The 71,678-nt window shown below is 36.5% G+C and overlaps 5 protein-coding genes across 7 annotated transcripts; 3 read left to right on the top strand and 2 right to left on the bottom strand.

Annotated features, from left to right (window-relative positions):
* Nucleotides 1-5,431: 5,431 nt before the first annotated feature.
* LOC142614079 (VQ motif-containing protein 9) lies at nucleotides 5,432-7,296 on the bottom strand. Its single transcript, XM_075786620.1, has one exon. It carries the CDS (start codon nucleotides 6,907-6,909, stop codon nucleotides 5,836-5,838), a length of 1,074 nt encoding a protein of 357 aa, XP_075642735.1. The 5' UTR covers nucleotides 6,910-7,296; the 3' UTR covers nucleotides 5,432-5,835.
* A 26,957-nt stretch (nucleotides 7,297-34,253) lies between these two features.
* LOC142613298 (alcohol dehydrogenase-like 2) lies at nucleotides 34,254-41,715 on the top strand. 3 transcript variants are annotated; one of them, XM_075785587.1, is made up of 10 exons: nucleotides 34,254-34,435; nucleotides 34,525-34,664; nucleotides 34,779-34,825; nucleotides 34,932-35,257; nucleotides 36,766-36,848; nucleotides 37,443-37,518; nucleotides 38,126-38,190; nucleotides 38,821-38,916; nucleotides 40,724-40,885; nucleotides 41,412-41,715. In XM_075785587.1, the coding sequence occupies exons 1-10, from the start codon at nucleotides 34,384-34,386 to the stop codon at nucleotides 41,526-41,528; spliced, it is 1,164 nt and encodes a 387-aa protein (XP_075641702.1). In that variant the 5' UTR covers nucleotides 34,254-34,383; the 3' UTR covers nucleotides 41,529-41,715. The 3 variants fall into 3 exon arrangements, with proteins under 3 accessions (XP_075641702.1, XP_075641703.1, XP_075641705.1); XM_075785588.1 differs by having other exon boundaries at nucleotides 38,830-38,916; XM_075785590.1 differs by having other exon boundaries at nucleotides 40,724-40,832; nucleotides 41,412-41,554.
* Nucleotides 41,716-52,625: 10,910 nt separating this feature from the next.
* On the top strand, nucleotides 52,626-60,309 carry LOC142611851 (alcohol dehydrogenase-like 2). The gene is made up of 10 exons (XM_075783990.1): nucleotides 52,626-52,886; nucleotides 53,002-53,141; nucleotides 53,259-53,305; nucleotides 53,411-53,736; nucleotides 55,435-55,517; nucleotides 56,031-56,106; nucleotides 57,215-57,279; nucleotides 58,556-58,651; nucleotides 59,584-59,745; nucleotides 59,865-60,309. The coding sequence occupies exons 1-10, from the start codon at nucleotides 52,835-52,837 to the stop codon at nucleotides 59,979-59,981; spliced, it is 1,164 nt and encodes a 387-aa protein (XP_075640105.1). The 5' UTR covers nucleotides 52,626-52,834; the 3' UTR covers nucleotides 59,982-60,309.
* A 1,018-nt stretch (nucleotides 60,310-61,327) lies between these two features.
* On the top strand, nucleotides 61,328-64,748 carry LOC142612588 (protein arginine N-methyltransferase 2). The gene is made up of 3 exons (XM_075784691.1): nucleotides 61,328-61,652; nucleotides 62,617-63,012; nucleotides 64,319-64,748. The coding sequence occupies exons 1-3, from the start codon at nucleotides 61,379-61,381 to the stop codon at nucleotides 64,630-64,632; spliced, it is 984 nt and encodes a 327-aa protein (XP_075640806.1). The 5' UTR covers nucleotides 61,328-61,378; the 3' UTR covers nucleotides 64,633-64,748.
* Nucleotides 64,749-66,203: 1,455 nt separating this feature from the next.
* Nucleotides 66,204-68,888, bottom strand: LOC142613307 (subtilisin-like protease SBT1.7). The gene has a single exon (XM_075785609.1). The coding sequence runs from the start codon at nucleotides 68,757-68,759 to the stop codon at nucleotides 66,441-66,443; it is 2,319 nt and encodes a 772-aa protein (XP_075641724.1). The 5' UTR covers nucleotides 68,760-68,888; the 3' UTR covers nucleotides 66,204-66,440.
* Nucleotides 68,889-71,678: the final 2,790 nt, after the last annotated feature.

Below are 71,678 nucleotides of genomic sequence, written 5' to 3' on the forward strand. Positions count from 1 at the left end.
AATTCCACTATTTATAGGCGTTGAAAAATGGTGTCTCGAATTGCGTGACCAACCAGAGCACGCCACATGGCACTTCCCTCAGAAAATTAAATCGACATGACAAATTACCAACGAAACTACGACACGTGGCATACTTGACAGCTAATAAAAGACACGCGTCCAAACGATGACGTCTGTTAATGTATGTCCTAGACGACCCATAGACAAGGGGCCAACTAATAGGGTATGATAAAATGCAACTCCAGCGTCGTCCATGAAGGTCGTCCAGGACAAGACTAGGAAAGCGAATGTTGTAAGAACCTCGTCTTGGGAGATTGTCCTTGAAAGGAAAATGCTTGGATGAGGTTCTCATGGCCATGTTTTACAAAACGTCATCTCGTCCAAAGAAGCCATCAACCTCGTCCTGAATAAGGTTGTCCATAAAGGAACGACCTCCCTTAGAAACGAGATACGCTTGGCAAGAGGACCTCTAGACGAGGATAACTAGACGACCCTTGACACTTAGAAAAATTCTTGAGAATGTACAACAACTCCATATCACGCGCATAACTTCCAGTGACCGTTACGTAAGAAAAATGTTACTCCTAAGCAATTATAGAGGTTATCCCTGAATCCTCACACCTCCTCAAATCCAGGGGAGATTACAAGTCTAATAACTGCTCTTAGGACACTATATAAACACTTATTCAGACCAGACAAAGGTACGTTTTTATTTTTCCCAAAAAGTTGGAACTCTGAAATTATAGAGAGAAAACTAACTTTGTCATTGGAGGGTTCTTGGTCGGCAACCCCGGTCACCTTTGATTGCTTTCCTTTCTTTTCAAACCACCAAGGCAACAAGTAATCCTTTCAAGTCCGAAGCATCCAGCCTATTGATTTTTCTTCGCATCATCAGAAAGTATATTTGAAAAAATAGGTAGCCAAAAGGTAAAAATTACTATTTACTCTTCAAGTTCAAACAATACGAAAATATAGAGAATCTGTTGGGATGCTAAGTGAATAAATATAGTATTTTGTCTTACTTATTTCTTCTACGAGGAAGAGAACAAATTAAAGAACTCGCAAAGAAAAAGAAAAAGAAAAACCCACACACAAAAATTCATTGTTAACCAGAGAAAATGAATCGGGATAAAAACAAGATAGACGTGCTAAATATCATTCTTTTTTCTCCCTTTTATAACTCTTACACCATATGCTCATTTTACCAAAGTATATTCAAGATATATCTTCCTAAAAATAGATAAGTAAAAATCTTTAATAATTTTTTTAAAATTTTCTAAAAACTTATTTTTTGTGTGTGCGCATATACGGAGAATAAGACATGGATATTTTTTTTTTCTTGCAAAATAATAATAAATCATTAGAAGAAAGGACTATTATAATTTTTGAGGATTAGAGTTAGAGATCCTCGTAGCATTTTTCATCTTAGTTTTTATTATAGTTAAAATTTTCGTGCAGTGCCTTGAATATGTTTAGGCATGTAAAAGTGATGCCTATCATTTAAATTATTTAATTTTTTAAAAAAAATTTATACATGTTTTATAATCTTTAAAGTTATATTAAGTATAATCAACAAGCAGAGAACTCAAACAATGGCCATGTATGGGTATTTCCCACAATCATAAAATTTCCTTTTTCTTTTTTTGAATTTTTGGTTAAGAAAATTTACATTGAGAGACTACATCTTTTAAGGATAATTGTATTTGTCTCAATACTTGATTTGCATTAACACAATTATGACAAAGGCGTTGCGACTTTCTCTACGATAATCATATAACTTATCTCAACTATTATATGATTGCCCAACAATTTGTGAGACTTAGTAAAGCTAAACAATTTGTCCCCTCAAAAATATTAACTTGAATTTAGATTTAGATTTGGATTTGAATTTTAAAGCAATAATTTTGAAGTGTCTTGATTTCAAAATATCATTTCAAATCCAAATCATTGATCTTTACAAGTAACCAAAAAATATATTTTGATTTTAATCACTCAAATCCAAATCCACATGCTTAAATTTTGCTATTCAAGCTTACCACAAGAAGAGACGATTTCAACTTATTCTCTAAAATTTATTCAAACATACAGCCTAACCAATGTTGAGCTTTAGAAGCTAAGCCAACTTTAGGAAGAGAATAGTAAACGTGCATTATCCATTATGTTACGCAACTTATACAAGGTAGGAAGTTGCTAGATAGAGCTACTCAAAAACCCCACTCAATAATAATTTTTTTGAGTAATTCTAAGACCACACTCTTTATCATGACTATCTTACTAGGGATGTAATATAGGGGGACAAGATTCTTAAGTCCTTTTAAGATCAAATATTGATAAGCAAACAATCATGGTAAAGTAAGACAATTCATGACATCACAAAGGACCGGTGGTATATCTATCGAGATGTTTAACACAGCGTTTGTTTCAAAGTAAAATATTTTTCGTAAAATATTTTTTTATTTTCAAGTGTTTGTTTGCGTGTAAAATATAGTCAGTTGTAAAATATTTTTAGTTTGACCAAAGTTTGTGTGTTAAAACTTGTAAAATATTTTACCAAAAAATCAACTGTAAAACATCTTACAAAATTCTCACTCCCTCTCTCCCAATCCTTTCTTCCTCTTCTTCTCAGCTATTCTCTCCCTCTCTCAAACTTTCCCAAGCAAAACTAGTGAGACTAGCGACAACACCCACCAATGACAGACCACTGGTGGCGCCACTCCTACCAAATCCAACCCAGTTCTTCAGCTTCGAAAATCACCCTTCAAGACCAAGATTGAAGAGATTAGAACCATTCATCTAAGATTTCGAGTTGATTTTATGGAGGTTGGATTGTGGTGGAGTTACTTTTGGTGGGTTGGATTGCGTTGGTTTTGACGAGCGGATGATTTTTGTGTTGATGGATTTTGGGTATAGTTTGCGTCCGTTGACAATGGTAGAGGCAGGATGATGATGGCTTGGCGGACAGCGTGGGATGTTTGATGGATTTCAAGTATGGCTTTCCCTTGTCACAGTGGTGGGTTGACGATGGCTTCTTGGATGACTTGAGCTGTTTGATGGGTTTCTTATGTAACTTGGTATAGTGGATCTAATGATTGTTGCAGTTTTTTTCCCTGGGTCATGTCTTTGGATTTACTGGTGATTCTTCAATAGCTCCAAGTAGACAAAATTTAGCTTTGATTTGGTTGAATTTGCTCTAATCTAGTTGGACTTTGCAATGATCCGGTGGATTGTGAGATTAGAAAATTTTTACAAATGATTTCCTGAACATTTTCACGAATGCTACCAAACACTGTAAAATGAAAATATTTTACGAAAAACATTTTCAATGTAAAATATTTTACATCTGAAAATATTTTACATCGAAATGAAGCGTAAAATTAATGCAAACTAACCCTAGCGACCTGCATTGACAATACCCAATACCAAGAATCCCTTCAATACCAATTACTCCTGCCTCCTCTCTCTATATTTCTCCAAAAAAGATTAACTGGTAAATAAGAAGAAAACCATGCAAAAATAAACAATTTTACCTAGCATTCCAGTTTCTGTACCACATTGATAACTGCTTCTAGCAATGTGGCTTCAAACCACAATACAAATGCATAAAATTTGGAACAAGTACAAGCTATCCCAAGTGCATTTAATTCATTATCTTTCCCAATGATCATTTTTCACCAGTTAACTACGCACTCATTGTTGACCACTTTGAGAAAAAGAAAAGGGAAAAGAGGAGAGGGGGGGGGGGGGGGGGTGCACTTATTGGTGTGAGGGTTAGTTCAAGTTGCGTGTACTCAAAGGAGAAGCTGTATGAATAAGCCACTGCCATGTGAGAAATTGAAATAATGGTGCACTGATTCCCTAATATATTAGGCCACTCTCAACAACACTATGGGAAGAAGATACTGGGGAAGAACAAATCTACCATAGATTGTAAATTAGAACTCATCCATTTGGAAATTCATAAGCAGTTGTCCAGGCTTGTGATTCTTGACTGTAGACTTGACCAGGTAAATTGAAAATCAGTTTGAGATAATAAATAATTAAAGATATTAGTACATAAAATGGTTATGAATATGATCATGATCATAAGAAATTAGGAAAAGAGACTAGGATTAACCCTTCATCAAGATCCTGAGCAAAGACCACTCACGGTCAAGGAAGACCTGGACTTTCCTCCAACAGTAAGAAGCACCAAGCAATTTCAGCACTCTCTTGGTCTCAAGAAGGTGGCTATAGGGAATGGAAGAAAGAGACATAATAAAATTATGTCTTCAACCACAACTGATTAAAAGTATCATGAATTTAGCGATCCAGTAATTAAAAATCACCTTAAAGGCAGAGGACTCTTGAGAGTAATCTAACATCAGATCAACAGGAAAATGAAAATTCCAGACGGTTCACAGATATAGTTAACAACAGATCACACTCCATAGCAACGTTCAAGTAAACTAACCCCCCACCCTGCCTCTTCCTCCTCTCCTCAAACTGCAAAACCAAACTACATGGAGAAAAACCAGTGTTTGATCCTCAACACTATTCCCAGAAATACAAGCTTCAGATGGGTTCCATTCCCCTGAACTTCAACTATAAAATAGTTGTCAAAAAGGGACACAGACAACTTCAAACTTATATACAAAGCCCCGTAATTACTCATTAACATAACAAAAAATAATTTGAGTTTTTTCTCTTAACTAACCGCGTCTTAACCAACTATAAAATTATTTTTTTATGTGAATTGTCTAGTGCAAGAAGATCTACCCAAGAAGATCTAGCATTGACAAAGTTACACATCACCAAAGTCATAGCATGTACTGCTAGAGCTAACAAACTGTTGGTGACACCAACACCATATAATTACCTAAAAGGGTATCCCCCAAACAATCAACCCTAAATCTTTTTCCACCACAATAAGAGCTAATCTCTCTTCAGCGGACTTTGAACTACCCATCCATCCCATTGCCACCAAACTCAGGCTTGGTAAGGCTAGTTGACAACACTATGAATTTTAAAAAACATCCCTCGCCATATAAAGTTCAATCAATCAATAAATCATCCCCATCTACAAGTGCCAAAGATGTACCATAGTAAGTAGCCACTACCATCAACACAACATAGGTTTTTAATTTTTTATTATTATTTTTCGATAGTTGGGGGAGGGGGTACTTGATTCGAAGTTTCGAACTGGACGATGTCTTCGTTGATACCAGGAAGTGCCAATTGGCTACAAGGCTCTGGCAACACACAAATAGTCAACATGAGGAAGTATGGTCATATATAGTAAACCCAAAGAGCTAAAACAGGTTGCTATTTTTAGCTTGGCACCCAATTTCTAAAGCCAAATCTTGCTCACACTTTGAAGAAGTCAAAATATCGCTCATATGACATTGCTGACAGTTACCCAAATTACCAAACAGAATTAATCCAGACATGCATAGAAACTAACTTATCAAAATCCATTAAAAAAAAAAAAAACAGAAATTTGAGTTCATAAACAAGTAATAACAACCTGATTACAACAACAAAATCCAACCATAATACTTCTATAATTTCCCTAACTTTTTTAAGGTTCCCTCCCCAAAATTATCCAACAAAAAATAAAAAAGGTAAAGAACAAATCTAGAACTTTCCTTTGTCACATGTCTTTCTTAAACAATTTACACAAAAGAGACCCTTTAAAATTAACCAGTGTGGACAATTTCTTTTTTTTCCTTATCCAAACACCAGTAATTGAATAATCTGTCACCAAACACCCTCCTACCTTGTATAAAAAGAACTTTTTTTTTTTTTGAGCTTGAAACGACACCGTTTTTTGTTTTGTAAGGAAAATACCTACCTGAGTCAGAGAGCTCTCCATCTAGGGCTTGGTAATGGTACTGTAGGCGAAAGAGGAAGCTGTGGAAACCCTAATTGGCCAGACGAAGGCGAAAAGAGCAGACTTGGGGAGAGCAAAGGGTACGGTGACCTCGGTGAATTCAAGCACCCGAATGGAAGCGGTGAAGTTGGCATCAGAAACTGTGACTGTGACTGTGAAGCCATCGTCGCCGGAGGCGGAGGAGGAAGCATCCCCTGATGTTGCTGCGGCGGCGGCGGCGGAAACTGATGCTGATGCTGAAGCTGAGGTTGCGGCGGAGTTACGGTGTTCCAACGTGGCGAGAATCGGGGGGCCAAGGGTGAGAATCCCGAGAATTGCTTAGGGTTCGAATCGACGCCGGAGATTGGGTTCTGAAGGTATCGCATGTAAGCCGAGATGGGCGATTCCGCCGTCGCGTGCACCGTCGGGAATGGCGGCAGAGGCGATAACGGCGTTGCTGGGCGTCCGTAGTTGTGGTTGTTGTGGTGGTGGTGGCTGACGTGAACGCCGGAATTCGTAACGCCGTTGTTATTGTTGGGAATGGGGACCACAGCAGCGGAGCCGGCGTTGTTTAGCAAAGGAGGTGGGCGATTGCTAAGTTGCGCCAGGGGCGGAGGTCGAATACGCTGGAGGCGAGAGCTCGGTGGCTTGGGCGCATGAATAGGCGGCGGAGTTGAGAAGCGCTCGTGTGCCGGTGAGCCCGTGAGTTTCTGAACCACGTCCCTGAAGTCATTCTTGTTGATATTGTAGACTGGTGGTTGATGCTGCTGTTGTTGCTGTTGCTGTTGCTGTTGCTGTTGCTGTTGCTGCTGTTGTTGAATCTGTGGTGGCTGTGATTGTTGGGGAATTGGATTAGGATTGGGATTTGGATTAAGGTTTTGATTTGGGATTTGATCAAAAGGGGGTTTTTTGACGATGGGTTTGGAGATCTTGTGAGAAAGCTTGTTGAGGTGTTTGAGGTATTGGGTTGTATTAGTATTAGTTGTAGTACTGCTACTACTTGTTGTTGTTGTTGTTGTTGTAGTAGAGTCTGCAGAGGATTGACAGCTTTTATCCATCATACCAAGCCAAAGACACAGACACAAACACAGACACAGACACAAACACAAACACAAAACACAAACACACCCTTTGTTTCTCTCTCTCTCTCTCTATTTGTTTCTGTAGATCTAAATATCTCTCTCTCTCTCTCTCTCTCTATGCTTTTGTGTGTGGGGGATAAATGATAAAAATGATAAACCTTATTCTTATCGTAGTCGGCGAGTAGGGACAGAGAGGGACTATCTATAAAAATTCATCATTTTTGGGGTTAAAGAGACATGGTAAGATGACTTTATCACCATTTCTAGAGAGAAACAGAAGAAAGAGATGAGTATCATCAAAAAAAAATTTTAATAAAGAAAGAATATGTTTGTGTCTCTTTGCCTCTCTCTCTCTCTCTCTCTCTATCTCCCTCTCAATTATTTATTGTGCTTTTAGTTTTTTTTTTTTTATAGCATTTTATAAAAAACAAAACAAAAAAAGAAGGGTCCAAAGACCAAATGGACATGGCCCGTAAAAGAAGGCACGCAATTTTCTCATGCTCTCTCTGACTCTCTCTATGACTCTTATCTGTATGATAAAATTACAGTTACGGTGTTAAGATTACATCATTTTATCTTTGTTTCCTAGTATTACTAAGATGTGATTTAATTTGGTAGCGTCAAGTCGTCAACACCGCATAGTGCCGTTTGGTTTGCGGTTCACGGGACCAAAGTCTAAAAAACCCCATTGATAGTGAATGACCTAAGTCTTATTTCACTGTTGCTGGTCAAAGCTCAAAGCCACTTCTCTCTTTTAAGCAGAATCTCTCTTTAAAGTCTTTACACTCCGGACCCAGTATTTAATAATTTAATCATATAATGCACCCTTTGTGTTTCTGTGGACCATTTGACTGGTCCTTGTGGTCAAAATTCGATTAAAAACTCTTCCTTTGAATATTATTTACTTAACAGGTTTTTAACAGCCATTTTGTCCTTGTTTAGTTAAACAGTTTTGTGAATACAAAATTACAAAACCCACTTTCAGATTATTAATTAGAAGATGCTTGCTTCGTTAGGAGGCAACAATATCTCCCCAACCGGATTCATTGTAGGGATTAAGGGTCTTTTAATTATACAATTAGTGTTTTGGCCTTTTCCAACCAGCCAATAATTATTATTTCTCTATTGGAAAATTCCTTTGAACTGGTCAAAATTGCAGTTTCTGTCCAAATGTGAAAACTTTGCCCTAAATTTCAACAAAGTTTGTTCCATCTTTGATCTTCCTTTCTTTGTGTCCAGTTTTGCCCTTCTTTGGAAGCCAAGATTAGAGCAAAAGCTGCAAAAAGCCTAAAAGGGTTTTGCACAATCGCCACTTCCACTTCCTCAACAGCCCATGTCTTCAATTTCTTTTTTGGGTTTTTGGTCATATCATGTCTCTCCGAAACTCTTTCTGGGCTTTAAACGAATCAAAACACCGTTTTTCTGTCATCCCTGAAAATCTGTGCCAATGGCCTCGATAGCTTTCCTCTACAACTTTTTGTTTTCATTGCTTTATTAGTATTAAAATAATGTTTTATAGTCTCTAAAGTATTAAACTAGGTTTTTTGTACTTGATCTATTAACAATGTTCTATTTTTAGCAAAAAAAAAAAAGTTACTTATAACAATGTTCTATTTTTTTTCTTGAACTTATATATATATATATATATATATATATATATATATATATATATATATATATATCTTTTCATCTCTAAACTAGTAAAAATAAGGGATTTTTTTTCTTCTATTTTCTTCTCTAAACTGGAAAAGAAAATTTCTTAAAAAATTTAGAAATGAAAAATGATATTTTGAAATTTGCGAACCATAACAAAAAGTGAAATCCAGGTAAATTTTAAGAATGAAACCAACATTTTAGTATTTTACCTTTAGCAGTATCATTTTAGATTAAATGATTGGTACTCAATTTTTGACCTTTTTTTTTCTATATTATAAATATTTTGTTTAGCTCATGTTCCAAGGGCATTATATTTTACTATTATCCAATTCTCTCATAAAAAAGAATTTAAGTTCAAATTCTCCTCCTTACTTTATTGTAAAGAAAATAAAATGACAAACATAGTTCACAAAATCCATATACGTAGACGACACAACATGTTAAGAAATTTGAATAAAGAGAAAATATAAAGGTTACATCAGCAAAAGAAGGTGAAGAATGATCATTGGGAAAAGTAATGAAGGCAGAGAAAGTGAAGCCATGCAAGAGGAGGTGAACTTAGAAAAAGAAGGCTAGGCCTTGAGGATTAGAGGAAGAAAGCGTACAATTTTGAAAAATACAGAATGGTATGTGGTAGAGATGGGTGATTCATTCAAATTTTAGTATATTTATGATATAGCAAATAAACTTGAACTCAAACTTGTGTATATATATTTTTCTGGTCTAAATGGATTAAAATTTGAGTTGCGTTATTGTGCCCGTTAATAACTGCTTTTTTTACATTTTTTTTATATATAGTTTTTTGTCTTTTTTAATAGTTTTATGTCAATTTTTTTTTTCTTCCAATTTTATAAGATGTGAGACCAGTTTTATAGAAAGACAAAAATGTTAAAATAAATTTTAGGATCCACGTTAACAAATACTTCACGGTGCACATTAACATTTGACAGAGCTCTATCCTAAAACGTTGCTATATAAAGTGTGTGGCTCTGAGAAGTGTATAAAGAGGACAGTCACTGAAATTTGGAAAAGAAACAGGAAAATGAAAACTAACCACTGAACTAGAATTCTAGAATTATTGTGGAGTAGTATTTGGATCTAAGGTTTGGTATCTTTGACTTTGACTACTTGGTTTTGATGGCTAGTAATGGACTATATAAGGTTAGACCGTCATTTTCTAGAGGGTAAGAGAATAAATTGCCCAAGGAGCATCATTAATTAGGCGCAGGGACCTTAGTAAGAAATATGTCACCAACGTGGTGGGACGACATGCACCAACCACAAGAAATGAAGAAATACTTGCTATTATACCAGTTTTTTATTGCGGTTTCTAATTTTAACTGTAAAGTCTCAAGTACTATTTATTACACAAGCATTCCTTTTTTGATTTTGTCTTGTTTCGAACTGAAGAAATGATGAGAATCCTTATAAGTCATCAAATTTAGTTATAGGTTATGTGTATTTTTTAATAGAAACGGTAGTTGAGGTTGAAGGGTTCATCCCTGAAATGATAAAAAAATAATAATTATAGAGTAGGATCAATGAGGTCATGATGGTTGCATTTACCAGAAGAGTCCCAAGTTAACGTTAGTGTGTATTGAACATACTTTTCAGATATTAATAAAATTAATAAGTGTGTGCTTGGTTGAAATGATTTTAGGAAGGATGGAAAAAAAATACGAGAAAAAAGAGAGAGAAAGAATTTCTCGTGTTTGGTCTGTGAGAAAAGAGGGAAAAAAATAAAATGAGATAGGGTTGTTCTCATTTTCTCCATAAAATTTACTTCCTCTAAATTGAGGAAAAAAGCACAATTATTATTATACTATTCTTTTGTAAATATTTTTTAATTGATAGTTGGGTCTAGGAAATTGAATTTTAGACGTTTATTTTAAAAACGATAAAATAAGCAAAAGCTCTTTGTCTCTTCTTTTAAAAATTAATAATGTTAAAAAACTGGCTTCTTATATAATAAGAATATGATAATAAATTGCCAAAAACCACTATTTCGTTGCTCCCATTTTTTTTCCTACCGAAGGAAAGACTATGATTCCTCTTCTCTACTTCCTATAATTCTTACCAGTTACCAAATACGTTGGATAAAAAAAATTATTTGTTTCCTGTTCTCCTATATTTCGTTTTTTGTTCATATCCGTTTTAAATCCTTCACTTTTCTGTTGGCAGTGTAGGTATCAAACTCATTGCAATGCTTAAGTCTATTGATGAAGCAGTATCTCGTTGATTTGCTTGGATTCGTCCAGACGACTCCTGTAAGTACTCTGACGACCCTGTGGAGGCAGGAATTTACTCAAATGGTCACCAGTGTGGTGCCTGCCACAACGCCTCCGATGATAAAGTCAGTATTGAAGAAGATAATGATTGAAATACCAGAAAAAATGACTCAGGTGGTGATGTTGTTTTTTTATGTACCTTGTATTGGTGTTGTGAGGGTTTTATATCCCCTTGGGGATTGTAGCCGTTGGAGTGTTAATGCCTCCCTGATAACGTCTCTGGTGGAGTTATGGACTTTAATGTGTTTCCGTCGGTTCGTCCAGCTGGTCCTGTAACGGTTGGAGCTTTATTGGCAGCATTGAATGGCATTAATTCTTTTTGATGACACAGATATTGGTCATGTTCGTCCGTGAAGGCAACTTCGTCTATAATTATACTCGTCAGCTACGTATTCGTCAGTACCATCAGATGCCCCGGGCTTTACGGTCGTCGGTGACGATCGTGGAAACGAAGCAGTTTTTTTTTTTTTTTTTTTAATTTATGATTTCGTGCCGCATTTATTGCTTTATGGCGTGGTTGCGTGTGTCGTGGCCACGTGGCGTGATGGGGTTGGAAAGGAGTGACCCTTGGGTTTCCCGCCGATTTTCGGTTTCCACCTCTATTACGGCTTTTAAACTCATTTCTGCACTTTACTTTTTCATTTCCTTCCAAACTCCGGTTTTTCTCCTCTAAGCATCCTCTTCGCACGTTTCTTTGCTCCTTTTTGGTTCTTGTTTGTTGGAGCTCTTTCTTTGTCTCGAGGTAAGCTTCTTCATCCTCTCTCTTTTTCTTTTTTCTTTTTTCTTTGCAAGTATCTGATTTTTGTTTTTTCTTTGTGGTTCTCCTGTTTGTTTCTCTCTTCTTTCTTGTGGGAATCTTAGTATTCTTCTTTGTAAATTGGAAGTTCATGGTCGGTAATTTAGAGGTTAGGGAAAAGCCGTCCTTCAATTTCTTTTCTTTTTGCTCGCTTAGGGGGTCATTAGGTGTTTTCCCCAATTTGAGGGGCTTTGTTTCGGAGGGTAGCGAGTTTAGGTGTTGTTTTGGGTGATTTATACCCATTGCTCCGAAGTCCGTCGATTGGTTTGAAGATTTGGTGAAGAAGCTTAGGTTGATGTCGAGAGGTTAGGTCTAGTGACCTCGATGCGCGGGTTGTCGTCTAGCGACGGTCCTATGGAGGGAGATACGGCCGTCTCTACTTTTAGAGAGGTTAAGGCTTTCCATGCCCTCGTGGAGCCGTGCGGATTAGATTCGACGCCGTCAATCGGTTTAGAGATAGATTTCAATTTCCGAGAGCGGGTCCGTGTTCGTCGCCCCCCGACGATGACGGGGCTTGCTCGTTTTCCCCGGTGAAGTGTGCTTCTATGAGGCCGCTTTCACTTGTGGACTTAGGCTTCCCGTCCACCCGTTTGTGATGGAGCTCCTGGCATATCGGGATTGCCCCCGGGCAACTTATGCCCTGATTCGTGGAGAATAGTGGTCAAGCGTATGGAAATATGGTTGGCCGCTAACGAAGGATATGATTAAGGTAAACGAGCTCGTATATTTATACCGTCTAAAAGAGTCCAAAGAGTACGGGTATTACGAGCTAGTACCTTGGGAGAGAAGAACCGGGATCGTCAAGGGCTTACCTTCGTCCTTCGGATGCGGGAAGTCCGGATTTGTGTTTGTGTCGGGGACAATTTTGAGACTCCTCACGGCCACGGGGTGAGATCCCCGGGGTTGCTTCGTCGGTGGGGAACCCCGACCTTAGGTGCGTCGGTCTACTTTCTCGCCCCTTTTTTTTTTTTAATATATTTTTGGGTGTTTGGTGCTAATTTCCTGCGTCCGCGTGCCGCTAAACGAAGACCGAAGTTGAAAAGCGAGGTACAAGGAGCGCGTTGAGGCGGCCATCACTTATTCCCGATCCATTGACAATTGGGACGACTTGGTAGACCCGAGGACACTCGCTTTCTACAACCTCGGCCCCGATCCGTCTTCCTACGTCTTACGAAGCCTTGATATCGAGGGAAAGAAGAGTAAGCTTCTAAGTTCGTTGGTACGGACCCGAGGCAGTACTTGTTCAATTTACTCTTTCTAAATTTTTCCCTTTTGCGAGATGACGACGAAATTCAACAAGGGCATGTATGAAAAAATGAGGTCCAAGAAAGACGAACCCTTGTCGAGCCTCGGGAAGAAGGTGGTTCGAGTGAAGGGCAAGGTTACTTTCGTTACTCCGAGCTCGGTCGACCACGCCGTGGTTTCGGGTGCCGAGACGACGAGGACGGCTTCTCCGACCACTTCGGTAGAAGAAATTCGACACCCGCTTCCAAGAGGCCTCGCACATCGACAAAGAAAAGGATAATTCCGGATCGTCCTCAATTTGGGATGACGAGAGGTTGGCGACGGATCGGGCTCGTGGGGTAGTGAATGCGAGGACACCGAAGGTGCTTTCGGAGTTCGACTCCGAGTCTGAGTTGATGGGTCGTCATATCCATAAACTCGTCCAGGTAAATCGTTTGTTTCTCGTGACGCCTTTACACATAAGCCTCTCTCTTTCTTATTTATTCTTTTGCATGCCCTTTTTTTTTTTTTTTTAGGTGTTGGGGGAAGCCGTCCATTTTTCAGCGGAGTATCAAGCTCAGGAGGCCAAGGTCGAGTCTTCGCTTTCTCGGATCAAAGTCCTGGAGATGGAGAACTCGAGGCTGAAGAGGGAGCTGACAACCGCGATGGAGGATGTTCACCAATACAAGGACGAGGTCAAAAAGCTGGGCGACGATCTTAAGGTTGAACGGCGGATTACTGGAAAAGGACGAGCAGCTCGCAGCCGCGAAGGAAAAAATCAAGGTCGTCGCCTCTAGGGCAATCGAGGGCTTCCAGCAGACTGAAGAGTACAACTCTGTGCTCTTCAGTTGGTACTTTAAGGGGTTTGAGCTCTTGAGGAGGTATTGCATCAAGCATCCTTCCGGGGTGGATCTGGAGGCGCTAGATATGGAGGAGGTCGACAAGGAGATCTCTGCTGACGAGGCTGCCCTAGCCGCCGCCGCCGAAGCCCCTGAAGACGTTCCTGATGCTCCCGTCATCAACGCCCCTGCCCTTGATGCCCCAGCTGGAGACGATGCCGACCCGGTAGTTTGAACCTGTAATCAAAAAGTTTTTATTACATGTATTTATTTTTTTTTTTGAGGTGCCTGACATGTTTTTCAGGCTTAATTTCCTGGACAATTAGAAATTTTCATGTGTATTTTTATCCCAGTGTTTATGGGTTTTTTTTTTTTTTGGAACAATGGCCTCAGGTTTTAGGCTTTTATAATATTGCATCTACTTGGATATATTCTGTTATAAAAATATTTTTTTGTGTCCGTCAGTAATGTTCGTCCACTGGATGGGAACGTGATCACTTAATCCTTCTCCTGTACTTAGGCGTTTTTCTTCTTCTCTTTTTTTTTTTTTTTTTTTTGCTTCGTCAATGATGTGTCTCCGTCTATGCGGGACCTCATTACTTAGGCAAAAGTTCTTTGCTTTAGTATTCGTTAGTAATATACTTCCGTCTAGGCGGAATCTTATTACTTAGACAAAAGTTCTTTGCTTTTGTCTTCGTCAGTAATGTACATCCGTCTAGGCGGAATCTTATTACTTAGACAAAAGTTCTTTGCTTTTGTCTTCGTCATTAATGTACATCCGTCTAGGCGGAATCTTATTACTTAGACAAAAGTTCTTTGCTTTTGTCTTCGTCAGTAATGTACATCCGTCTATGCGGAATCTTATTACTTGGACAAAAGTTCTTTGCTTTTGTCTTCGTCAGTAATGTACATCCGTCTAGGCGGAATCTTATTACTTGGACAAAAGTTCTTTGCTTTTGTCTTCGTCAGTAATGTACATCCGTCTAGGCGGAATCTTATTACTTGGACAAAAGTTCTTTGCTTTTGTCTTCGTCAGTAATGTACATCCGTCTAGGCGGAATCTTATTACTTAGACATTTTTTTTTTTTTTTTAACTCCCCGAGACTTGGTACCTGTATGAGCACATCATTTGAAAAATCATTTCATTAATTTTCGGTAATTAGTACATTCTTGATCTATGTCTGTTGGTGGTACTTCTTCAAGTTTTCTATGTTCCAAGGTCGCGGGAGTTTTTGTCCGTCCAGGGTCTCCAAGTGATAGCTTCCTTGTCGTGAGTAGTGCACGACCTTGTAAGGTCCTTCCCATGTTGGGCCAAGTTTCCCGTGGGCGGGTTCTCTAGTTGCAGTCGTCACCTTACGTAAGACGAGATCGCCAATTTCTAGTCTTCTGAGCCTGACCCTTTTGTTGTAGTATTCAGTCATCTTACGTTGGTACTTCTTCGTCATGTTCGATGCCTTGTCCCTTACCTCGTCTAAGCAATCCAGATTGATTCGAAGGCTGGTCGTCATTATTCTCCTCGCGGAAGACTTCTCGCCGGGTCTTGGTCATACCCACCTCGGCGGGATTACGCCGGTGCCATAAGTGAGCACCGAAGGGCGTCTCTCCGTGGGGGTTCTTCTTGTCGTCTGTAGGCCCACAAGACATTGGGCAATTCTTACGGCCACGCGCCCTTAGCTTCGTCTAGTCGTGCTTTTATGATCTTGAGCGAGTGTTCGATTAGTTACCTCCGTCCGTCCGTTATTGTGGGTGCCCAGTGACGAGAACTTATTCTTGATACCCGATCCCGAGCAAAAGTCTCTAAATCCACGTTGTCGAGCGTCGGCCATTGTACCGAAATGATCGTTTGTGGGATCCCGAACCTGCAAATTATGTTTCTCCACACGAAGCCGCGGATTCTTGCTTCTGTGATCGTTGCTATTGCTTCTGCTTCAACCCATTTAGTGAAGTAGTCGATAGCGACGAGCAAGAATCGTACTTGTCCTTTTCCCAACGGTAACGGACCGACGATGTCGATCCCCCATTGTGCAAATGGCCAGGGGGAGGTAATCGTTGTCATCTTCTCTGCTGGCAGCCTCTGGACGTTCCCGAACCTCTGGCACTTATCGCACCTCTTGACGAGCTCCATAACGTCTTCCTGCATAGTTGGCCAGAAATACCCTGCTCTAATAACCTTACTTACCAAAGATCTGGGCCCGGCGTGGTCCCCGCATATCCCTTCGTGGATTTCGTGGAGGACGTACTTAGCTTCTTCCTCGTCGAGACACTTCAAATAAGGCAAGGAGAATCCTCTCTTGTATAAGGTATCATTCAAAATTGTGAATCTGGCCGCCCTTGCTTTAATCTTCCTGGCCTCCATTGAGTCATGAGGAAGATGTCCGTCTTGAAGATATGAGACGATCGGTTCCATCCAACCACTCGTGTTCCGGATGGGGAATACCGGGACTTCCTCGATGCTAGGGTATTTCTGAATCTCCATGAGAATCTCCTTGTTCGTTGGTTCTTCTATAGACGAGGCCATTTTGGCGACCTCGTCTGCCTCTGCATTTTGGCTTCTCGGGATCCTGACGAAATTCAACTTGTCGAACCCACGAGCTAGATGCCTGATCAACTTGAGGTACTTCTGCATCCTTTCTTCCTTCGCCTCATACTCTTCCCTGATCTGCCCTATCGCTAGTTTCGAGTCACTCTGAATGAGCAAGTTCTTAATCCCGAGGGCATTGCCAAGTCTTAGTCCCGTCAGTATGCCTTCGTATTCAGCCTCGTTGTTGGTTGCCGGGAATTTTAATTAGACTCCATATTGGAGTTTTTCTCCATTGGGGGTGTTTATAATGATCCCTACTCCTCCCCTCTTTCGGGCTGACGATCCGTCAGTCTGAATCGTCCACTGTTCCGCATCGTCCATGACATCACCATCGTCTAGGAAGGTAAATTCTGCTATGAAGTCCGCTAGAGCTTGCGCCTTGATGGCCGTTCTGGGATGGTATTCGATGTCGAACTGGCTGAGCTCGATTGCCCACTGGACCATTCTCCCAGCTGCTTCAGGCTTGCTCATGGATTTCCTGATGGGTTGATCCGTCATTACAAGGATAGGGTGTGCTTCGAAGTATGGTCGTAGCTTTCGCGAAGCCACTATTAGGGCGAAGACAATCTTCTCAATCCTGGGGTATTTGGCCTCTGCTCCTTGGAAGGCTTGGCTGACATAATAAACTGGGAGCTGCTTCTTGTCTTCTTCTCGGATTAAGGCAGCACTGACGGCTGTGGACGAGGCTGCCAGGTATAAATAAAGGTTCTCTCCTGCTTTTGAGGGACTCAAGACGGGCGGGCTACTCAAGTAGCGCTTGAGTTCTTGAAAAGCTGCCTCACACTCGTCAATCCAGGCGAACGCTTGCTTCAACGTTTTGAAAAATGGGAGGCATTTGTCCGTCGCTTTAGAGACGAACCTATTCAGCGCAGCTATTCTTCCTGTGAGCTTTTGGACATCTTTGATGGTTTTGGGGGATGCCATGTCGAGTATCGCTTGCACCTTCTCCGGATTTGCTTCTATTCCCCTTTGGGATACCATGAACCCTAAGAACTTTCCCGAAGCTACCCCAAAAACACACTTACTAGGGTTGAGCTTCATCTGGTATCTTCGGAGGGTATTAAATGTCTCTCCCAGGTCGTCCAGGTGAGTCAGCTCTTCTTTGCTCTTGACGAGCATATCGTCCACATACACTTCCATATTTCTTCCAATCTGCTTGCTGAACATCTTGTTCACCAATCTTTGGTACGTTGCCCCTGCGTTCTTCAGTCCGAAGGGCATTACCTTATAGCAGTAGAGTCCTTGGCTTGTGATGAATGCGGTTTTTCACGATCTTCCTCAGCCATCTTTATCTGGTTGTAACCTGAAAATGCATCCATGAATGTTAGTAATTTATGTCCAGCCGTGGAGTCTACCAACTGATCTATTCTCGGCAGGGGAAAGCTATCTTTCGGGCAGGCTTTGTTTAGGTCCGTGAAGTCTACACACATTCTCCATTTTCCATTTGCTTTCTTCACTAACACGACGTTGGCCAGCCATTCGGGATAATAAACTTCTCGGATGAAGTCTGCCTGCAACAATCTGTTAACTTCTTCCATGATTGCTTGGTTTCGTTCGGGGGCAAAGACCCGTCGTTTCTGCTGGACGGGTTTCTTCTCAGGATCTGTCTTCAACTCGTGTTGGATTACCTGGCATGGTATGCCCGGCATATCTTCGTGACTCCATGCAAATACGTCTAAATTTCCTTTAAGGAAACGGACGAGTTCATTCCTCATCTCGGGACTTATAGTTGTACCTATCCTCGTCACCTTCGAACTTTCCCCCTCCACGAGTTCTACAGTTTCTAGGGCTTCCATATTGTCTTCTTTTTCTCTTTCAATCGTCCACGTGTGGTTTTCTCCTGTAGCCAACACGGCTTGGTAGCATTCTCTAGCTAAGACTTGGTCTCCTTTTACTTCACCGACTCCGTCTTCAGTTGGGAATTTTATCTTTAGGCAGTAGGTGGACGTTGCTGCCCTCCATTGGTTGAGTGTGGGCCTCCCAATGATCACATTGTACGAAGAAGGGCAGTCTACAACCAGGAAGTCTAGATGACGGGTCTGCTGCTTCGGGTAGGCGCCTATCGTGACTTTTAGTGTCACAATGCCCTTGGGGTATACTCGGTCACCGCTAAAGCTGACGAGGGGGGACTCAAATGGACGCAATCTACCAGGATCTAGTTTCAATTGTTGGAAGGCCGATAAGTACATAATGTCTGCAGAGCTACCGTTGTCGACGAGGATCCTTTTAGTATTGAACCCTTCAATTGTGAGTGTTATCACCAGAGGGTCGTTATGGGGCTGCCTGACTCCCCTCGCGTCCTCTTCGCTGAAGAATATGTCTTGGTTCGTCCGTCTGTGTTTCAACGGGGATTCCATATGGACACTGTTTACTTGTCTCTGGTATGCTTTCTTGAGGGACCTGTACGATCCCCCCACGAAAGGTCCTCCTGCTATCGTGCTTATCTCCCCGATTACTTCTTGTGGCTGAGATCGGCGGCTCTCGTTTTTGGACGAGGGCTCTTGTTGGCCCGTGTTGCCCTCTCTGGACCTGCTGGAGTCCCCCTTCTTGACAAACTTCTGAAGTTTTCCTTTCTGTATCAGTTCTTCTATCTGTCCCTTCAGATCTCGACAATCTTCTGTGTAATGGCCGTGGTCCTTGTGGAATCGGCAGTATTTGCTTTTGTCCCGTACACTTGGTGACGAGTGCAAGGGCCTTGGCCACCTTAGGTGGTGTTGATCCTGGATCTGCGTCAAAATTTTGTCAACGAGGCATAATTAGGGGTGTGAATTTTACCGGTCGTGGAGCTTTCTCGTCTTTTCGTCTATCGGTGTCACCTCCCCGACGGCTCGGACGCTCCTCTTTTGTCCCCTGCGTTCGTCCTCCTTCCTTCCTTCTGTCTTTAGCTTCCCCTCGTCTACGATGGCCGCCAGTGCGTCCTCAGCGTTCATATACTTTTGAGCTTTCAACAACATCTCTGCCATCGTCCGGGGTGGATTCTTTGCTAATGAGACGACGAATTCTCGGGACTTAAGCCCTGCCTTAAATGTCGTCAGCTGGACCTTATCGTCTGCATCGTCCACCTCTAAAGTCTCCCGAGTGAAGCGTTTTACATACGATCGCAAGGTCTCCTTCTCTCCTTGCTTAATAGTGAGTAGGTGATCCGCTGGTCTTTTGGGACGTTGCCCCCCGACGAAATGGCGCAGGAAAGCACTACTTAACTGCTCAAAGTTGTCGATGGACGAGGTGGGCAATCTCGTGAACCATTCTCGTCCAGCTCCCTTCAACGTAGTGGGGAACGAACGGCACATGATCTCGTCAGGGGGCTGTTGAAGGCCTAAGGTCGTCTTAAAGGTGTTAAGGTGATCTTGGGGGTCCTTGAGCCCGTCAAAAGGCTCAAGCTGAGGTAGCCGAAATTTCGCTGGTACCGGTCGTTCCAGGACTGCCATGGTGAAAGGGGAGTCCGTCGCTCTGACCATTTTATCCAGGCTTCGATCAGTCTTCTCTTTGATGGCGTTTCGTAATTCATCCATCTCTTTCCTCATCTCTTGGAGGATGTCAGAATGCTGTTCTTCTGGGGTTACCGTTCTCCGTCGGTCACTCCTTCCATGGCTATCCCCTTCGTCTTCTTGAACAGCTCTTGACCGGTTTTCCTCTTGCTGTAACCTCTGTCTCATCTCTTGATTCTGTCTTGTAAGTTCTTCGACGGTGGCCGCGAGGCTTCGCACTTGCTGCGCCAAGGCCGCCGAGTCTTGGTTAGATTCCATCTGGAGCTGGTAGGAACCACGTTATGGTTGTACAAGAAAGTCGTTCCCACAGACGGCGCCAAACTGATGAAGCAGTATCTCGTTGATTTGCTTGGATTCGTCCAGACGACTCCTGTAAGTACTCTGACGACCCTGTGGAGGCAGGAATTTACTCAAATGGTCACCGGTGTGGTGCCTGCCACAACGCCTCCGATGATAAAGTCAGTATTGAAGAAGATAATGATTGAAATACCAGAAAAAATGACTCAGGTGGTGATGTTGTTTTTTTATGTACCTTGTATTGGTGTTGTGAGGGTTTTATATCCCCTTGGGGATTGTAGCCGTTGGAGTGTTAATGCCTCCCTGATAACGTCTCTGGTGGAGTTATGGACTTTAATGTGTTCCCGTCGGTTCGTCCAGCTGGTCCTGTAACGGTTGGAGCTTTATTGGCAGCATTGAATGGCATTAATTCTTTTTGATGACGCAGATATTGGTCATGTTCGTCCGTGAAGGCAACTTCGTCTATAATTATACTCGTCAGCTACGTATTCGTCAGTACCATCATCTATGATTGGCAGCTGCAAGTTATAGCTAGGATGATTCCTTTTGTAAAGCATTCCCATCAAAATTGTCAAATGCCAAATATTTGGCATTTGACACACTAAACTCTAAAAAATACTTTCATCAAGTGTTTTAAATACCATAATATTTTGCATTGATGAATAGTGCAATCTCAAATTTGAGACCGCACTGTTTACAAATTGTAAAACTTATATTATTTTTTATTCAAGTGTGGCCTGCTTTCTTTTAAAGAAAGAATAAAAATTGAATAAAGTTGTAAAAAAAAATGAATAAAAATATTGAAGAAAGAATATTTAAATGAAATTGTAAAAAAAAATAGAATGTTTGATGTTTGGAATATTGTAAAATGGGTGTTAAATTTGTAAATGTAGTGTTTTGAAATTGTAAAAAGCTAAAATTTTTACAATTGTTGATGAGAATGCTCTAAGGCTTCGTTTGGGAGTTCAAAAGAAAATGGAATGGAATAGAATGATTATAAATGAATGAAAATTAATGGAATAGAATGAAGTGAATTTAAGTAAGAGAAAATAATAGAATGGAATTAAGTAACTTAATTGGATGTTTTAAAATAAAGGAATGGAAAGAAATGAAAATGAATGGAATGTAAGTAATCTTGTTTGGGAGTAACATGGAGGGAATGGAATGGAATCATTTTATGACAATATCACTATTAGACCCCTATTTTAAAATAAAGAGTTGAATATATAGGGGTATTTTGGGAGTTTTAGTAAAAAATTCATTAGATCTAATTTCATTCCCTCCCATTCCTCCCAATTTTGGGGGGAATGAAAATTTGAGATTTTAAGGGAATAGAGAGGAATGAGTGTTCACTCCTACTCATTCCATTCCCTTCCACTTAGGGTCTGTTTAGGAGTTCATAAGGGAAGGGAATGGAATGGAATGGAATGATCATAAGGGAATGGAAAGGAATGGAATGGAATGTATTTAAGTAAGAGAAATGAATAGAATGGAATGGAATTAAGTAACCTTGATTGGATGTTTTAAAATAAAGGAATGGAAAGGAATGAAAATGAATGGAATGTAAGTAATCTTGTTTGGGAGTAACATAAAGGGAATGGAATGAAATCATTTTATAACAATATTACTATTAGACCCCTATTTTAAAATAAAGGGTTGAATATATAGGGGTATTTTGAGAGTTTTAGTAAAAAATTCATTAAATCTAATTTCATTCCCTTCCATTCCTCCCATTTCGGGGGGAATGAAAATTTGAGGTTTTAAGGGAATAGAGAGGAATGAGTGTTCCCTCCTACTCATTCCATTCCCTCCCACTTAAACTCCCAAACAAGGGAATGGACTTTCCATTCCCTCTATTAAAACTTCAAAACAAGGGAATGGAAGAATATTCTAAAATTATTCTTTTCATTCCTTTCCATTCCCTCCTCCCAAACGAGGACTTAAACTCCCAAACAAGAGAATAAACTTTCCATTCTTTCCATTAAAACTCCTAAACAAGGGAAGAGAAGAATATTCTAAAATAATGTTTTTCATTAATTTCCATTCCCTCCTCCAAAACGAGGCCTAAGGATTGGGGGGAGTGTAAAGTGTTGACACTTTTTTTTTTTCCTGAGGAGGTTGACACTTCTAATTTAAGGAACCAAGTCCATGTTTATTCGATAATTTGAAAGGTCTTACATTATTTAACATCCACAATTTATCAATAATATGTATCTGTCTATAATATAATATAAAAATTGGATTCCAAAACTGGCGATGCATGCTTTGATGACACTTATTCATTTTTAGAGTATGCTACAATGACATGTGGCAAGTTCTTATATTTAATTGTTAGGATATGTCAGACAATGACGTGTCATAAAATTATTTATACATGTCAATATGTTTGTCATAATACTAGACACTTGGCATATAATTTAAGATTTTGAATTAAGTAAATGCATTTCTTTACTATGATATTTATGCTAATGTTTTAATTCTTATTTATGACCATTAAAATTTTTTTTTTAACCAAAGGCGATAAATGACCTTTAATTATTAAATGCATAATGATTAACACTTATTCCTTCCAGCTATTCAATTATTAATATATTACCACCGTACACCATTGGTGCGATCGTCACTCCACAAGTATAAGTGTTTATGGGGTGTGGGGGGCAAGGGCCGGGGTTTAAGCCTCCAGGAGGGAGTTTCATACATATATACACTTAAATTAAGCTAAAGTACAAATTATATCTTGTGTCAAAAAAATTATTAATATATTAAAATTAACTTCTTCTAATATTTAAACGTAAATCAATTTCTTCCAATAATTTAATATAAATAAACCAAAAGCCTTTGTTTTCCCTTTTTTTGGTAACTTTACTATATATAGTAAAAAAGTCTATATGAAAATTTTCAAGCCTCTTATTTTGGGCTCAGCTGGGGTGGTTGAATAAGACAAAAAATCAATTGGTGTCTTGGTCTAATGATAAAGACTAAAAAAAAAAAAACACCCTTCTTTACCTTTTCCTTAATTTCCTTTGAGTTATTGTCAATAAATTTTCCAAAAAAACATTTTCTCAAAAAAAAAAAAAAACGTTTTCCTTAAAAAAATACAAATGATAGCATTTAATAGTAAATCATAACAAATCAATTACACGCTTTATGGAAAATTAAAAACAACATCCAATATATATAACTTTTAATTAGGCATTAGTTTATTACAATAATGCAATATGATAAATATATTAAATGCATAATGATTAACAATTAAAGCGAATTCCTTTTGTGGTACATATATATATATTTAAAATGTACTCAAAAGGAAAGAATAGTCAGTAACCTACTATTACACTTCACGCGTACTTTAATGGGAATTTTTTTTTTTTTTTGGAGAAGATAATGGGATAATCTTATATAACGACTAGATAAGAAATAGTCTAAAGGAAAATTTAAAAAGATTTCAAATACATTGGTAAGGAAGGGGCACATAAAACCCAAGTAAACATTGGGCCTTATATTAGAGCGGGTCTAGAGCGTATCATTTCGAGATATGGGGCTCTACTATGGAAGTGCATACCCCGAAGCATGGACTAAAGGTAAAACAAGAAGTCGTCAGGAAAGCCCTCAAGATCCCGAGCCTCAGAATCTGACCTAACAAAGCCCATGACCCTTGGTTCGAGCATGAGCAAACTACTAGAGTCGCTCGAGGTAAAGACCCATTGACTATACTGTCCACGTCAGCCCGCGTTCCCAACTATCAAAGAACCTTTCTGAGCGACTCAAGTGGTGAAACACATAGTTAAGAATGTAACAGTGGCTATACTATCCACGTGGTGATCTTCTTATAACATGTTTTATGTTTTATTTTTAGATAAATTATGATACATTTAAATAAGATTGACATTGTCAACCCTGTCAGGCTATCACTGTGAACTAAAGTTCATCTAAAGAGTACATCCAGATTGTTCCAATTGATAGTTATGATTTTTGGTTTGGGGGTATTGTTTATTATCAGAAAGTAGTATAATTGAGTATTTTGGGTAAATATTGCTAAAAGTGAAATTTTTTTAGGGTTATAGTTACTGTTCCAAGTTATTTGGGAAAATGAGGAGAGAGAGTGAATTTCGGCAACAGTATTGCCGAAATTTCTTCTGCCCAGCCCTGCCCGCTTCACTGAGTGCCCATGCACGAGTGCCCAAAAGGAAAAAATAAAAAAAGTTTGTGGCAATCCCATTGCCGAAAATGGAGGGAAAAGAAAAAAAAAATTTGAATTATGGCAATGGGATTGCCGAAATAGGGGGGGAAAAAAATGGTGGCCATGTAGTGCCGAAATAGGGAAGAAAAAAAAAAAAGGAATTGTGGCAATGGTATTGCCAAAATATGGGGAAAAAAATGGTTGCCATGTAGTGCCGAAATAGGGGGAAAGAAAAAAAAAAAAATTATGACAATGAGATTGCCGAAATAGGGAGGGAAAAAAAAAAAAAAAATGGTGGCAATAGTATTGCCAAAATAGGGGGAAAAAAGAGAAAAAAAAAAAAAAGAATTATGGCAATGGTATTGCCGAAATAGGGGGGGGGAAAAAAGAATTGTGGGTATTGTGGCAATGCTATTGCCAAAAATGTGAAAAAAATTTAAAAAAAGAAAAAAGAAAACCAATTGTGGCAATGACATTGCCGAAATAGAAGGATTTTTATCTCCCTACACAAATTCAAGTAGTACATAGACTCTAACACGTGAAAGTTATAGAAAAAAAAAAATATTGATGTGACTCAAACAGTACTTGAATAAAACTTTGCTGAGATTGAATCAGTCAAAGAACAGCCTGACACAGTAGCAGGTACCGTTCTCTAAATAACCCTACTGCCCGGGTTTGAATTAGTCAAAGCTTTCAACCATTTTGGCAATAATTGGTAAGATTTGTCCCAATCACCAAATGCTCTACCAATTGTCTTCTGTTTCGCCTCCCACACCTTAAAATAAGAAGGCCGGTATTCGTACTTATTGTAAAGACTCTATTGAAGCGAAGAAATCCTTATGTTTGGATCATCTTTGACAATATCCCTCAACTCTTTCTCAATAATATGAATGTCTAATTGCTCGTGATCTTGTGTGAGCGTGGACTCCGTATATGTGTGTGGACCATTGTATTTCCTAACCTCAAAGAACCCATGCGTAGCTCGGAAGCATGCTCGAAGATGCCAAGAACAATTTTTGCAACGTACAGACCAACATGCTGGATCTGACTCTTTTACACTAAATGTTTGGTTCCTCTTGATGTGATATTGTTTAACAGCAGCTTGTAGTTTATCCTTATCAGCAAAAAGCAATCCCACATAAAACTCTTGGGTAGGGTCCCAAGTACTTTGAATGGGCTTTTCAAATGGTGGAGTTGGATCAATCATATTATCCCATGTGTTCTGTGAAAAGCTCATTGATAAAGGTTGATGGAACGCCATTGCTGGACTGCTTTCATGATTAGGTTCATGGGGAAGCTCATGTTCATCTCCAACATCATCAAGGACCTCGTCGTTATCAAGTTGGTCATTACTATCCATGGCCCACATCCTTTCTGATAATGTATGGACCGCATTTTCAGTAGTAGCAGCTATGCGGTGTGTATCATTGGGATCATTTGCAGCTCTCTGAGTGGCGGTTTGGTCATACTGAGTTTCAAACTCTGGTGCAACATGCTCAGTTAGGTTATCATAGTCAACATCAATGGTGTTCATTGACCGATAAGGAGCATGTTGGTTCTCAGTTGCAACATGGGTATATGGAGCATGATAGTCAGCACCACCAATGTTGATTGGGGAACGAGCCACATCTTCAGAATAATGACCAGTATGAGTGGCATATGGATCATGAAAGTGTCCGCCATGTGAATAACTGAACGGTGCACTCGGTCCTTCGTTGCCATATTGAATGGGAAAAACATATTGGTGGCTTCTTATGGGCTCCACACCCACGTACAACTCTGCACCTACAAAACCATATTGGCAGTTTAACATATCGAATATTGCATTGACACCATTATCATCTTCTACCAAAACTTGTTGGTAATTCACAGGATGTGGATGACATTGAAAAGGAAATTTATACCAAATAGTAAGTTTTGAATCTTCTCTGTTTATATGAAGCGTGGATGCTACTCTATCACATAGATCTTCAAATGTCACACCCCTGCTTAATGAAAGCATAGAAGGAGGTGGCCCTTGGTAATAAATCCCATTTTCGTCATGTTTAATTATTCCACCGGAATGGATGAGAAAAATGAACAATCTTTCTGCCATTCACACTAAAACATAAAAGTAGTATTAATATATTAACACTACACAACCATTAAAATGCAATACAAGAAGGTAATCTATTAAAAATATTCAATGTTTAAATAGCTAGAGTTAAAAGAATTCTATTAAAAAGGATTGGTTCACTGATAATTTATTATTGTCTATCATAGTTGTTAAAATTATTTAGAATGATCTGTTATGGTTACGTAAATTATTTTATGTTGCTCTTCATTTTGCTTCTTCTAAAATAAGACATATTATATTTCTCATGCATCATTACGATAATAGATAAATATTTATAATATCGTATAATTTTTGTTATTATTATTATAACTAAAACTTAGATTTTTGATTTAGGGGCATATACTAACCTTATTTTTTTTGGGGGTTTTCTTATAGCATACGTGTATATTTTAGGCTAACAAAGTAAGAATTTTTTTAAGAAAAATTTATGTCAATTTTAAAATTTATTTTTGCTATATGAAATTTTAGGCAAGACCCATAATTTAAAACATATCATACAAATCAGTTCTTGTTGCAAAACACATAATATAAAAACAAGATTTTCATGAACAAATAATTTAACAAAAACAAAATTTTCATGCTTAGCTATGCCCCTAAAACATATCAACATGAATATTATAAAAAGAAAAGTAACTACTTAAAGAGATGTAACTCACCTTGTAAAATGATAACCACAGATATGTATTTGCAAGTGTTGTTCCTTATAATTGTTTGTAGAATGTATGGCATGCATGAATTGAAAATGGTTGATAGAATTATGAGGGGAATAAGAGTGAAGAAGAAGACTGATATAATTTTTAGGGGGAAAAGAGTGGAAAATAAGAAACGTGAAAACTAAAGTAATATTGGTGCTGTTTAAATAAGATGCAAGTTTCGTATAAGATAAATTCTTAGATTTTAAACTGTATTAATAGAAATTGACCAAATACAGCAAGGACCATCTCTGCAAAAAATCTCAAAGTGTCTTTGTTTTTTTTGTTTACAGTGTACATTAATCATTTATAAATCTCTACAAATCCTGCAAAGAATTTCTGCAAAATCCTCAGTTTTTTTGTTGTTTACACCGTGTACATCAATCATTTTTTCTTCCATAAATTTCTCTCATGCATGGATAAGAATTTGAATAAGAATATCTATGTACTTTAAATTGTACTAATAAAAATTGACCAAATACAACACAGTTCATAAAAAAACAAAAAGTCAAAAAGATCAACTTTGTGAGGAGACTTGTCACAGGGAGGAGAGATAAAAAGTAAAAATAATCTCTGAAACCAAATTTTAGGCGTGATATGGTTTTATTGGGAAGGATGAATGGAATCATTTCAGGCAGAAAATAAGAATGAGAGGAAGAGGTGAATATTTTCACAACAAATTATAAGTGTCAGGTTGTTACTAGTTGTTATTGTTAGGGCAAAAAAGTATCTTAGCGTTGGGTTCAAATTTGAACCAACAACAACTAACCACCTATGATTTATTGTAAAAATATTGTAAAAATAAAAATGTTGTGTACGTTTTTTTTTCCTTTTATTTCGGCAATGCCACTGCAAAGAATCTCTGCAAAATCCTCAGTTTTTTTTGTTTTTTTTGTTGTTTACACCGTGCACATCAATCATTTTTTCTTCCATAAATTTCTCCCATGCATGGATAAGAATCTGAATAAGAATATCTATGTACTTTAAATTGTACTAATAAAAATTTACCAAATACAACACAGTTCATAAAAAAACGAAAAGCCAAAAAGATGAGAAGACTTGTCACAACACAGTTCATAAAAAAACAAAAAGCCAAAAAGATGAGGAGACTTGTCACAACACAGTTCATAAAAAAACAAAAAGCCAAAAAGATGAGGAGACTTGTCACAACACAGTTCATAAAAAAAAAAAACCCAAAAAGATGAGGAGACTTGTTACAGGGAGGAGGGATAAAAAGTAAAAAGAATCTCTGAAACCAAATTTTAGGTGTGATATGGTTTTATTGGGAAGGATGAATGGAATCATTTCAGGTAAAAAATAAGAATGAGAGGAAGAGGTGAATATTTTCACAACAAATTATAAGTGTCAGGTTGTTACTAGTTGTTATTGTTAAGGCAAAAAAGTATCTTAGCGTTATGTTCAAATTTGAACCAACAACAACTAACCACTTATAATTTATTGTAAAAATAAAATTGTTGTGTACGTTTTTTTTTTCCTTTTATTTCGGCAATGCCACTGCAAAGAATCTCTACAAAAATCTCAGTTTTTATTTTTATTTTTTATTTACGGTACACATCAATCATTTTTTCTCTTCTATAACTTTCTTTCATATACGTTTTAGAATCTATGTACTTTGAATAATAATCAAACAGTACTTGAATTTGTTTCAGACAGACGGACAAGACAAGAATCAAACACTCAGCGTACTTGAGTTTGTTGTTTTCCCCTCCGGCAATGCCATTGTCACAATTAATTTTCCTTTTTTTAAAAATTTTTTTCCCATTTTTGGCAATTGCATTGCCAAATTTTTTTTTCTTTCCCCTATTTCGGCAACACCATGGCCACAATTCTCCTTTTTTTTTTTTTTTTTTTTTTTTCTATTTCGGCAATCCCATTGCCATAATTCTTTCCCCCCCCCTATTTTGGCAATCCCATTGCCATAATTTTTTTTTTCCCCTCTTTTCCCCTATTTCGGCAATACAATTGCCACATTTCCTTTTTTTTTTTTTTTTTTTTTTTTCTCCCCCTATTTCGGCAATACCATTGCCACATTTTTTTTTCTCCCCCTTTTTCGGCAATACCATTGCCACATTTCATATTTTTTTTCCCCTATTTCGGCACTACATGGCCACCATTTTTTTTTTCTTTCCCCCCTATTTCGGCAATCCCATTGCCATAATTCAATTTTTTTTTTCTTTTCCCTCCATTTTCGGCAATGGGATTGCCACAAACCTTTTTTATTTTTTCCTTTTGGGCACTCAATGAAGCGGGCAGGGCTGGGCAGAAGGAATTTCGGCAACACTGTTGCCGAAATTCCAAAATTTCTCTCTCCTCAATTCACTCTCTCTCCTCATTTTCCCGTATAACTTGGAACAGTGACTATAACCCCAAAAAACTTCACTTTTAGCAATATTTACCCAAAAGACTCTAGTATAATTGGTGGTGTTGTATTAGAAGAGTGACAAATTGTTAAATTTTAGTTTACCTTTATCTTTAAGTCTCAGTATATCTCACAATCCTTTATTATTATTTTTTTTGTTTTCCATTTTTTAGAAGAATATTTTTCTTTAAAAATAAGCATCACTAACCCTTTTTTTTTTTTTTTTTAAATTCTTATAATAAGGCTATAACTCTATTTTCATTGTCATTTTTATTTCAAATTAAAACTTCCCGTATTAGATTGATAGCAAATCTATGATTAATTTGGAAAGGTTTTATTAAAACAAAAAATTATAAAGAAATTAAAAAGGAATTGAATATCTGTATTATACCTTCTAACTTCGATAAAAATTGAATTTAGTAATATAACTTTACTTTTATTTAATGTAAGTCACTTTAGAATGTTAGGTGTCCTAATAAAAAAAACTAATAAAATACGAACACAATTAACCCAATTATTTTTCATTGGTTTACTAAATATGGAAACATTCCTTCCCAATAGTTCACATACATAATCAATTTAGAGTTGATTGGAGTTCATTCCCATCTCCCTTGTGATCAAATATACCAATACATATAGTTGATCTTAGTCGTTACTGATGGTAGTCCCTGGTCCTCCAGGAAAATCATATTGGACCTGACAAGCAGCCCATTAAAGGATTGGGCCTTTTCTTGTAATTTTGTTGGGCTTGTTTGTTCCCAATTCACCGACCTTCTATCTTGTTGCAATTGTGTCCCCTCTGTTTCCCAGTAATATGATTTGGGCCATTCGAATTCCGAACCAATCCAAATGAAGTGTGGAGTGATATGTTTCCGAAGAAATATCCACTCAACTTCTTGTCATGGAAATGCTCCTTTTGAAGCCCACAAAATACTTAAAAGAATTGAGTCCCTCACGACAAAGGTCTTCTTTTCCCTTCCTTACAAGATAAATGCATCTAGGAAAACCTCTATCTACATTGGTTGGAAGCCACCTCCTCTAGGTTTTTACAAGCTTAACACCGATGGCTCAGCTCGTGGGAATCTAGGTTGTGCGAGTGCTGGTGGTATCATCTGGGACTCTAATGGCTCTTGGATAGGAAGTTTTTATAGGAATATTGGCTATACCCATTCCATAGCAGCTGAGCTACGAGGTCTTCGGGTTCTCAATATTCGCATGTTCATTATTGAAGTTGATGCCCATTCTGTTGTCAATGTTTTTACATCTCAAAACTCTCTTATTGATACCACTCACCCTTGTAAATTGTAATGCTCTTAATCTTATTATTGATTGCAGGTCTACCCTTCAGCTTTTTAAGGAAGCTCATACCAATTACATTCACCGTGAAGGAAATCATTGAAGCTATTATTGTTACGTTTAATTTCTTTTTTGTGGTGATAGTGTTGTTGAAAGTGTGGGAGTGCATACCTAGGGAATAATTTTTTGGCCACTCAGTTTTTTCACAGTACATTAAGATTGCAAAGTTATAAATGGTGAACAATAAAAACAATGTTAATAATAGGCTTACATGAGGGTGGTTCTCCATGACTCTTCTCTATGCATTTTTTAAAAAGAGGTTGTGTTATTGGTAAAGTTAAAAAAACAAGCATTGCATAATTTCTTAGGTTTTCCTAGTGGCTAGTATGCTTTATGTTTTTCCTAATGAATACAAAAGTGGGTATGGAAATTGGGAAGCGATGTAGCGCAAACCCACCAAGCAATTAATAAGTCAATAATGATGGAATTTAATTCATTAGGTGAACACGTGATAAGTTTTTATTGGTGGAGTATAGAGTGGAGCAGGAAAAGTGGGACAGAAGATTTGGACTCCCAAATCTGAACTACGCAAATAACAAACTAAAGCCCTTTTTTTTGTTATACAAATTTTAGATGATTCTTATGTTCCATTGGAAATTTTTATGTTTAACCTTAAACGTTCTAAGTTATTATTATTAGATAGTTACTTTATGCTACTATTCTATTGCTTAAACCATTTTTCCCTTAAATCCCAACACTTTGTACATTTTTTTTTTTGTTGAGAAACCAGCCTAATGGGCTGGGCCTTTATTCATAATAGGCAAAAAAGAAACATCAATGGACATCAAAATAAGCTAGTGGGGCTATATCCTTAGAAAATTCTTCAAGCCAAACCTGAGTACCCCTACATGATTTTGCTTTTTTAGCCAAGGTGTCAGCAACTACATTACAATTACGTGGGACATAAGTGAACGCAGCTTGCTGAAATTCCATAGCTTGCACGCAAATATCTTCAATGACATGGCCATATGGTAAGACATCCGTAGGCCGTTCCAAAATAGCTTTAATGACTGTTGAAGAATCACCTTCAAAAAGGACCTGTGAAAGGCCTATCTCCCTGGCCAACTGCACAGCTCTTCGACACGCCATAGCTTCTAATTCCATGACCGTTTGAGGTAGGCTAATTGGCATGGTTACAGCGCCGATAGCTTCCCCACGCCAGTCCCTAATCACAACGCCCAACCCCGCTAAGCTTTCTGACTTAAACACCGCAGCGTCAAAGTTGGCCTTGAAGGTGTGGGCTTCAGGTGGACACCAATGCTGCATCGGAGATGGCTCATGACTAGTTGTGATGAGGTCTTGTGCTTCTAGGAACTCCTGGAGTAGAATTCTTGCCATTTGGGTGATTTTATGCAGAGGTTGAGTGGGCAGCCCACGTCTTGAGGCGTTGCGGCGATTCCACAGGGACCATGCAGTGATGATGAAGATCTCCTTCCTGTAGTCATCAAAAATCTGCACAAACCGATCCAGCAAATCCTGGAAACTAGAAACCTGAGCATCGGCAGCCTGCTGGGTCCATGTCAGAGAGCTCCACACTTCTGTAAGCTTCGAACATGACCAAAGTGCGTGTAGTTCGTCCTCCGATTGGGCCTTGCACCCGTCACACGTATCCACGCTAGTAATATGCCTGTGTTGGAGGTTGACCATAGTTGGAAGGGAGCTGTTACAAGCCTGCCAGGCGAAATGTTTTATTTTATTTGGAACTCTCAGCTGCCAAAGACGTTTCCAGAAACTCCTTTGTTGCGCCAATGAGGAGGTACCTGCATGATTAGTTGAAACATTGGAAACTAAAGCTTATATGCACTCTTAGTTGTGAAAGTACCAGAGGGGGTGAGGCCCCAAATGATCCGATCTTGTGGGAGTCGAGTACTCAAAGGGATGCCATAGATCATGGCTACTTCATGGGGTAGGAACAAATGTTGGATTTCAGAGCATTTCCACTCTCCTGTTTCAGCATTGATGAGCCTATCCACTCTTGTATCAGGGTCAATGGTAGGTATTGGTGATACCACAGATCTATGAGTATGCACCGGTAACCATCTGTCCTCTCTGATTCTAATAGAGCTCCCATTCCCTATTCTCCACACCATCCCTTTTCGAATTACATCCCTAGCATTTAAAATGCTCTTCCACGCATAGGAACCAGTGGTGGATTCCTTAGCTTCAAGGATGGAACAATCAGGGAAGAATCTAGCTTTAAAGATTCTATGACATAGGGAATCCGGGTTATTTATCATACGCCACACTTGCTTTGCCAACATAGAATCATTGAATTTCTCAATGTCCTTAAAACCCAAACCTCCTTTCCCCTTATCCTCACAAAGCCGTTCCCATTTAATCCAGTGCACCTTTTTATTAGTACCATCATACCCCTACCAAAACTTCCTAGTGAGCTTTTCCAGTTCCTTAATCGGCCCCTTAGGGAGTTTGAAACAACTCATAGTATATGTAGGGATGGTCTGAATGACAGACTTAATCAAAATTTCCTTGCCAGCTTGGGAGAGGAGCTTCTCCTTCGAACCCTTCCAACCATCATTACCTTGCAATTTTTTCCACACCCTTTCTTTGATATAGGCAAAGCTTTGTCTCTTTGCGCGCCCAACACTTTGTAAATTGATGTGCAAATTAAGCTGCAAGGCTTTTGGTAAACTGTCTAAGTTTTTTTTTTTTTTTTTTGAGAAACCCACACACACCGTCTAAGTTATTGATTATTTATAGTATCATGTAATAATAATAATAATAATAATAATAATAATAATAATAATAATAATAATGAATGCTCTTAGGGTAATGGCTAATAATTCATTTAAAGAAAGTTTTTATGGAAAAAGAAAAAAAAAAGCAATTAATGTTTTGATAGCTTTTTCAAATTTTTTTTATAAAAATGGTGTCAAATTTTTTCTAAAATAGATTATTAACTATTATCCAAAAGACATTCGTTAGTCTGACCCATAATAATAAAGAACGTAAATGATTAATATAATGTCATAGATTTATATTTTTAAACTCAATCAACTTTTTCAAAAAAAACAAAAAACTTACTGTATGAGTCATCAATATGATATGGTATCTTGCTCTCATAATAATAATCCCATAAGATGGACACTATAATTTCTTATGTTGTATCTATTAAAAAAAAACACTCCAGTAAAAACACTCACATAGTCACATTTAGTATCATATTATTAATTAATAGACTCCTATTAAATTTCTAACAAGTGCTATTTAATTTAAGGAAAAAGCTAGATACAGTTACAAAAATTGTACATATATTTTATCCTTTGACCCATATATATAATATTATTAATTCTATTTTATTTAAAAAGCAAAGGGATAGGAATTAAAAAAAAAAAATTCTAATCCACTAAAATAAATAAAAGTGATATTAAAATCTGTAACATATCTCACAATATTTGACTTATATGAAGAGAACAGCAAACTCACACAGACAGATCAACTGAAAAGAAAGGTAGAAAGAAGATCAAAGCAAATAACTCTCTCATCTCTCTGAGCTTTGGTCAAGGAGAAGTCATAGAATCTAATTTAATTCATCCACTGCCATGGAGAGCGATAGCAAATCAGCAACTGCAGGAAAAGTTTTAAGATGCAAAGGTTCTTTTGCTTCATTTACATTCCATTTCAAGGCTATTTGGATCTGTATTATTAACCATATGTTGTACCTTTGTTTGCAACCCAAACAGCTGCAATTTGCAGAAATCCGGGAGAGCCACTTGTGATAGAGGACATTGAAGTAGACCCACCAAAAGCTTGGGAGATTCGGATCAAAATTATATGCACAACCCTCTGTCACACTGATATCACCTATTGGAAAATGAAAACAGTAAGTTCTTCCCTACCATAGAAATAACAAATAGTGCAGCTATTTAGTCTACTCAATACTATCCATCGTAAATTATCAAAAGTTTTAAATGGAATTAGTGCATTATCTCTCAAGGGACTTGTTGCAGCTTTTCCAAGAATTTTTGGGCACGAAGCCGTTGGGTAATTTTATATAACTCCACCTATCCTTATTCTTCATATGAGTTTCTAGCTTGTGTTATACTTTTGGCTTCTTTTGTTACGTTTAATTTCTTTTTTGTGGTGATAGTGTCGTTGAAAGTGTGGGAGAGCATGTAGAAGAATTTATAGTTGGGGATACAGTGTTGCCAGTGTTCCTACCGAATTGCAATGAATGCAGAGACTGCAAGTCTCAAAAGAGCAACCTTTGCACAAAATTTCAGAACAATTATCCCCCTAATATGCCTAGGGATGGTACTAGCAGATTTAGAGACATGAATGGTGAGATTTTGCACCATTTCTTGTGGGTGTCTAGCTTCACTGAGTATACAGTGGTAGATGTAACCCATGCTGTGAAGATTACTCCTGAGATTCCAGCTGATAAGGCTTGCTTGCTTGGTTGTGGGGTGTCCACAGGTTAGTCTCTGTAAATTTCTACATGAATTGATTACACACATTTTATAGACCATCAAATTGATAGGGCTGCACTAGCAAGTCATTGTCTTGTCCTTTTTTTTTGTGGCTATATTTGGCCAGAGTTTCGGATTGTACAATCTTTCAAAGAGTTTCAATGGAGTACCATTTTTCTGGTCGTATTCAACCGAATAATTGTTTCCTCTGGTTAATTATTTTGAAACTAATTAATAATTGAAAACTGGAGTACAAAATCGTAGCTGTGAAGCATAAGCAACCAGCAATTAAGTGGTGGCCAAGAAATAGAGCAGAAAGACTTTGATAACCGATAACCACCGCTGACTTATATCAACCGGTCGGCCATTGTGGTAAAGTCACTTTGCTGAATGTTGCTTTGCATAGAGCAAGTCTAGGTCATTTTGGCAATTTTATTTCCAGGTCATCCAATAAATTTGGATTTTGGCCAAAAATAGTTGAATATGGACCACATTCAACCGCCTATGTTGGGCGAAGTGATATGTTGAGCGAAGTGGTATCTCCTCCATGGTAAAATGGCAAAGTAGTATCTCCTCTTTAGGGTCATTTGTTCGAGCTTAGGGTGAGCTTAGAGTAAAATTTAGACTATCAAGATTTCTAAACCATACACATCTCCCCCTTGCCATAAGGGCTTGGCAGTATCCATGAGCTCGTGTTTGTTCATTCGAGCCCAATGGTGAGCTTGAGGTGGAGTCTGGGTTATTAGAATTTATAAAATATAAGGGGCCACAACTCATTACACAAGTTGGAAAATTTTATAAAGTGTTAAAAGAAAGTTTTTTGCCTTTTTTTTTTACAAATAATCTAAAACTTTTAGTTTTTTTGAAAATAAATTAGTTTTTGAATTTTTATCACAAACATCAAAGTTATCAAAAATAATATCTTTTGATAAAAACTATACAAATAAATTACCACAAAGAAGATGTTTTCCATATGAATAATTAGTCAAACAGTTTCTCAATATAAAGAAGATTTATATTTTGATAGGGAAATTTTTGGATTACGGGATGTATATTGTGTCCCAAATAATATCATTATCATTAAATTATTACTTAAACACTAATTAATGTTAATAAAAAAAATAATGTTGTAATTGTTATAAAAAAAGATTATATTTATTAATTTGTGTATGTGTGCGGTAGCATTACTCGAAACCACCTTTCAAGAGTCAACCACACCTGTCATGTTACCACCAACCACCAAAATCATTGATGCCGCACCACCTAGCCTTTTATGGTGAGCCCCAAAGTCCACTAATTGTGGTGTTAACTTGTAAAATTACTAAAATAATTATAATTGGATCACATGATGTTTAAAATCTTTTTGTTCCCTACAATATTTTTCCCAATTTTCTTTGTGTTATTTGCGAAGTGGAGGAGGTTACTACTTACTAGTTACTACCAAAGTTATAAACAGGTTCTTATATAAATTTTTTTCTTTTTAAAGCTTCTAAACAGGTTCTCCTGTGGTTGCAGGAATTGGAGCAGCGTGGAAGGTAGCTGAGGTGGAAGAGGGATCCACGGTGGCTATCTTTGGGCTTGGACCAGTTGGACTTGCGGTATGTAAGTAAAAGTTTTGGATTACAAAAAATTTCACAATTTTTTATCATAATTGTGATGTAACAAGGTGTAATTGATAAAAAAAAAAAAATTCATATGTAAATGAAAATTAATCACTTATAATTTATCACGTTAAAATTGTAAAATAATTTGTGAAATTAAAACTGCCGGTAAACTAAATAGATTTATTTAACTCAGTGAGTAGTGAGCCTGTGGATCTTGCTCCACGTATCAAAGTCAGCTGGGTTCCAATATCCATAAAAAATCGCAACAAAATCAACATTCAAGACACGACACAAGAGACCCAAACAGAAAAAAAAAAACCAAGATGAAAAAAACAATACAAAACGTTCTGAACAAATTTGATCGTTACAGAATACAGACAAATCAAGATTGGGCGAACTAGGTGACTTTTTAGAAATTTTAAGATTGTTTTAGATCGCAGATTGGTGTCCTTTCGCAAAGTAAATAGGTATCAAAATCCACTAAATAATTGATACCGAAATGGGAAAAAAAGGGAATTGAAAAAGAATTACTACCTAGCAAAAGTCATTGTAATTTAAATGAATTTATGAAGCACAAATTGATAACAGGTTGCGGAGGGAGCAAGACAAAGAGGAGCTTTGAAGATTATTGCTGTTGATTTGAATCCTGAAAAATTCGACATAGGTAACCTGTCCATTAATTGGTCTAAGGTTTCCTATTATTTTTAGCATTACCATACATCATACTTCATTTGTCTCAAATTGTTAATCTTCTATTTCATTTTGAAATGTCTCAAAATGATTTTTTTTTCTAAAATTAATAAATAAAATTTCTATCTTACCTTTTACTTTATTTAAAAAGTCAATGGCTTTTTTTTTTTCCTTTCTATCATTTAAATTAATGATGGTAGTTTTGAAAATTTATACATTTTAATTAACAGATAATGCATTAAATGCTGTTCTAGTAAAAAGTTTGATTTTCTAAACATGACCAACATTTTGGGACGGAATGAGTATATAATATATTCAAGTAAAAGTTCAATCCATAATTTAAATTGGATTCTAATTGCACTTTAATTTTGTATTTAATATCATTTTAATCAAACAATAATTTGATGTCAAATACGTTTAAATTTTCAATTTATGCGTGTCATTCCTATGCATATATGGGGATCATAATTTTTTTTTTTTTTTGGAAAAATATAAGCTAGTAGTAATTATCATTTTTTTTTTAAACTGCTAGTAGTATTTAAAAGCTCAACAAAGTTGTCATTTTATTTTCTTCTATGCAGGAAAAAAATTTGGAGTCACTGATTTTATAAACCCTAAAACCTGTGGAGAAAAGTCTGTCAGCGAGGTAGGGATTCCTTTTTAATAAAATTATCTTTAGGATTATTTTTGCAATTGACATTAATTATTTTTGCTAACTTATTTTACTATTCAGCTTATTTTTGCTACTATTCATGAGTCTTTTTGTACTATTTTAGCTAACTTTTACCTTTATCTATAATATTTTCAGTAAAAAGTTTTCAGTTTCAACGAAATAAACGGATTCCAAACAGACTCTTAAGCCCCTCCAATGTGTTGCACACTTTGCATAGAAAAAGTTTTTTATAGCCTGGTTGGTGAGTGGCACCTTTTAATGTGCAAAACAAAGCTATAAACAGATCCGCACATCATTTTTCTTTTTTTATTTAACTCATTAAGGAAAAAACAATGAAACATATATATAATTATTTTTAGAAAGTTTTAACCTTTGGTGTCCGTTTCTGATGATAACTTTTTATTATCAGACCAAGATACTGGCTAATTGGTTTTTGGTGTAGGCGGAGATTGAACTTTAGATTTCTTATTTAATTATTAGAGACTTTACCAGTTGAACTAACTAGAACCCACAATAAAACATATTAATTGGCATAAACAGGTAAAAGTTTTGTATTGTATGTGCTGATTTGGAGTTTTCATTTTGTATGACATTGATAATAAGGTAATTAAGGAGTTAACAGATGGGGGTGCTGACTATTGCTTTGAGTGTATCGGATTGGCATCATTAATGCAAGAAGCTTTTCTAAGTAGCCGAAAGGTTCTCTCTCTCTCTCTCTCTCTCTCTCTCTCTCTCTCTCTCTCTCTCTCTCTCTCTTTGTTTGATATGGTTCCTTGTTCATCTTTATTATTATTATTATTTTATAGAAGATGGTTCCTGTTAATATGATAGAATTTGAACATTCACATTAAAGCTCTCAAATGCTAAAAATAGCATTTTTAGCACCTCATATGATATGAACACCTCTACATTAAAGCTGCTAAATCTTAAAATTTTCAAGATTTAGCTACAATACAATCTCATATTTGAGATCGCACTGCAGCTGGATTGTAAAAGAAAAATTCTTTTTTATTCACCTCAACGACACTCTCTCTTCTATCTTTCTCTTTCCTCTCTCACTTCTTTTTTCTCTCTTCTCTTTCTATGCTTCGTCGATGAGTGTGCTCTACCAATGATTGTGCTTCAGCGATGGTCGTGGGTCATGGGTCGTGGTCTGATGTGCTCCGGCAATTTTGTGGGTTTGGGTTTGTGGGTATGAGTTCATGAGTCTGAGTTTGGGGGTCTAGTTTCATGGGTCTGGGTTCGTGGGTCTGCGTTCATGGATCATTGACATGATTGGCGTGGATTGTCGAGTTAATCAGCGTGGATCATCGACTTGATTGGTCTCATCGGCGTGGGTCATTGACTTGATCGGCGTGGGTCTCTGATTGTTGTGGTGGTTGTTGGAATTGTGGTGGCTAGTGGCCGGCGGTGGGTATGATTGCTGGGTTGAGACAGTGAGACCAAGAGGGAGAGACAGTAAGACCGAAAGGGAGAGAGGGAGAGAGAGAGAGAGAGACAGTGAGATCAGAGAGAGATGATGAAAAAAATAAAAACAAAACAGATATAAAAATTATAAAGAAATAATATTTAAATGAAGTTGTAAAAAAAATAGAAGTTTTGATTTTGGTATATTGTTAAATGAAGTGTTAAAATTGTAAAAATAGTGTTTTGAGATTGTTGTAAATGCTAAAATTTTAACAATTATTGATGAGAGTGCTCTCCAAGAACCAACGAGAGAATCCATAAGTTTTGGTTACTGTATTACGCCAAGAAGTTGCAGAAGGCACATCAGATATGACAGTTTAGTTTAATTAGTATAAGATAATCCTAAAATCCACCATACATCATAAATGTGATGTGTAATGTGTCCATAGAGAAAGTGGTGTGTGCATTGCGTGAAAGTAAGGAATTGAAATAAACAAATGTGGTCGTTAATTACTGTTCTTAATTAGCTTTTTTTTTTTTTTGTGGTAATTAAGAATACTACATTATAAAAACTAAATTGTTTGTCTGTTTAAAATATTAGGTTCTATCGCCACGCATTCTTGACATAATAGTTATTCAATAAGTATAAATTTTTATAAGGTAGAAGGAAGAAATAAGGGTTAAGGTTCAAGTATCTAGAAGAGAGTTTTACACACACACACACACACATATATATATATATACACACACTTAAATTGTGCTTAATTAAGATTTCTATCTTATAATAATAATAATAATAATAACAATAACAATAATAATAACAATAATAATAATTATTATTATAATAGTAAAATACTAGGTCTTTCACAATACATACTCAAATTATCCAAATGCGGTAATAAAAAAACATCTGAAGGATGTGTATCAAAAATCACAAAGTCTTCACTTTGTTTAAACACCCTTTAACCTTCTAGCAAATGTATTAGCACACTTGTTGCCTTCCACTTGTTACCAAATTAGTTGTGACTATCATTTAATTTCCTATTCGTTTTGGTGTTGAAGTATTTCTTGATTCAATAATTGGTTCTGCGAAAGCCAGGGTTGGGGAAAGACAGTGATACTTGGAGTGGAGATGCATGGCTCGCAACTAAGTCTCAACCCCTATGAGTTTCTTCGCGGCAGAAGCGTGATTGGTACATTGTTTGGAGGTATCAAACCCAAATCTGATATCCCTCTACTCGCCAAGAAATACCTAGACAATGTATGTTGACATTATTTCACTAATTTACGTTGGTTGCCCTCTTAATTAATTTCAGTTTTTCCCCTTTTAATTCAATAGTATTGCTCTTTTTTGTTTTTTGGTTTTTTGATACAAGATAGAATTTCTATACTAGCCTAATTTAAGTGTATATGTATTTGAAACTCCTAATGACTTGAACACTCACTTACCTCCCATACAAGTGTTTGTTTATACTTATAGAGTGACCACTAAGCGATGGTGCGTGGTGGTTGCTCTTTTTTGTTTGTTGTTGAATTCTTCAATAGTATTACTCAAAATTATTATATACCTATGTCTTAATCAAATAATTTATATCATATCAAATTATTAAAAAATATCTCTCATTCTTAAAATTATTATTGTATAACTACCAAGTCCGAAGAAAAGAAAGTGTAGGATAAATATTGGCATTCTTTTATGGTTTACATCAATCAAGCAATCGCTACTCATGGTATTGATCATGATTTTGAATATAATATGCTACTAGTGATGTGTGTTTGTGCTGCAGGAGCTTAGTTTGGACGAGTTCATATCTCATGAATTGAGCTTTCAAGAGATAAACAAAGCCTTCGAATTACATCAAGAAGGAAAGAGCCTTCGTTGCATTATATGGATGGATCACTAGATTGCACTGGCGGAGCCAAGGCGGAGCAAGAGGGGTCAGTTGCCCCCATGAATTCCTCAAAATTTCATCCATCATGGTACTGTGTTATGTTTTGATTATAAAGACAGAAGTTTTATTCACTTTATGTATAAATGTATAAAACGTTGTTAACGAATGATTTCATGTCAATAATAAGATGTATTTAATATATTATTAAATGATATTTTTATATATTTTTCCAAAAAAAAATCAAATTCCACAATATATATCCAAAAAAGCAGACACATCTGCAATGAATTTGTATGTTTAAACTAATGAATAATTGATAAATGTCCCCCTCAAAAAAAAAATTGATAAATGTATTTTAAAAGAAGTGTAAGAATTTAAAAACTCTAGTAGAATACTCTGGAAATTCTAGAGAATATGAATATGTACTCCAATTTTGATTGCCTTAATAACTTTTTTTTTTAATTTTCAATTATAAATTAAAAAAATGAAATTTTTTGGTAGAACGTCTTGAGATTTAAAGACAATGTCAAGAGCAAGCCATACGTGACTAACAATCAGCACGTTCTTGAATGACATATGCTATTTATAACTTCTTGTAATGGACCCTATATTGATCTAGCCCTAATGGGCTCATGAGAGTGGGCCGATGATTCTTTGGGCTAGGTGGCTTCTTTTGGGTCAGCTAGTCACATCTTACTTCCAGTTACGTTGCTTTTAGAATGACGAGAAATATATGTAGCATCTCCTAACCCAAAACTCACTTCATCTGAGTTGGTAAACTTTAAAAAAAAATTGCATCCTATGAATAGTTAAGTTGTATATATGCAATATTACTATTCATACGTTGTAAAAAAGAATATTATTTTAATTGTGGTTGTGTGTGAAAAAAAAAAGAGAGTGGAGAAAAAGAGAGAATAATACTTTTTGTTATTTTGTGAGGTAGTTTATATTATTTTATTAGGTTGTATGTAAAAATAAAAACTAGAATGTAGGTTAAGTTATAAAATGAGTTAGTAAAATTAATAATATAGTGTTTGAGGATGCAAATTAGGTTTTTTTTTTTTTGCATCCTCGGATGCTAATGCTATTAGTGTTTGAAATGCTAAAACAAATACTTACACTGTCAAAGGTTCCAGTAAACTTAATTGGTAAAATTTTTAATAGTTGAATAAGAAATATGGAGTTTAATCCCAATTTACACTAAAAACCAATTAGTATTTTAGTCTGATAATAAAGAGATATCATCAGGAGCGGATACTATAGGTTGAAATTCTATAAAAAAAAAAAAAAAAAAACCTACATTGTCATAAAAATTTCAGGGCTTTTAGAATGAAGCATTTTCTCCCTCGGTATGACTGTAAATGTCGGGAACTTTGGGAGGGTTCAAATTCCATTGTGTCATTGCCATAACAGGTTAATGACTGCCATAAATCAGCTTGGCATGATAAGTGACAAATTAATGATCATCCAACAATAAAATTTTTCATGAACTTTTAAATGTGATTAAGGAAGCGTGAAAAGGTCAAGCTTGTCACATGGAGGTGGGGGCGATGAAGATGACCACCTCTAATTTCTCAACCATTCCTTTTTGAAGAAAAAGTTAAGGACATTTTTTCGAGTTTATTAGTAATCAATATAAAGTACAACAATATAGAATTAGTCTAGAGACACCTTTTTATAATGTGAAAATGTTTTTTCTCTGCTCACCATTTATTCCCTCAACAAGTTATTAAAAAAAAATAAAGATAGTATTAATAACAAAATTAAGAAAATAAGTGCTCAATGATCAATCATTACATACCTAGGGAAAAAAAGTTTGGCCACACAATTTTTTTCACAACATATTGTAATTTGCAAGTTATAAATGAAGAACAATAGAAATAATGTTAATAATAGGCTTACATGAGGGTGGTTGTCCATGACTTATAACTTATTTCTCAATGCATTTTTTTTAAAGAGGTTGGGTTTTTGTTCCGTAGGAAAATTTTATGTTTAAGCCGTGTGGGTTCTTTTTTTGGATAGTACCCAGGTCCAAGGTAGGAACAAGGATCTTGAGCCTCCGAAGAGTTTTACACTTGTTGTTTGGTGGATTGAGCTTGATTCACCGCAGCTATAATGGGTTGATTACAAACCAAGTTGTGTGCAAAACATAGGCCCTACAACACATACATATTCACACATGCAAACATATACATATTGTAAAATAGATGGTTGAGGAACAGTAAAGAAACAAGGAAAAAGCAAGTGAAGACGTTAGGGATCCTCAGAAAATAGAGTGTTATGTCATTATATTGAGTTTTAGTAGATTGAGCCCTATTTTCTGCTGAGATATGTCACAAGGTTCAAATAAATTCAAAAGTCACAGACTTAAAGAGCTCTTTGTAGGCTTCCAAAACTTGTGAAATTTGAATACCCTTGAATCTAAGTGTATCCTATAGCACTTATCTCAGGATCCCTCACAGCGTTTCACACACACACACACACACACACACACACACTCTCTCTCTCTCTCTCTCTCTTCTAAGGTTTTAATGAGTCCCTTAAGGGTTCTTTTTGCTTTGATTGTTTGTTGCTGAATGCCCTTTGATGATGGCTTGATCCCCTTTTTTATAGTATATTCCTAGGGTTTTGGTACGCCATTGATTCTCTCCATTTGCTGACCTAGGTACCACAACCAATGTTGTCAGCAACATTGATGGTTGGTCCTCTCTTTATTTTCTCAACACGTTCTTCTTTTAAGGTCCCCCCTCCTCCCCAAAAGTCCCCAGCTGACCTTCCTTTTTCAGGAGGTCCTGAAGGCTTACTTTTAAGCTTCTTTCCCAAAGCTTCTAGATGGACCTTTTTAAACCCCTACTTTTGGTTGCTTCACCCTTTGTCTTTATCTCTAAATAGGTAGATTCCTCTCTGTTAAGCTAAAAGATTCTCAGCCACCTTCCTTCATGGTCTACCTTCTTGCATTTCTCGAGGTACTAGGCTTCTTTTTATCAAATGCTAATTCCTAAGTCATCAACTCTTTTTCTGAGTCATAGGCAGCTAATGGAACATGCCTATCTTCGTTCCTTGTGTCCATAAGCATGCTTCCTTGAGCTGTTCAAATCTTAGCTGATTCTTTCCTGCATTTTTCGAGAATCCCCTTGGTCCTAGTAGTTCCAAGGTATCTTAGTCTAGTATTTTTCTAGGCTCCTTGGGAGTTCTTCTCACAAAGGTTGGGTCAAGCTTCTTTTTCCTTTTTCTTCCTTTTCTAAGGCCTAGGGCTTGCCCATTTATGGGCTTGGGCTTCCTTTCAATATTTTAAGTGGGTCTTGGGTGGCGGATTAGGCCTTCCTTGTCTTTGAGGGCTCTTTAATTTTAGATTTTAATACTTGTGATATTTTAAACCTTAACAAACAGTTTATGTTTTTTTTTTAAATTTTTTTTATAGTTGTGAAATTATGTCTCTTTGTCGCTAAGAAAGTGAGTTCTCTCCCTTCTCTTAGGTAGTAGAAGTTTATTGTCCCTTCCAAGGAAGGAGAGTTCTGTCTCTCTAAGGTAACAAGTTTACTTTGGAGCTAGTGGGTTTTTTCTTGGGGGTTTTGGGAAACACGATTAGTAACCAACCTAAGCAGCAAAGACAATGGAGGACTTGGCTGAAAAATGGAACTCTTTGTCTCTTTCAGAGAGGGAGAAGACAAGATTTGTTCTGCAAAGGGACCAACAAACCAAGGAGTTCATGCTTGTTGCATAGTTCCTGACTCCTTGCTTTCTCAACGTGGAAATCATGGCTCGAGCTTTCAAACAATTGTGGAGATCCACGAATGGTTTTAAGATTCGCAATCAAAAGGACCATCGTGTTTTGTTTGTTTTTGACAATTTGGGTGATGTGGATTGGATTCTAAAGAACCATCCTTGCAGTTTCGACAAACATTTAGGGGTTGTTTGGTTTTTTTTATTTTTTATTTTTTTTTATCACTCATCACTTCTTACTCAATTTTCGTCACTCATCACTCATTGCTCATCCCTCATCACTTAAAATACCCCAATTTTCTAATACTACCCATTTGGTTTTTGTTTTCACTTTACATCACTCAAATTTTTTTCTACTATTTGTGGGACCCACTGCTTGACCCAATGTCATTTCATGTTCTTTTTTTTTTTTTCCTTGACTCTCATCTTTCTCTGCCTCTCATCTCTCTACCTCTTGCCCAACGTTTCTTTCTCTCTCCCACCACAGCCACCAAACCCACAGAAAAAAAAAATCAACACCAAACCACCATCGGCTCGTGGATTGGAGATCAAATTGCGTTGAGATTGGTTTGGTGCTTGATTTGTGGTGGCAAATCAGAGATCAGATTGTGTTTTGGCCCTTTCGGGTTGCATCTGGGTTGATGCTATGGGTGCTGCGATGGCAGATCGGTGGTTGATATGTGGGTTGGCAGATCGGTTACTGTGGTTGCATGTGGGTTAAGGCTGTGATTTGTGGTCGTCTTGGTGGTTGATTGTGCCACAGCGTCGGTGTTGAGATGGTCTTCAACAGAGGTGGTGGTTACGCAGATAACGCCAACGGGGTTCGTATCTTTGATGTTGGGGATTTTGTTGGCTCTCATGCTTTGTGGATTGGTGACTTTTATTGGGTTTTTGTTGATACCGTAGGTTCTGGGCTTGAAGGTGAAAAGGAAGAAAAAAGAAGAAGAAAGATTAAACAAACTGAAGAACAGAGAAAGAAGAAAAAAAAAAGCGAAGAAGAAACAAAAAAAAAACCCCCAGCCAATGGAGACCAACGAAAGAAGAAGAAGAAGAAAAAAAGAAGAAGAAAGAACTGAGCGAAGACCAAAAATATTATGTGATGAAAAACCAAAAAAAAAGAAAGAAAGGAAGGAAGAACGAACTAACAAGAGCAAAAAGGATGAAAAAAAATAATAGAAGAAAGAACAAAAAAAAAAGAAAAGAAAGGAAGGAAGAACGAACTAACAAGAGCAAAAAGGATGAAAAAAAATAATAGAAGAAAGAACAACGGAAGAACAGTGGAGAAGAAAGAAAAAAAAAGGTCAAAAGTTGCGGCTTACCCTGATTTGTGGGTCCCTCCATGTGTGTTTAATTACCAAAATGCCATTGAAAATTGAGTTTTGGAAACTGAAAACACCCAAAATGTGTTTTCAGTTTCCATAACTCATAACTCAAAAATCAGAGAATTGAGTGATGGAAATAAAAACTGGAAACAGAGTTATGAAAATCCAAACAAGCTTTTGAGTCATGGGTCCCACCATTTTTGAGTTATGAGTTATGGAAACAGAGTTATGATTTATGAAAACTAGAAATCCAAATACCCCCTTAGTCATGTTCCAAAGATACAACTCAGTTTCAAGTACAAGCGTTTGCCTAATTTTTTTTTTTGGTGTGGATGCCTAAACCATAGTGATAAAGACTGTGAACTGTGGATTGAGAGCAATGGAACTCTCATGCCGGAGCAACAACAGTTTAATTTGTCTCTGAAGGTAGCCCTGTATACTTTAGCAGGGAAGGATGTTATCTATGTTCTAGGTTATTACGAGCAATGGAAGCCTAAAGCTCGTACCTCACCCCAGGGTCTGCATGCACAGCCAAGCTCATCGGAGGGAAGAGCAAAGAATGGAGGTTAGGTGGAGGAGCAACCAACGGAGATGGTCACAGAATTTATCGATGTTGGTATTAATGATATTAATGTGGGTGAACCATTGAAACCAACAAACGTGGAAGAGGGATATGCGTTACTTTCTGATCAGGATACCTAGCCAAATCCGGACTCAATCTCATTCATATCACCTCTAATAAAGGCTCCTAATTTAGAGGAGGTGAATAAGGAATCTGAAAATTCAATTCCGAATTCAGTTATAATGCCAGAATTATTTAACATTCAAATCAGGGAGATTGATGAGGCATTAATGACTTATAGGAAGAATTTTGATGTGAGAGAGACACCTACGACAGCAACTAATAGGGTGACTAACTCGCCAACTCAGCATGTCATCTCAGCAGAAAATCTAAGTACACGTTAGGAAGGAATTAGGGCAAAAAAAAAAAAAAAAAGACAACCTACGATAGGAGCAAACACAATTGGGTAAGCAGGGAGAAAGCCATGATTGAGGTGAAAGCAGAAGAAAAATTGGTGGAAAAAGAAGGGGGTTTCTCATCTGGAGTTACCAAGCAAGCATAGGCGGGTTTCTAAGCATGAAGGTGTATCTTTTTACTTAATGGTGGAGGCTGATGTTCAGCCCTGCCAATCACAATGAGTTGCTTAATTTGGAACTGTCGTGGGCTTGGGAACACATGTACAGTGAACAAGCTTGCGGAATTGGTGTGGGTAAAAGATCCCTCTGTCATGTTCATAGCCGAAACATGGGCAAATGAAACAAGGCTAAAAGATGTGAAGAGGAAAATTCAATTTTGAAAACATGTTTGTTTCCCCAAGAACTACTAGAGGTGGCGGGTTAGTTGTATTCTGAAGGGAGTCAGTTAATCTTTCGGTGGAGGGTCTTGATAAAAATAACATTAATGCAATCATAAATAAGAACAAAGAAAATGAGTGGCATTTTACTGGTTTCTATGGTGAATTGGACACACACAAGCGAATTGAATCTTGGGATTTGCTTAGAAACTTAAACCAGAAATTTAGAGTGCTGTGGTTATGCACAGGAGATTTTAATGAGTTGGTTCGAAGTAAAGAAAAATTGGGGGGTAATAGAAGAAGTCACAATTAGATGCAACTTTTTCGGGATGCAATTGACGCATGTGGTTTTATAGATCTTAGGTACACAGATTCAAAATTCACATGGAGCACGCACTACAACAATGGGTACTCAATATGAGAGAGGCTTGATAGAGCTTTATGCACATCAGATTTGCTCAACTTGTTTGCTACTACCAATGTCAGCCACCTCACTTGTACAACATCAAATCATCCCGCTTTGGATTACTCTAAGCGACATACCTCCTCCACCCGTGGCAAGGCCTTTCCAGTTTGAAGAAATGAGGTTATTAGATAAAGGGTGTGGTTGAGTAGTCGAAGCGGTATAAAGAAACACCATCTCCAATGAGGCCAAAACTCAGGTTATAAAAAAAATAGAAAAGTGTGGTCTTGAACTCACTCAATGGAGCAGGAAAAATTTTGGCCATGTAAGAAGAGAAATAGTGGAGAAAAGAAAATGGTTGGTGAAAGTCGAACAAGAAGCAAGGCAAAATGGTAGTAATCACCGGGTTAGGGAGTTGAAAATGGAGATTAATTAATTGTTGGAAGGAAAACACAATGTGGAGGCAGCAAGCAAAAGCTCTCTGGTAGGTGGAGGGAGATATGAATTCGAGGTATTTTCATAGCCGGGCTACTCAAAGGTATCGAAGAAATAGAATATCGTGCATCCAAAATTCGGTGGGGACTTGGGTAACACACCCAGATGATGTTGCCGAGGCTTTTACTAGCTTCTATCAGGACCTTTTGGCTTCACCAAACCCAAGCAATGAAGCTTTAGCTTTAGATCAGATGGAGAGGGTTGTTACCGAAGAGATGAATTCCATTTTGTTACAAGAATTCATGGAATGGGAAGTAGAAGCAACTATCAAACAAATGACTCCTCTAAAAGCTCCTGGTTCCGATGGTATGCCTCATCTTTTCTATCAAAATTATTGGAGTCTTGTTGGTGATGATGTATCAAAAACTATTTTATCCTACTTAAATTCTGCCTCAATTCCCCACCCCTTAAACCACACTTTTATAACTTTAATCCCAAAAATAAAGAACCCAATTGCTATGTCTGATTACCATCCTATTAGCCTTTGCAATGTACTTTATAAAATTTTTTCTAAGGTCCTTGCAAACCAGTTAAAAAAATCTTGCCATCCATTATAACCGAACACCAAAGTGCTTTCACCTAACACCGTTTAATTTCTGACAATATCTTAGTTGCTTTTGAAACTTTGCATAGCATGAATATCCATAAATCCCACAAATCAAGTTATATGGCGGTAAAATTGGACATGAGTAAGGCCTATGATAGAGTTGAGTGGTATTTTTTGGAGGAAGTGATGAGAATTGAGAAAGATGGGTTTAATGAGGAATGGATTACTCTCATGATGACTTGTGTTAAAACAGTCTCATATTTAGTGCTAGTGAATGAGGAACCAAAAGGATTGATCCATCCTACAAGGGGAGTTCGTCGAGGCGATCCTCTATCTCCTTTTTTGTTATTACTATGTACGGAAGAACTTAATAGCCTTATCTTGAAGGTAGCAAATGAAGGCTCCATTCACGGATTTGCCTTGAGTAGAAAAGGCCCAAAACTAACCCATTTGCTCTTTGCAGATGATAGCTTATTGTTTTGCAAGTCTAGTAGGGGTGAATGAGTGTTGGAAATCTTGGCTACCTATGAAAGCATGTTGGGGCAGAAAATTAATAGAAGCAAAACTTCCATCTTCTTTATCAAATCCACAACCGAGGCAATGAGGATAGAAATAAAAGACATTTTGGGGGTTCCGAAAATTCGGTATTATGAAGAATATTTGGGCTTATCCTCACTAGTTAGAAGACACAAGAAGGCAAGCTTTGAATATATCAAAGAAAGAGTGTGGAGGAAGTTGCAAGGTTAGGAAGAAGTTACTATCACAAGCAAGAAGAGAAGTTTTAATCAAGGCGGTGGTGCAAGCCATCCCCACCTACATAATGTGTTGTTTCAAGCTCCCCATTGGCCTTTGCAATGAAATTGAGAAGCTAATTCGAAGGTTTTGGTGGGGTTAAAGAGGAGATCGTAGAAAGATTCATTGGGTCAAATGAGAGGATATGTGTGAACCAAAATCTGAAGGGGGTATGGGTTTTATGGAGCTATCTTTGTTCAATGATGCCCTCTTGGTGAAGCAAACATGGAGGCTGCTGCATAATCAAAATTCCTTGTTCCACAGTGTGTTCAAGTCCAAGTATTTTTCCAAATTGCTCAATCTTAGAAGCTAAGGAAGGATGTGGGGGTTCGTATGCTTGGAAGAGCATTTTAAAAGGGAGGGCGCGATTATGAGAGGTGCAAATTGGAGAGTTGGGAATGGGGAAACAATCAAATTATGGGGAGGAAAGTGACTGCCTTCTTTCAACACTCCATCAATCCAAGGTCCCCTCATGGTAGAGTTGCAAGAAGATAGTGTTAGTGCTCTTATAAACCTGGTCACAAGGCAGTGGGATGTAAGTTTGTTGCATAGTAGGTTCAGTGAAGTGGAAGCAGAGCTGATTCAAAAACTCCCTCTAAGTCGAATCAATGCACCTAACATTCCCATATGGCCTTTTGTTCAATTCGGGGAGTACACTGTTAGGTTCGGATACTTCTTCCTCAAAACTGAAGCAAGAACAACACCCACTGGAAGCCAAGGCAATGTCGAGAAGCTGAAACCTCTGTGGAAAAAAAATATGGAAGTTGCTACTGCCCTGTAAAGTCCGAGACTTCCTTTGTAGAGCTTGTAGAAATGCGATTCTGACAATGCAAATCTGCACCACCGCCATGTGGTTGATAGTCTGGTGTGTTCCCTCAGTTCACAACACAATGAGGATGTACTTCACTCATTACGGTCTTGTCCGAGCCTTACACAGGTCTGGAATAAAGACTTGTAGTGAAGTTTTAAGAACCACATGAATTTCCAAGATTTTCCTCAATTGTTGCTCCATATATTCAGCTTGGGTTGTAGTGTGGAGCTCTTTGCAATGTAGGCTTGGACGATCTAGTATAGGAGGAATAAGGTTAGAACGGCACCCTCAGGCTTCCCTTTGAATCTCATCTCACAGAGTGCTTATGATGCATTGATGGATTATAGGTCGGCTTAGCCAAGGAAAACCCAAACAGGCCAAGCGTAAGGTGGTCACCACCTCCTGTGGGTTGGTATAAGACCAATTTTGATGCAGCGATTTTTAAAGAAGAGGACAGAGTAGGTGTGAGAGTGATAATGGGACACCAACGGTTTGGTAGTGGCCTTCTTATCATAGAATATACAACTCGCAACTTCGGTGGAGGACTTGGAAACCATGGTAGCAATCTGAGCCATTGAAGTGTCCTATGAGCTGGGTTTTGATAAGATCATACTTGAAGGCAATTGTGAGACTATCATTAAGGCCCTAACAGATCCATTACCATCACTGGCGTCCTATGGTTTGTTGATTCATGATGCACAACAATTGGCAGAGCAGCTCAATGGGATTAGATTTCAACACGTGGGTAAGGAGGGTAACAAACTAACTCATAACCTTGCTAGACATGCACGTCACGTCACAGATTTTAATATTTGGATGGACGATGTTCCAGTCCATTGTTTAGATGTTTATTAGGCAGACATGCCATTATCTTAATAAAGTTCAACTCTTCTTTCTCAATTTGAAAAAGAAATAGTCCAAGTGTGCGTTTGCACAGCACTGAAATTATTTCAGTGCTGCGTTTTGCGTTTTTTTGGATCTTACAGCATTGTTTATGGGACCCACAAAAGTCATCCAAACACAGACTTTAATATAAACTTGGGTCCCACAGCACTATTCACACATTTAAATATTATTTTGCTAAAGTGTTTTCAGTAATAAATTTTCAGTTTTCAGCAAATAAGCGGTATCTAAATACACTCTAACTATCTGTTTGGTTTCAGCATCTGCGTCTGCGTCTGCGCGTTTCACGTCTGTGCGTTATCTCCTTTTTTTTTTTTTAAACCGCAACTTTTGACTATTCTTCTGTGAATAGTGTACTCGTGTACAGTTCACGAGTCCCACAAACTTTATTTTTCAGTAATTTTTTCATTAAAAATGGGTCTCATAGCACTATTCATATATTTAAAAATTATTTTTTTATAGTGTTTTTAGTTTTTAACAATAAATTCTATCTAAACGGACTCTAAATTATTGATTGTTATAGAATCATGTAACAATAATAAAAAAAAAGAAAAAAAAGAAAAAAGAGTATCTTGCTTACGAAATAATGATCATCAGATCGGGTGGACATTTTTTTTTTTTTGGGAACTATCAGATTAGGTGGACATTAAAATTTCTTTTTTTGAAACTTAAAATTGTACAGATAAAAAAATTGTACATATATTTTATCCTTTGACCCAAATATACATATATATTTTTTTGGTTGAGAATCCACTGACACAAATCAATTTTATATCAAAATCTGTACGAGTTTCTCTGACTTGCTACTCAACTTCATATGTAGGGAAGAGAACAACAAACTCACAAGTCACATAGACAGATCAATTGAAAAGAAAGGTAGAAAGAAGATCAAAGTAAAGAACTCTCTCATCTCTCTGAGCTTTGGTCAAGGAGAAGTCATAGAATCTAGTTTAATTTATCCATTGCCATGGAGAGCAATAACAAATCAGAAACAGCAGGAAAAGTTTTGAGATGCAAAGGTACTTTTGCTTCATTTCTATTAATTTATCAGCTCTAGTTTCTTTCTTTTCTAGTTTCTTTGGATATCTATTATATATTAACTACATTTTGTTTCTTTGTTTGCAACCCAAACAGCTGCAATTTCCAGGATTCCGGGAGAGCCACTCGTGATAGAGGACATTGAAGTAGACCCCCCACAAGCTTGGGAGATTCGGATCAAAATTATATGCACATCCCTGTGTCACACTGATATCACCTTCTGGAAAATGAAAGCAGTAAGTTCTTCCCCACCATAGAAATAACAAATATATTGTTCTCCTATTAAGTCTACTCATTACTATCCAACGTAAATTTTCAAAGTTTTAAATGGTATTAGTGCATTATTTCTCAAGGGACCTGCTGCAGTTTTTCCAAGAATTTTTGGGCATGAAGCTGTTGGGTAATTTTATATAACTCCACCTGTACTTGTTTCCATTTCCCGAACTAATATTCTTCATTTGAGTTTCTAGCTTGTGTTATAGTTCTGGCTTTTTTGTGGCGATAGTGTTGTTGAAAGCGTGGGAGATCATGTAGAAGAATTTACAGTGGGGGATACAGTGTTGCCAGTGTTCCTACCGAATTGCAAGGAATGCAGCGACTGCAAGTCTCAAAAGAGCAACATTTGCTCAATATTTGAGAACAATTTTTCCCCTGAAATGCCTAGGGATGGCACTAGCAGATTTAAGGACATGAATGGTGAGATTTTGCACCATTTCTTGTGGGTGTCTAGCTTCACTGAGTATACAGTGGTAGATGTAACCCATGCAGTGAAGATTACTCCTGAGATTCCAGTTGATAAGGCCTGCTTGCTTGGTTGTGGAGTGTCCACAGGTTAGTCTTTGAAAAATTCCACATGAATTGATTACATACTTTTTACAGACCATCAATGCAAATTCACGGCCGTAATAGGAAGCCATTGTGATTTGTTTTGTGCATTTTGGCCAGATTTTCGGATTGTACAATCTTTCAATGGAGTAACATTTTTTTTTTCTGATGTTATTCAACCGAATAACTGTTTTCTCTGGTTAATTATTTTGAAACTAATTTATAATTGAAAAATGGAGAACAAAATCATAGTTTTCTGTGAAGCATAAAAGCAACCAGCAATCATGTGGTCGCCAAGAAATAGAGCAGAAATACTTTGATAATCGATGACCACCTGTGACTTATAGACTTATATCAACCTGTCGGTCATTGTGGTCCTTTTTGTAGTTTTATATTCAATCAATTAGTGAAATTTGGATTTTGGCCAAAAAATTGATAAGGGCCACACCTACTGCCATGTTAGGTGAACTGTTGAAGTGGTACGGGTATTTTCCCTTGTCGCGAAGTTTTGGCCCTTTTGGGGTATTTTAGTATTTATGGGCTTGCTGTCGTTGGTTCAAGTCTTGAGGATGGGTTTGGGGGTAGACTTTAAGTTGTCAAGACTTTTAAATTAGTAAAGTATTTGATAATTGAATAAAAAATTTAAAATTTAATTTTTATTTACATAAAAAAATTAATTAATGGTTTGATCTAATAATAAAGAGTTATAAATTAAAAAAATTTTTTAAAAAAAAGTTTCTAAACCATATATGTGGGCCACAATCCACAACATAAATTGAATTTTTTTTTTCCGAGTATTAAGATAAAGGTTTTAGGCCTTTTCTTTTTGCTTTGAAATAATCTAAAACTTTTAGTTTTTCTTTTTTTCAAATAATTTAAAACTATATATCTTAATTTTTTTTTTAAAAAGCTAGTTTTTTTAATTTTTTTTCCAAATAATCTAAAACTATGTCTATATCTTTTGAAAAAACAACATTGACTATACAAATAGATTACTATAATTAAGATGTTTTCAGATCTACAATTAGTCAAATAGATTCTCAAAAGAGAGAAAGATTCAAATTTTGATACATCAATTTTTGGAATATGTATATTGTGTGCCACAGATTATATCATTATTATCATCATTAAATTATTACTTTAACTTTATAATTAATGTTAATAAAATAATAATAATGTTTCTCTAATTATAATTATAATTGTTATTATTATTATTATTTTTTGCGGTAGCCGTAGCATTATTTGAAACCATTATTCAAGAATTAATCACACCTGTCACGTTACCACCAACCATCAAAATCATTAATATAAATTATAATGCCGCACCACCTACCATTTTATAGTGATTCCTACCGTCTACTAATTGACTAATTGTGGTGTTAAATTGTAAAGAACAAAACTTTAGGTGCTGTTTCTTAAGTTTTCCTCTTAAAAATCAGTCAGATGACAATTTAATTAAAAAATACACTTTCATTTCATGAAAAAAAAATCCACATGGCAAAATTTTAAGAGGGGAACCTAAGGAATAATACCTAAGTACTGTACTTAAGTCTTGCCCAATTGTAAAATTATTAAAGCAATATTAATGTGATAGCTTGGTGTTTATAATTTTTTGGTTCCCTACTATTTTTTTTTTTCCAATTTTCTTTGTGTTATTTGCGAAGTGGAAGAGGTTACTTCTAACAGGTTCTCATGTGGTTGCAGGAATTGGAGCAGCGTGGAAGGTAGCTGAGGTGGAAGAGGGATCCATGGTGGCTATCTTTGGGCTTGGACCAGTTGGACTTGCGGTATGTAAATGAATTTATTGATCTCAATGACTAATGTGGATCTTGCTCAACGTTTCAAGTCCACAGTTGGTCTGTAGTTTTACGGACACATATATTTAAGTTAGAATAAAGTTAAATTTTTATATTGTGTATAAAAAAAAAATCCACAGCTAGACCATGTTGGTTGCCAATATCAATAAAGTCCCAACAAAATCAAGACACAGCACAAGGGACCCCAAAAAAGAAAAAACAAAACGAAGGTAAAAAAAATAATACAAAAGGTTCAGAAAAAATTTGATCATTTTACAGACAAATCAAGATTGGGCCAATTAGGTGACTTTTTAGAAAGTACAGAATTTTTAAGATCGCAGATGTCGTCTTTTCTCAAAGGGAATGGATATCAAATCCACTTATCCATTTGTTCCACTAAATAATTGATACCGAATGGGGAAAAAAAGGAATGAAAAAAAGAATTACTACCTAACAAATGTAATTGTAATTTAAATGAATTTAAGAAGCACAAATTGATAACAGGTTGCGGAGGGAGCAAGACAAAGAGGAGCTTTAAAGATTATAGCTGTTGATTTGAATCCTGAAAAATTCGACATAGGTAAGCTGTCTATCTATTAACCTAAGGTTTCCTTTTATTTTCTGCATTATCTTTTATCAATATATCATACTCATTCGGTTCCAAATAGTTGGTCTTCTATTCCATTTTGAAATGCTTCAAAATGATGTCATCTTTCTAAAATTAATAAATAAAATTTCTAACTTACCCTTAACTTTATTTAAAAAGTCAATGCCATTCTTTTTCTATAGTTTAAATTAATGAGGGTTGTTTTGAAAATTTGTACATTTTAACTAACAAATAATGGATTAAATGATGTTCCCGTAAAAATTTGATTTTCTAAACATGACCAACATTTTGGGATGGAATGAGTATATAAATATAGGCTAATATAGGCTAAATTGCAAACTACATTCTTATAGAATTGTTAGATTCTAATTTAATACAAAATTAAGATGCAATTAGAATCCAATTAAACTACACCCCTATTTTACCTTTGAAATTTGGAAGTGTTTGGATTTACACTAACGTTTCAAAATTTGGATTTTACTCATCTAAAATTTGGAGGTGTTTGAATTTTACTTCATAAAATTTAGGGATTTTTGGATTTTATACCTTGAAGTTTCAGAATTTAAAGGTGTAAAATTCAAACACTCCTAAACTTTAATTAAGAGGTAAAATCCAAACTCTGAAACTTTAGGATGTAAAATTCAAATACCTCCAAATTTTAGGAGTATAGCTTGCAATTTAGCCTGTAATATATTAAAGTAAAAGTTCAATCTAGAATTTAAATTGGATTCTAATTGCACTTTAATTTTGTATTATATATCATTTTAATTGAACAATAATTTGATGTCAAATTCCTTTAAATTTTCAATTCATGCTAAGTGTCATTCCAATTAAACTTTAATTTTGAGCCAAATATAATTATATGAAATTTCATGCATTTAAACTTAGAATATACTATATATATATATAATTGTAATTATTTTTAATTGCATTTAACATATAGGGATTATAAGTTTATTATTTTTATTTTTAAGGAGAATGTAAGCTAGTAGTTTTATTATTATAATAATTATTATTATTTGAAACTGCTAGGAGTATTTAAAAGCTCAACAAGGTTGTTATTTTATTTTAATCTATGCAGGAAAGAAATTTGGAGTCACTGATTTTGTAAACCCTGAAACCTGTGGAGAAAAGTCAGTCAGTGAGGTAGGGATTTCTTTTTAATGAAATTATTATTATTATTATGATTATTTACTTCTTTTTTTAGAGAGAATTTCAACTTATGGTGTTCATTCCTGATGATAGCTCTTTATCATCAAACCAAGACACCAAACAATTTTTTGTGTAAGCGGAGATTGAACCCCAAATCTCTTATTCAACTATCAGAGACTTTACCAATTGAGCTAGTTGGAACCCTTTTTTATGATTATTTACTAATATTCAGTTCTCAAATGATTTTGAAAGAAATGTGTTGCATAGAAAATGCTTTTTATTTAGCCTGGTAGGTGAGGGGCCATAAGCGGCTCTAGGTATAGTTCAGGGGTTCGTTTGAACCCCTTGAGTCGGGGAAAAAGAAAATATTATATATACTTTTTAAATTTTTTTTTATTTGACCCTCCAAAAATAAATTTTGAACCCCCTAGATCTAAATTTTTTTTAAGCCCAACTGAAATGAATTTGAATATGACCATCTTGACAATATCTTGGTCTTTTTAAATAAATAAAAAACCACAATAACAAACCAATTTGATCTAAAATATGGGGGAAAAATAGTAAGCCTAACAACAAAAGTATAAATTTGTTCATCTTAAATCTAAAAAAAAAAAATCATTTATATAGATTAACAAATTTGAAATAAACTAATAAATAAAAGTTTATTGTATTTAGATCTCACTTGGAGTTCACTTAACAACAATAATTCATAAGTTGATTGTATTTAAAAATAATAGATGATTTCCAAGATTTAATCTTAGCAATAATAATTAGTATCTTCATTGTATTAATAAACAATATGCAATGAACTTATAGTTTATCTTATATGAGAAACGCTATGGTTATAATACACTCATGATAAAGCCTAGGTAGCAGATTGTTACTAGCTGTTATTGATGAGAAAAACAGTAATTTCAATAGTGAGTTTAAATTAGAACTAATAACAATCTATAACTCAAAATTTGTTGAAAAAGTGTCGTAAAAATGTAGCACTTCTCATCTTGTATTCTCCTAATAGTACATACTATGAAAAATTTAGTAATAAAGAAATCACGTAGACCACAAGATTCACTTTTTTATTTTATTTTTTATACCCAAAATGCATTTTCTTATTGATCCCCTTAAAAATATATTATGGAGTCGCCACTGTGAGGGGCACCTTTCAAAGTGCAAAACAAAGCTATAAGGTTCTTTATGTTGTCGGATTGTATTGTATTGTATTGTATGTGCTCACCTGGAGTTTTCCATTTTTTGTGACATTGATAATCAGGTGATTAAGGAATTAACAAATGGGGGTGCTGACTATTGCTTTGAGTGTATCGGGTTGGCATCATTAATGCAAGAAGCTTTTCTAAGCAGCCGAAAGGTTCTCTCTCTCTCTCTCTCTCTCAACTTCTGTGTTTTTTTTAGAGAAAAAAATAGAAAAACACTTGTCTAGGGAGATAGTGTGTATCTACATATAATTCAATAGTTAGGGCAAGGATTTTGTTAAGAATATAAAGTGAGAGAGAAAGACTGAATAGTTTGTATATTCTGTGTGAACAATAATATACAATAGAGAGCCTTATATAGGCTAGGTATGTGTGTAGTACAAGTAATATGAGTAAACTACAAGTACAGTATACTGGGCCAAGCCCAATGGGCTAATTTAGTCTAATCTATATACTAACAGATTTGAATTGAATCCTTAAACGTCTCGTGATTTATGTTTGATACGTTCTTGCTAATGATCACTTATTTTATTTTATTTTATTTTAGAAGATGGTTCATATTGATCTGATAGAACCATATGGCATGGCATGGCATCTTTTCATGGTTGGGTGGTTCATATGCTAACATTATTAATTAATTTTCATTCTTGCAAACGAGAGAATCCGTAAGTTTTGGTTGCTGTTTTACTCCAAGAAGTTGCAGAAGGCACATCAGATGACAGTTTACTCGGTAAAAGATAACCCTAAAATCCACCATACATGTGATGTGTAATGTGTCCATAGGGAAAATAGTGTGTGCATTGCGTGAAAAAAAAAAGTAAACAAATTAATGTAGTGGTTGCTGACCAAATTAGCTCTTTTTTATAGGTAATAAATAATACTTCATTAGAAAAACTAAACTGTCTGGGATGTTTAAAACCCAAATTATACAGTACTAAGTAATAACAAAACACCCCTTCTAGCAAGTGCATAAGCACACTTGTTGCCTTCCACTTGTTATCAAATTAGCTGTGACTATCATTTAATTTCCTAGTCGTTTTGGTGTTGAAGTATTACTGATTCAATGATTAGTTTTTGATAATGCCAGGGTTGGGGAAAGACAGTGATACTTGGAGTGGAGATGCATGGAGCGCAAGTGAGTCTTAACCCCTATGAGTTTCTCCGCGGTAGAAGCGTGATTGGCTCATTGTTTGGAGGTGTCAAACCCAAATCTGATATCCCTGTCTTCGCCAAGAAATACCTAGACAATGTATGTTGACATTCTTTCATGGTTTACATCAATTATCAGGCAATCACTACTCATGGTGTTGCTCATGATTTTGAATATACTGTGTGCTACTAGTGATGTTTGTTTTGTTTGTGCTGCAGGAGCTTCGTTTGGACGAGTTCATATCGCATGAATTGAGCTTCCAAGACATAAACAAAGCCTTCGAATTACATCAAGAAGGAAAGAGCCTCCGTTGCATTATATGGATGGATCGATAGACTGGATTGCTGCCTATGTTGTATCATGTTGTTAATGACAACAGAGGAAATTCATGATACTGTTAACCAATAAGTTGTTTACCATTTAAGATGAAGTCACTCTTCATTTTCATTGAATTATATTCTCAATTGAAGTTCTTCCTGCGAGGAAAAAAAAAAAATAATGGCATGCAATGTAGGCCCACTAAATTTGGGTCATTTCTGAATTTAGTTTATGAGGTTTAAAATTTCAAATTTAGTCCGTGATGGTTTATACAATGCCATCTTTAATAATGTGACTATTAAATACTAAATAAGTACCTAAAACTTCAAGGGACTTCTAATGTTATTCAATGTACGCTCACTAAATTCGGGTCATTTTTTAATTTAGTTTATAAGGTTTAAATTTTAAATTTAGTCCATGATAGTTTACACAATGTCATATCTTTGTCTTTAATGATGTGACTATTAAATACTAAATAAGTACTTGAAACGTTAAGAGACTTATAACTCAATAACATTATTTTCTTTCTTCTCAAGAAGAAGAAGAAGAAGAAGAAGGCATTGCTTGCTCTCCTTTTTAAAAACTCCATATCAAGAATTACTTTTCTATTGATTATAATGAGTATTTTTAGAATACTTGTGTGTATTACATGCATGTCAATGAGGTCTTTTATATGAAAAGTTTTGAATGCGGAGTTTTTTTTTGGGAAACTATACTTATCCATCTTAAACTATACAATCAAATACACTTTGCACCCCTAAATTTTTTGAATCCATATTTTGCACCTTAAACTATGATCTTTGTTACACTTTACACTCCAACATCAAGTTTGCTGTTAACTTTGATAGATTAATTTCCCCTCTTCTCAATTCCTTAAAAACAAATGAAAATTACATTTTATCATCCTAAATTATACTCCTAATTACACTTTGCACCTTAAATTTTGAACTTCTCTCCAAGTTAACATCAAACTTAATATTGTGGTGCAAAGTGTAACAAGGATCATAATTTAAGATACAAATCGTGCATTTGAAAAGTTTATGGTGCAAAGTGTAATATGAGGCATAATTTAGAATAACAAAGTATAATTTTCCTAAGTTTTTTTTTTTTTCTCCATCGATGTGACCCATGTGGGATTAGCTTTGCCTCGACTTTCAAGAGAAAATTCCCATGAATGGTTCCACCAAATCTTGATAAATAAAAATTCACCTAAGTTTTAAAGGATGTAGAGGTCATTTTTAGTGAAAAGGGTGGGAAAATAAAATAAAATAAAATCAGCAGGGGGTTTTCAATAATAAAAAATAAAAAACCTCAGTGGAGGTAAGTCTAATTAATTTATTATTTATCCTTTGAAAGTGAAACTTTGTGCAGAGGGTTATACTTTACGCTTTCATTAGTTACTGTTGAGCTCGACATGGAACAAGGGGAGCAACTATGCGAGGCCGCGAGGAGCGGCGACTTGGACAAGCTGAAAGCTCTGATAGACTCCGGCGCTGACGTGTCCTATTTCGACGGCGAAGGCCTCACTCCGCTCATGCACGCGGCCAAGCACGGCCACGCCGCCGTCGTTAAGAGCCTTCTCGACGCCGGCGCGCCGTGGAACGCCCTCTCTCCGTCCAACCTCTCCGCCGGTGATCTCGCCATGGAAGGTTCCAACCAGGAAGCTTTTGATATCCTCGTCAATGCTGGTACGCACTTTGCTACTCTCTCTAATGGTACTCTAGAATTTTTCTTGTTAATTTTAAGAGGCAATGATTTATGCTACTATATGCTACCACTTTAGGCAGTGCTTACATTATAGTGAAATTTTTATATCAAATAAATTTTTGGATAAGAAGGTACAGTTTCTTAGCTTATGTACATTTCTCAATTGAATTGAAACATGTGTGGCTTCATTGGCTAATGCAGCACAAACATTGTTATCTTCCACCAACAAAAATTAAATTGAGTTATGTGGTTTGTTGGTCAATGCAATGACATGGTTGTATTTCAATGAATATCTTTTGTGTTAGTTCAAAATAGACTTAGTATCATAAAGAACCTTGTAGCTCAACTAGCACATCTTAGCGTTTCCAACAAAGATGTTGAGGGTTTGAATCTCCCTCCCCCATTGCTAGGAAGCACAAACACTTCATTTGGGATGCCGTATCTACATGCATGTCCCATTTGTGTCCTTTGTTAAAAAAAAGATTGCGGAACACGACCAGAACACAAGAACAAGAGGAATCAAATATTCTTTTACAAAACAAAGAGGGCATTCATGCTCTGAATAGTAATAGTGCATTTGGAAATTAATAAATCTTTATTCTTGGTTTTTATTCTAATTTCTAAACATCCTTTAATAGTCATGGATTTTCTTTATTATCTATCATTACTCTTAATTTGATATATATAACATTATATGAAAAACAAATGCTTAATAATATATAGAAAATAAAAATATATTTAATAATTATTAAATAGACATGTTCTGCCGTACCTTTGTCCTATTTTTTCAAAAATTGATGCGTTGCCGTATCGTACCCGCACCCGTACCCTTCAGCTCATATGGCACTTTTCCCCTCAGATAAGTAGGGGGTGGAGGGTAAGGTTAACTTACCAATAAAAAATTTAAGTAATACAAAATAAAGAAGTGTTTTTGCATATGAACAGGGATTCAAGCTGAATTGGTCCTAGGAACAATTGCAAGGAGAACAAATGAAAATGGTGATTTTGATGGAGCTTACTTGGAAGACAGGGTTACTTTTAGTGAGGACAAGCTGATGGACTCTGATAGCAAGGCTGTCATGATGGCTTGGGAGAAACCATTGATGGAAGCTCATGCTAAAGCTGTTTGCTCAGGAGGTGGTCACATTCTGAACATTGGATTTGGAATGGGTCTTGTGGATACTGCCATTCAGCAATATGCACCTGTTACACACACTATTGTTGAGGCTCACCCTGAAGTTTATGAGCGTATGCTTCGTACTGGTTGGGGCGATAAGGATAATGTAAAGATAATATTTGGCCGTTGGCAAGATGTTCTCTCTCAACTTGAATCTTATGATGGTAACTCCATAATCTTAGTTGCCCTTTTGGCTTTATGCACATGCATCTTTATGTTTTGTGTTTCATGAACTAGTGCACACTCATGTGCAAGTGTACACACACACACATATGGAACAATAACTCCACTACTACATTATTTTGGCTTTCTCTTTATGAGATGATCTCAGTGCATTAAGCTGTGTATGCATGTTTTTAGTGTTTGAACTATATGTGCAATTCATATGAGGGCTGACTGGAATATTAAATTTAATAACTCCTGTTGAATTGTTTAATTTCCACTTTTCTGTTTTTACTAACTCATAGATCCTCAAAACATCAGCTGAATTGTTTAATTTTCACCTTTTCCATGTATTAAGTATGATTTTTTCTGTACCAGCTAACATTTCCCCAAAGGTCTATTAATGAAATATAAGTTACGTAGAAATTTCATCAGCCTAACATGTATTACTTGAGAGGAAATCTGTATCCATTCACCTGTATATATTCTTGATACTGGAGATAGAATTGGTCTAAGTTAAAGCTGTCAATTTGGAGGAATTGTAGGAGAAGATGAGATTGAAGCAAGGACTTTTGATTAGGTATGAAGGTAACGACATGCTGATTATATGAGAGAGAGAGAGAGAGAGAGAGAGAGAGAGAGAGAGAGATGATGTTTAAACTGGTGACTCAGAGGTCTTCAAAACATCAGCTGAATGCTCTAATCTTAACTATTTTCTTATACCAATTATGATTTTTTTTTAAAATTTCCCCAATCGAGGTTTATCTATACAAAATATAAGTTACACATAACTTTCATCAGCCTAACATGTATTACTGCAGAGGACATTTGTAGCTGTTCACTTGTATATATCCTTGATACTGGAGAAGGGATTGGGGTAGAGAGAGAGAGAGAGTGAGAGAGAGAGGATGAGTGAACTGGCGGCTCAGTTTGTGAGGGGAAGGAAATAAACATCAACGTGTCTCTTAAGATTATATGGTATATATTCATTGAAAAAAAAGATTATATGGATTTAATTTGGGTGCCAATGAATTTGCTAAGCACGCTCAATTGACAGTTGATTCATATGCTTCAATGTATCTGAGATTACTCTGACTGGGGCATAATGAACTTGCATGAATTGAGACAGTTATTCATGTCTTGTAGTTGACTAAATTAATTCCACTTTCCAATCTGTCATAATAAATCTGCAAGTCTATTTTCTTTGCTAGTAAGTTTTGAAATAGGACATTTTTTCCTGAATGAAAACACAATCATTGGTACATGTATCCATATGACAAACCTGTATTGCCTTATGTTGGCTTTCAGGTATTTTTTTTGATACTTATGGAGAGTATTATGAAGACTTGAGAGAGTTCCATCAACATCTTCCTATTTTATTGAAGCCTGGGGGAATCTACTCATTCTTCAATGGCCTTTGCGGAGGTAATGCTTTCTTCCATGTTGTCTACTGTCATTTGGTTTCTCTGGAACTTGAGAATTTGGGCTACTCCACACAGTTGATACCCTTGCCTGTTAAGGATTGCTTAGGAGAAGAAGTTTGGGAAGGTGTGAAACACAAATATTGGCAGCTTGATACGTATTACCTTCCTGCTTGTCAGTCAATGCAGGATTCTGAATGATGCTTGATTTTATTTTTTAAGGATAATTTGAGAAGTGCTTCTAACAAGTTACAAGTCAGTATCCTTTTTAATTAATGAAGTTCTTATTTATTAAAAAAAAAAAACAAGTTTCAGTATTCTTTGATGCTTGTGTTATCCTTTTATTTATGAGTGTGCGTTTGGATATCGCTTATTTTACTGAAAATTGAAAACAATAAAAAAATATATATTTCAGTTACTGTTCATTAATGAAATCACTGTTCAAATGCATGTTTGCACTGTTCATGTCCAATGAACAGTGCAAGAGGCGCTGGACTTAAAGGCAAAAAATGCAAATGATACAAACGCAGACGCCCAATACAAACGAAGCCTGAGTTTGAAGGGTTAAAATCCTCTTAAAAATAATAGTCATGGAATTTTCTAAATATTGGAAATATATGGCATCACATTTTTATTGATTTGAGCCTACCATGGCAATGAAACTTGAAACCATCAGTTCAAGAATGTATTCGGGATGTGGAATTTGCAGTGGAAACATAATTGATAAATTCATTTTGTATGTTCTGAGTAACCATGCAATTGCTCAAAGCTATAAAGAAACAGGAGACAATTGACCATGATCTTTAAACAGATAGGACATTTTTTCCAAAGAAAACCCACATGCTTCCCCCAATTTCTTTATCAATTATATCTAAAACCAGTGTTCTGCACTCTGAGTAGCTGGCATACAATAGACAATGCAATAAAACAGTAGCAACCGATCCCCCGCACCTTAATATGTTTTTCCTTGATCTGTTGAGTTCCATGATAAGTATAAGGATTTGAAATTATACAAATTCCTCTTAAGTTGTTTTCAGTGAAAGAACCGCATAAGTACTTTTTCTGGTTCAAAGTTAAATCTTTTCATTATGTTAGTTTGAGATGAAATTATGACAAAATAATAATAGAATTTTGTATAGCATATCAGATTGTATTACATAGTGGCTGACAATAGCTTGCAAATTTAGTATGCATGCTTATAGCTATACTTACAGAAGTGGAAGGGGCACATGGCTTCATTATGGCGAAAGCAGGTATTCCAATAATTGGTGTAGGATGATACCTGAAATGGTCTTTTATGTTGTTCTATTGCCCATAAAGTTCTTATTGCAATTTGAGAGGTTTTTTTTTTTTTTTTTTTTTTGGGGTGGGGGGTGTTGCAATTTGGTTTAGAGAACCACGAGTTCTACTAATAGCAAGCTTCCAACCAATCAAAGGACTTAAATATCCTACAAAAGCCAGGATAACAATAATGAGTTGGAAGACCCATAATTAAATACTACAAGTCGTTTACATGGATTCACGTGCAGTAAAAGAGGTGATGTAGATGCCAGATGTACAAGACACCTCTCTAACTCAGTATTGGTTTTGTTACTTTTTAGAGTATGAAGCCATGACTGTAACGAAATACCAGTTTCCTGTGCTTCCTTATTTACAATAGCAATTTCAGTAACCCTATTGTGGAAGTTGTTTGTAAATCACAAAATCAAGGTAAACTGCAAAAGCAGCCTCTTTTTCTTCAATTTTGTGAACCATGATAGACAAGATGAGAGTTTTCTAGAAATGTTACAACATAGTAATTCAATTTTAAATTCACAACCCAATCCCTTACAAGGTTTGCTGTACAATTATTTTTTCTAGATTCTTTCCTTCCCTAGGTTTAACAGCATCTGGAGTAAGCCTGGGGGTGGAACATAAGAAAAAGGAAAACAACAAGACAAACTAAATCTTAATACAAGGAGGGTGAGCATCTTGCCATCTACACTTTGTTGGCACTTAAGAGCTCATGATTACGTCCAGCTGAAAGCAATCGGGCTACCAACAATGTGTTTCCCATCCGACCATTTCAAATGAGCAAAGCTGGTTGTACCAGATGGCATAGAAATGGTATTGAAAGTAACTGTGTAACTCTTCTTCTCATTCTGTTCACTAAAAGTCAGTGATTCTGGCTCTACCAAGATCTTCACTGAGGGATCTTGTGATGACACAGAAACCTTATATGTTGCCGGAGTGCCCACGTTAGTCAGAGTCCTAGTATATTTAACAGATTTGCTAGGTGCACCGTCGCCGCCCCTTTCATCTGAAGTTGTGTTTACAGGAACAGCAAAAGATGGGTAATTAAAATCTTCTAGGCTGTATTTTTTGCTTGAATCACAGGTGAAATTTAGGTTTGTGGCAGACTTAATATCAGCTGGGCTATAGTGTAAGGCACATAGGAAGTCTAGGTAGTCAGCAACTGTCAAATCATATACAAGACCAGGATCAAGAGCAGCCAAAGGATTCACATGTCCAGCACCGTAGTCAAACGGTGTTGATGATTTTCCAGTAGCAACATCTTTTATGGTTTCCCCATCTGTGTATGTCGTATAAGCTGTGGTCATGAGGGCAGACCTAATGGCTGCAGGACTCCATTCCTGGTGAACAGCCTTTAGGAATGCTGCTAACCCGCTAATATGAGGGCACGACATGGATGTTCCGGAAATGATATTGAAGCTCACACGCCTCTTGTCATTGTCCAACCCCGTTGGTCCTACTGCACCTGTCCACCCAGCTAGGATATTGACTCCTGGTGCTATAAGGTCTGGTTTGAGTATTCCTGGAGTAAGCGGATTTGGACCTCTAGAACTGAATGCTGCAACCACTGGTGATGGTTGAACTCCTAATTTTGTGACTGCAGGACCAATTGTAGCTGTGGGATTAGAATCCGAGGAGATATAGGCCTTAATGGCATCGGCGGAGTTTTGTCCTAAAGCTGCTGTAGGCAAGAGATGTGCATCAGCGACTAGCTCCTCACCAAAAGAATCTGTGTTAGCTAACATCATCCCCACACCACCAGCATTTTTAACTACCAAACCCTTTTCCGTCCTAGAATTTAAGCCTCGATCACATACTACAATTTTTCCAGCAACTTTTCCTGGATTTAGACTGCCACTCAAGCACAGAGAACCAAATGAAGAGTTGCTTACATTACCAGCATAAACAAGTGGTACCAGAGAATCTGATAACTGTTTCCCATTATAGAGCGATACACCAGTGTAATTCTTCCCATTTCCAAGGCTAACTTCAACGGGGAAATCACGGTCCAGAGTTCCAGCACCCACAGTGGTTATCCAAGGCGCAATGTTGGTTACACTTTCTGGAGTTGGTCCACCATTTCCAGCCGAACAAGATACTAGGATTCCCTGGGATGTTGCTTTGAAAGCTCCGATGGCAACGATGTCTTTGTCATATGAGTTTATACCTCCCCCAATAGACATGGATATAACATGGACTCCATCCTCAATAGCCTTCTCTATCGCTGCTGCTATATCTGCGGTGAAACATCCACCAAGCCAGCACACCTTGTATATGGCAACTCGGGCATGTGGAGCCATCCCACGAGCTGTCCCCAAAGCATAATTAAGGAGGTTAGCTCCTTCTACCGCTGACCCAGCTGCTGTGGTTGAGGTGTGAGTTCCATGGCCATCATCATCCCTAGGTGATTTCGATTCATTCTGATTATTAATATTTATGTTTCTTGCTTCGTACCCTTTTGAGAAAGACCTTGCACCAATAAGTTTCCGGTTACAGCTTGATGAATTGAAGTTATCACCAACCTCACATTCACCTTTCCAGCCACTTGGTACAGGACCAAGTCCCGTGTCATCAAAGCTCTTTAACTCAGGCCATACACCTGTGTCTAATACTCCAATAATCACCTCACTCGCTTGCTCGACTGTGGGAAAGAGAGTATCATCAGCTTTGTCTAATCCAAGAAATTTTGGCGACCGAGTTGTATGAAGCTCGTATCTCTCTTCAGGTAGGACAGCCAGAATTCCTGGGTGCTTTTCAAGTGATTCAGCTTCTTCAGCTGTTAGCTGTGTGGAGAAGCCGTGGATTATGGTGTCATAGGTGTAAAGCATATCTGCTGAGTCTGATACTGACTTTAAAGATGCGGCATACCACTGAGAGTGGTCATTGAAACTTGACGGCATGTTGGTCTTGTCCATGCGAATTATGTAAGTCTGCTTTGATTGCTGGTTTTGCTCTTCTGCTACTGCGTAAGTGTAGGAAAACATTAGAAATAGAATTAAAACCATCTGTACAAGCCCGAAAGCCATAATCTTCATCTTCTCGCGTGTCTTTGTGAGACTGAGAAGAGAGTTTCAGGCTATTGTGTGAGTTTAAGTTTTGGCAACAGTGTTACAGATTTTTTCTGAAATGTTAATATGAAAGTGGATATGGCATAGCCGCGTAGATGCTCCTGTCATAGTTTGGGTGTTAATAACATGGGTTTTTTGACTCGGACCGGACTGCCAGGTGGGACCGGGTTAACCTTTTTTTTTTTGATTTTTTTTGATTTTTTAATGGGGCCGGGTTAACATTTAATAGGACGCCATTACAGGTTTTTTTTTAAGATAAACGGCAGATACAGGTTTTTAAAACCACAAATAAATTTTTCTAAATAAACTATTTTACAATTTTTTTTTTTAAGAAAGCTTTACAACATTTTTATAAATAAATTTTTTTATAATATTTTTATAAATTTTTTTTTATAAACTATTAATGTGACAAATTTTTATCTCGGTTTTGGACCCCTAGTTCACCATTTGATGCCGTGATACAAGCTATATAATCTCGATCTCTTTCGCCTAAAACCAAGGAAAAGATGAAAATCAGTAGGCTTACTGAGTTGTGAACTTTGGGTTTATTTTTAATCCTACACACCACAAAATAAAACCAAGAAAAGAACGAAGTCCTTGGACTCTAGTTTCTAGGAACCAGTTTGTTTGGTTTGGAATATTTTGCAAATTTATTCAAATTATTTTTGAGAGAGTTTAACCTATGGCGTCCACATTCTGATAATAACTCTTTATTATCAAATCAAAACACCAATCGGTTTATGGTATAGGTAGTGATTAAATTTCAGATCTCTTATCCAACTCAAATATTTGATATACTAAAAAAAAAAAAACTAACTAAATAATATTATCATAATTAATAAATTGTAAAAATATATATCTTTAATCAACATATATATATATATATATATATATATATATATATATATATATATATATATATATATATATATATATTAGGTTATCATTTCTCTAACACATAATCCTACCTCAAAACTTTGAACCTCTAAAAAAATATTTTTGAACAATTTGGTTTTTTTAATTTTGGTTTAACCGTTTGGTTTTTTAAAATTATGATTTGAAGAAGAAAATTTTCAGCATACTACTATACTTCGTTCTTATATAAATATAGTTCTATTGTGCATGACACACATGTGAAACTCACGTTTATGTGAGAGGTGCACAGTGCACTAAATAATTTCACGTTGTTAAGGATATGTAATTATTCAATACTTACGAAAAATACTATTGTGGTACTCTTTTATCTCATATAGTTAATAAGTCCAACCATGTAAGTTAGCTTGATAATGAGCTAAGTTTGAGCTTATTTTGAAGCTAAATTGCATGTTCAAGCTTAATTCTTTTTTTTTTTTTTGTTAACGTGTTCTTTTCGTAACAAAATAAACATAACGACTAAATCTTTTACCACTTCAAAATTAGTATTTAATAACTAATTTATAGATAACTAGATGCAAGTTTACTACAAAATTGGTTATTTATATTACTAATAAATTATAAATAATAATATGATATCTTATAAACTTACAAAATTCAATTTCAAGTCTGTTTAATAAATTTTTATACATGTATACATATAAACATAAATTTATTATATACTTAATTGAGCCTCATACTCATGAACTTGTTCACAGACACATAATTTTTAAGGCTCACTCATTTAATGACCGTTTTTAAACTTGGGTTTGATCTTGCCTTATTTGTTAAATAAAAAAACTTAATTAATTTTTTTCCCCAAACCAAGCTCAAGATGAACCTTTTCCAATTTGTAAGAGGGTACATTTTATAATTACAACTTAAAATAAATTAATGTACGTGGAATGTATATAGGAAAAGCCACAAGTTCACACTAACAAATAATCCTCAAAAATGCAAGATAGTTCGATAGTGTGACTACAAGTGTGTGGCGCATTAGGCATTTAGTATTGGTAAGGGTGACAATGTTTGACAACCCAGAAATTACATGGTATTTGTAAGTGCACAATTTGTATCCGAACCCAAACGAGTGATGAGCTCAGGCCCAAAAAGCCTTATACAATGAAATTTGTAGAGCGTGGGCTTGAAACCTAAGCTTTATGGATATTAGACAACAGATAGGCGAGCTAGATTGCCACTATCTACACAATCAATGGATAAAAATGACAGAAATTCTCCTCGGACATAAGTCGAGGATGATTTGTATTGCCTTTTCTTTCTTTTAACAACAAGTTACAATTGAAGATCAAGAAGAAGAAGATCCCTCTCTTTTTCTTCCTCTTTTTCTTTTTATATCACTCTTCCTCTTCCCTTCACCGTCTACGTATAACACAAATCAATAATCCAGATCTTTTTTATTCTCCACCGCCCTCTGGAGGTCATCAAATAACAGCTGTAAGGCTAGCTGGTACTATTCAGATGTCATTTCCCCATTAATGCGGTCAGAGAGATAGGTGCAGGGTCTTTTATGCGGTGGTAGCAGCCTTTTCCCTTGATATTTCTCATATATTCTTCCTTTCTACAACAACGTGAAACATATTTTTTACCCACTAAACTTTCCAGAACTCTCTCCCCAAACATCATGACATATCATACAACCTTTATTGGACTCAGCCGAGGAGATGCTTCTCCTCGGACTACATCATCTACCTTTCTAGCAAAAGCTGATTTGTGGGTCTCAAAGGCCCTGCTTGGACAGGCTTACACCACCAATATCAGGCGCAAGGCCCAAAATATGCGTTTTGACCATTTTACCCACACAGTATTATTTGTCAATTAGTTTTTAGTGGAAATATGCAAATTGTTCAATATTAAGTTTTTTTTTTAATTATTACTTGTAATAATCTTGAAATAACTCAGTTAATTAATCAAGTTAAAATGGACAGTAATGCATTGACACAAACTCATTTATCC

The sequence above is a fragment of the Castanea sativa genome, chromosome 10 (genome assembly GCF_040712315.1).
Source record: "Castanea sativa cultivar Marrone di Chiusa Pesio chromosome 10, ASM4071231v1".
Classification (NCBI taxonomy): Eukaryota; Viridiplantae; Streptophyta; class Magnoliopsida; order Fagales; family Fagaceae; genus Castanea; species Castanea sativa.

Coding starts and splice junctions, on each gene's coding strand:
- LOC142611851 (XM_075783990.1), top strand. CDS start 52,835: ATGGAGAGCAATAACAAATCAGAAACAGCAGGAAAAGTTTTGAGATGC. Junction 53,142..53,258: donor CCTTCTGGAAAATGAAAGCA/GTAAGTTCTTCC, acceptor TTATTTCTCAAG/GGACCTGCTGCAGTTTTTCC. Junction 56,107..57,214: donor TCCTGAAAAATTCGACATAG/GTAAGCTGTCTA, acceptor TAATCTATGCAG/GAAAGAAATTTGGAGTCACT.
- LOC142613298 (XM_075785587.1), top strand. CDS start 34,384: ATGGAGAGCGATAGCAAATCAGCAACTGCAGGAAAAGTTTTAAGATGC. Junction 34,665..34,778: donor CCTATTGGAAAATGAAAACA/GTAAGTTCTTCC, acceptor TTATCTCTCAAG/GGACTTGTTGCAGCTTTTCC. Junction 38,917..40,723: donor CTTTTCTAAGTAGCCGAAAG/GTTCTCTCTCTC, acceptor TGCGAAAGCCAG/GGTTGGGGAAAGACAGTGAT.
- LOC142612588 (XM_075784691.1), top strand. CDS start 61,379: ATGGAACAAGGGGAGCAACTATGCGAGGCCGCGAGGAGCGGCGACTTG. Junction 61,653..62,616: donor TGATATCCTCGTCAATGCTG/GTACGCACTTTG, acceptor GCATATGAACAG/GGATTCAAGCTGAATTGGTC. Junction 63,013..64,318: donor TCAACTTGAATCTTATGATG/GTAACTCCATAA, acceptor GTTGGCTTTCAG/GTATTTTTTTTGATACTTAT.
- LOC142614079 (XM_075786620.1), bottom strand. CDS start 6,909: ATGATGGATAAAAGCTGTCAATCCTCTGCAGACTCTACTACAACAACA.
- LOC142613307 (XM_075785609.1), bottom strand. CDS start 68,759: ATGAAGATTATGGCTTTCGGGCTTGTACAGATGGTTTTAATTCTATTT.